The sequence below is a fragment of the Leuciscus leuciscus genome (assembly GCF_965113295.1).
Source record: "Leuciscus leuciscus genome assembly, chromosome: 4".
Taxonomy (NCBI): domain Eukaryota; kingdom Metazoa; phylum Chordata; class Actinopteri; order Cypriniformes; family Leuciscidae; genus Leuciscus; species Leuciscus leuciscus.
The window spans coordinates 48,775,143-48,841,525 of NC_138728.1; the positions used below are offsets into that span (position 1 = coordinate 48,775,143).

At 40.6% G+C, this 66,383-nt stretch overlaps 4 protein-coding genes across 15 annotated transcripts in view; 2 read left to right on the top strand and 2 right to left on the bottom strand.

Annotated features, from left to right (window-relative positions):
* Positions 1-22,677: 22,677 nt before the first annotated feature.
* Positions 22,678-30,660, top strand: LOC309497041 (ras-related protein Rab-19). Its single transcript, XM_082167302.1, has 3 exons — positions 22,678-22,997; positions 27,218-27,401; positions 30,063-30,660. Exons 1-3 carry the CDS (start codon positions 22,815-22,817, stop codon positions 30,338-30,340), a joined length of 645 nt encoding a protein of 214 aa, XP_082023428.1. The 5' UTR covers positions 22,678-22,814; the 3' UTR covers positions 30,341-30,660.
* A 157-nt stretch (positions 30,661-30,817) lies between these two features.
* Positions 30,818-54,279, bottom strand: terfa (telomeric repeat binding factor a). Of its 12 annotated transcripts, none has more exons than XM_082167213.1 (21): positions 54,074-54,278; positions 53,303-53,398; positions 53,107-53,231; positions 50,896-50,988; positions 50,127-50,267; positions 49,172-49,302; positions 47,423-47,773; positions 47,221-47,304; positions 46,664-46,750; positions 46,299-46,385; positions 45,558-45,644; positions 43,382-43,468; positions 40,735-40,821; positions 40,553-40,624; positions 39,993-40,079; positions 39,729-39,809; positions 34,202-34,294; positions 33,421-33,510; positions 33,276-33,349; positions 31,767-31,798; positions 30,818-31,110 (listed from the first exon to the last, which is right to left on the bottom strand). In XM_082167213.1, the coding sequence occupies exons 1-21, from the start codon at positions 54,192-54,194 to the stop codon at positions 30,952-30,954; spliced, it is 2,265 nt and encodes a 754-aa protein (XP_082023339.1). In that variant the 5' UTR covers positions 54,195-54,278; the 3' UTR covers positions 30,818-30,951. The 12 variants fall into 12 exon arrangements, with proteins under 12 accessions (XP_082023339.1, XP_082023335.1, XP_082023344.1 ...); XM_082167209.1 differs by having other exon boundaries at positions 39,993-40,082; XM_082167218.1 differs by lacking the exon at positions 34,202-34,294 and having other exon boundaries at positions 39,993-40,082; positions 54,074-54,279.
* Positions 54,280-55,288: 1,009 nt separating this feature from the next.
* Positions 55,289-60,451, top strand: ckap4 (cytoskeleton associated protein 4). Its single transcript, XM_082167242.1, has 2 exons — positions 55,289-55,904; positions 59,085-60,451. The coding sequence occupies exons 1-2, from the start codon at positions 55,560-55,562 to the stop codon at positions 60,201-60,203; spliced, it is 1,464 nt and encodes a 487-aa protein (XP_082023368.1). The 5' UTR covers positions 55,289-55,559; the 3' UTR covers positions 60,204-60,451.
* A 3,793-nt stretch (positions 60,452-64,244) lies between these two features.
* The window catches only part of ikbip (IKBKB interacting protein), a 9,398-nt gene continuing 7,259 nt past the window's right edge, over positions 64,245-66,383 (bottom strand). Inside the window, exon 4 of the mRNA XM_082167286.1 lies at positions 64,245-65,860. Coding sequence (XP_082023412.1) covers positions 65,201-65,860 — 660 coding nt within the window. The 3' untranslated portion in view covers positions 64,245-65,200. The remainder of the gene's footprint in view (positions 65,861-66,383) is intronic.

Consider the following 66,383-nt stretch of genomic DNA (forward strand, 5'->3'; position numbering starts at 1 on the left):
TTCAAATAACCTCTTTATCATTATTTATTGTCTCATGCATCTTGAGTATTTGTATGTATTGGATTTTTAGTCAGAGAGAGAGATTGAGACATGAAATGTTTGTTTTAGTGTACCCCCCTCTCCCTTCCCTGTCAGCTCAGTTCAAGAGTGGAGTGAAATTGGTTTCAATAAACTGACTTACCATCTCACCCTTCACTGTAAGCTCAGGTCAAGAGAAGTGAAATGTGTTTTTAGTGTACAGTGGAGTTTCATAGGGTTACATGAGTTTATAGTGGAGTTTAAATTTTTTCTACATTGAATTTTGACACAAAAAGAAGCTTCCAGTTTCATTGTGTAATTGCTCTCTCCTTTTACATTTATTTCAGTAATGATAATGACCCAAGCACGTCATCTACACCGGCACCAGCACCTCAGCTTCCACCGAGGAGGAGATTGAGCCAGCCAAGCACATCAGCAACACCAGCACCAGCACCTCAGCTTCCACCGAGGAGGAGATTGAGCCAGCCAAGCACGTCATCTACACCGGCACCAGCACCTCAGCTTCCACCGAGGAGGAGATTGAGCCAGCCAAGCACATCAGCAACACCGGCACCAGCACCTCAGCTTTCACCGAGGAGGAGACGCAGACAATCTACACAGAGTGTTCAGAGGCCCACACTGAGCCGTGATCGCTCCCCACACCGTACAACACCTGAACAACACTGGAAAACCGAAAGCGATCTAGATGTGGCACCCATTCTTCCCAGGTTTGCCCCTGCCAGGCCCCCAGGAGTGCAACTGGATAAATCCAAAGTGTACAGTCCACTTGATTTGTTCCAGCATTTTTTCAGTAATAATGTCATCAGAAAATTGTGCAGTAACACAAATAAGCAAGCTACAAAGAGGATAGCAGAAGGACTGCAATTCAAATGGACTGATGTCACCCCCACAGACTTTCTAAAATATCTTGCACTTGTCATTTTCATGGGACTGCTAAAACTTGGATCAGTGAAAGCTTACTGGAGGCAAAAAAACATTTTCAGTGCCATTTCCAAAGAAAGTGATGCCAAGGGACAGGTGGCTCTGCATTTCCTCGAATGTGCACATGAGCGATCCGGCTGAGGACGTTGTGAATGACAGCAAAAAGGGCACATCAGACCATGACCCACTGTTTCGCCTCAAGCCTCTGATGACAGAAATCAAGGCAGCATGCAAGTCCTTTTACCAGCCAAACAAAAATCTGGCAATAGATGAGAGGATGGTGGCAACAAAAGCCAAAACACGGATGACACAGTACATAAAGGACAAACCAACTAAGTGGGGATTCAAACTGTTCATCTTGGCCGACTCTTCAAATGGATACACTTCTAGCTTTACCGTGCACACGGGGAAGGCAAAGTTCCCCACTGGCTTTGGACTTTCCTATGACGCAGTTGTGGGCGTCCTGGACAAACCGTATTTGGGAAGTGGTTATCACATTTATTGTAATACAAGCCCTCAGCTATTCAGACACCTGTCATCTCTGCACTTTAGAGCCTGTGGTACATATAGAGAGGGGAGGAAGGAAACCCCTAAATCCACCGTGAATGCCCTCTCCAAAAAATCCCAAAGAGGCACAATCAGATGGATCCGAGATGGTGACTTGCTCTTTGTCAAGTGGATGGACACAAGAGAGGTGTCCATCTGCTCGACCATCCATCAAGCCTACACATCTGAGAAGGTCGCGAGAAGGCAAAAAAAGAGAGATGGAACCTGGGAGAAAGTGAGCATTCCAGTTCCCACTCCAGTTGTGGAATACAACAAATACATGGGGGGTGTGGACTTGTCTGATCAGCTCATCTAGTACACTTCTGCTCACCACAAAGCGCATAGATGGTATAAGACTATGTTCTTACACTTTGTGGACATTGCCACATGCAACAGCTACATCATCCACAAAGAACTGTGTGAAGAGCAAAAGAGTACACCGCTGACACACAGAGCCTTTACGGAGGAGCTCTGTGCTCAACTTGCTGGGGTGACAACTAAGGTTCAGACAACAGTGGCTGCAGACAGGACAACCCATCACACACCCCTGCCCATTGCCCCCTTGGACCCAGCAAACCCTGCACACAAGCCTGAAGATACCAGAAAGTACTGTGAGCACTGCAAGGCAAGCAGAGTGTACAACAAGACCCCCTGGCAGTGTGGGGCATGCCAGGTGGCCATCTGCAACTTCCTGGAGAGGCCTTGCTTTGCTCACTGGCATGCCTGAGAAAAAACGCCTGGGACTGTTTGTATATAGTTAATTATTTCATTGTTCTTTACATTTTTTATTGAACAATTACAAATGTCTGTCAAGCAAAGGGTTTGAAAAATATATTTTGTGTTCAAAAACTCTTCACTATTGTTGTGTGAGGTGTGATTTTCAGTAATAAATGACTAAAATAAAATTTTCGTTTTTGAAATTCTCTAGTTTATTGTAAATTTTTTACTCATACTTCCTTTATAAACACATTACATGCATTCTTATGTTAGCTTAGGGTCTTTTGAATCCATAGATACCAAACACATGGTGTTCCATCTCCATTACATATGGTTTATAAGCCCAAATGTAAAAATAGAGAAAACGGACCAAAAAGGGCTTAGTCCCCAGAGGGTTAACATTAAAACAATTGCTGCCTTCACGACGAGAAATGATATTGCCCTCATGTCTGTACTTCATGTACTGCATGCGGACAGGAACATCAGGGAGAGTCGGACCTGAGAAATGTGGTTGTAGAGGCTTATTTGCCCTCTCCTTTCCACTTTTAAGGGAGAGTGAACGCTGCTTTTCACTGAGACGTCTTACGAGTTGTTGAACTGCGCCTTGGGGCCGTCTCACTAGCCGCTTCATAGTCCCCAGATGGTTTTCGAAAGGGAAACATGACACGTTGTCTAGGGCACCAAAGTTTCTGGCATCATCAGCAAGATGGATGAGTGAGTGAGTGTTATAGACTAGCTGCTCTGATCCATATATCTGTCCAAAATTTGTCACATAACATTTCAGTAGCTTGTCTGCATATTCACAGTGCTCAGAGCACAAGGCTGGACTGAGAAGTATCCTCATTGCAACTGAGAGTAGCATAAAGTTTTTGTACAGCCTTGTTGGTAGGCGTCCTTTCAGTACCACAGGACCTGTGTACAACAGAAACTGCCGATATTCAGTGGCCTTCCAATTTCTGTATTCTCGAAGTGACCTTGGCTTACGTGAAAAATTCTGTGGGAGATTTGCTCTGATTGATTCCAAGTGATCAGAAATCATGTTGATTGTGGAAGCAGAAAGATGACTACTTAAAGGTCCCTTGGTCCAAAGATGTACAATTCTTCTAACATGTCCTAATCATACCAAATGCATATAGTCAAGGACAAAGCTTGAGACCATTGTAATGCCAAGCTCTTGTAGCGGTGAGACTATATCATTATGGTGATGTTCACTATCAAGCTGCTGATCAAAGGTCAAGTCTGTCCGAAGCGGTGCAGTCAATTCTGGAAACACAACTGTACCTAAATGAACCCCATACTCAGTACATCGTTCACGGGAGCTGTAGCCAGTGTGACCTTTGGTGCATTTCAAGTAGGCACGAGCAGGTGCATCACAAATAAATGCATCTGGAAGAGCAACATTGTAATGTCTTTCATTGTATTCTAGACCATCACGCATTAATAGCTTCAACTCCTCAATGAAATCCTTCAGGTATTCATGAACCGATTGAGGCTTTGTTGGGCCTGCAAACAGACCAATGACACCAACATTAGCTCTGGGAAGTTCCTTGATCTTAGCCAGAATAGGCCATAACTCCTGTTTAGAGCTGCCTGAGAGGGGTATACCATCAATGTTAATGCGCAGTGTTATAGTGTCTACTGAGGAATGTGCTTCCTTTGACAGCGCTGAAATTATTAAGTTAGACACTCCAATATGGCAGTAGCATCCAGTTCTGATGTCTTTGATTTCGTAGGTTGTTGAGGTTGACAAAAGAGTTCTTGGATCTTTTGGTAACTCTAAGCCACACTGCACTAATAAGTGCAACAACTCTGACAGGGCACTATGTGAAATATTGTGATTTACTGCCCAGTCTCCCAATTTCCTACAAGGGTCTGATTTGTCACCTGTGCTTTCCGAATCAGTCTGATCATTTGTGGCTTCAAAACTGTGTTTGGAAACAACTTCAGAATGTGATTCATCACTTTGAGACCCCAACTCTTCACTATGATGTCCACAGATCTGTCTGTCATTTGAATTGTTACTTCCATGAGACTCCAACTCTTCCTCTGATGCAATGAAATCCATATTTGTTGGCACAATGTCCTCGTCATTATGGCAGTCTTCCAAAAACTTCAAGTGCTCCTGTACTTTCATTTTAACACGCCTTTGTTTAGTCCAACGACTGTCATCATAATCCATTTTTCTTTTTGATCTGTAACAGACAAAGCTTTTGTACTATATAAAACTGACAGACATATTGAGGTGTTTAAGTTAAAGACCTGCTGACTGTCAAGTCAAGTCAAGTTTATTTGTATAGCGCTTTTCACAATACAGATTGTATCAAAGCAGCTTCACAGTATTAAATTAAAATAATACAACAAAGTTTGTTTCAAGAGGAATATATTGATTGATTGGACTGTCACACATGTGTGTGTGAAATTAATTGTGGCTCAGAGATAATATATTCCAATATCCAAAGATCGTGACACATCCCTAATCTGTGATGGTCTGTTTAGAGGAGTCATATGTAAGATTGTGGCCAGAACTGATACTACAATCATGTTTAATTGAGCAATATCAGGGTTTTTCCTTGGCCAAAAAAGGAGAGTGGCGGTAACCCCTCGCGGAGCACGCGGCATGGTGCGATCATAGCTACTACGGTGGGGGGGTGCTAGCGTAACTGTAAGATCCAGAAATAGCATGGGTCGCGCAGAATAAGAAAAACCAGCGCACCTGACAGACAGCGCTTGAAGTATTTATTTTTGGATTTTCTAATCGTGAGGCGGTGGCGGCAAGAAATAACGTGGTGGCGGCCGCCACCGAAATCTCTATGGAGGAAAAACGTAATGGAAAAAAATGTAAGAAATTGATAAAAATGGGCAAAATGGGTTAAATAAAATATCCACCCAAATTCTGAATACTTTAGAGCCCTCCTCTCCCTAATTGGGAACTTTCATCAAATATCAAATGTAAACAATATCAGTTGTGGGCTGCACCTCTGCTTTTGAAATGAGAATATCCTGGTTAAACTACTGTGATATAAGCATTTGAAATTAACATAATTTGTCAACGTCTTGTAACATATCAGGAGCATTTAAAGGAAACTTTAAGGTCGATGTATGGAAACTTACGCCATATTTATGAACAACAGGGTACACCTCCTCCTGTCTGGCTGGCTCCTGTCTGGTTGGCTCCTGTCTCCTGGCTGGCAAGACCTTAATGAAATTAGACAAAAATTTAGCAAATCAGTGTTCAACAGGAGCTTTCAATAAAAAGATAAGTAACCATTTAACATCAAATAACCAGCTTACATGACACTAAGTGTGTGTGTGTGTGTGTGTGTGCGTGTGTCTGTGTGCATGTGTATGCGTGCAGAGTATACAGGGACATTAGTGTGTGCAAGCGTCCACAATAAGCAAGGCTCACGTGTCACTCAGCAATATGCGTAGTTTAGGGCTGCAACGAATCGTCAATGTTTTCGACAAAAATCGATAATAGAAATAGTCGACAATGAATTCCATTGTGGACAAGGCATCTCACTACAATCTCTGCCGTGAGTTGCACATGCACAATAGCATCTCTGCCGAGCGGTAGCGTACAGTAATGGTGGTGTCCTATACAGCAGCTAAAGTTTGGGAGCTTTTTAGCCTGGATACAGCGAATAATTTCAGACTGGTGAGAATTGTAAAGTTCTTTTGCAACAGACTGTGCAGTTGTCCACTGAATGAACTTCACAAAATTCACTTAATATTTGTTGTGTTCACTGTTTAACTGCTGCTATGTGCCTGCCCTTGGTTTACAGGAAAACATGTTCACTTGATTTACATTTTTTTTTTTTTTTTTTTTTATAAAACACATTAGCCTGTCCTTAAAAAATGGATATGTTTATTTGTTTATGGATTTATGTCTATACTGACCGAACACTGTGCCTAATTGGTTTTAGATTTACATTTTTATTTACTTTTTGTATGAATCGGCCTATCTCTCCCTCCTCTCCCCTCTCGGCCATGTTTTACCTACATAAAAAGGTCTCCCTGTGCATCTTGCTGGCTTCTATCGTTAGTTGTAGTGTTGCAGTTACAACTGCACTAATACAAAATGAAGGATAAAAATTGACTAAGGTTGAATTTTGTTTGCTTGCATAACCCAAAGAGCAAATAGAGCTGCAGATATCTTATTATAAAAATATAAGAATTATTAAAACTCGTAAAATATTCTGACAAAGGAGCTAAATAAATGATAATTGTATAATAATAATATAATTACCTACATTTTAAGTATATGAAAGTAAAACAAGCACAGCCAATTTGATGGAGCTGAATTAATATCAGCCTTATGACTCCCAGGAACATCTGAGTGGTTTGGCATCATGAGCATCAACCGTGATGTTGGGAAGCAAATATCATGACGACATTATTGATGATTTTGCCTCCAGAAAATGCAGAAAGGGACACTGTTAATGAGGAGTTACTGTATAACAAACATTATGATGTTTACAAGCCCAAAACATTTGAGACTGTCTGCTTACACATTTAGTTTGATTTGATTTGTTCCAATTTATTCTTAGAGCAAAAGGTGGGGACAGTGCAATATGTTGAAGTATGTGTTATGCAATATGTGCAATATGTTTTTATGTTTAAAGCATGAGGAAGGGTTCGGGAGGGAACCAAACTCTGAATCTGATATTGACTCAGATGAATTTGAAGTGAAATAATGATGAATATATTTTATATCATATCACCGTTATTGAATAAAAGTATATTGTGATATATTGATACTGAATTATTGTCCAGCCCTATAGCTAAACCAAACCCGCTGTTTTTCCATTTGGTTAGATTCTACATCAGATTAAACAGCACAAACCAAAAATACAGACTACTGTACAATCTGCAGTGTTATTTTTATGGCAACATAATATTTCAACTTACCTTAATTTTATGGAAATTCGGCGTTGGTCGGAAGAAATATGCACTTCACCTCCAAGTCACAGCCAGCTTGCTTTCCGAATGGACTGTTAACGTTTTGAGCGCGAAACAAACGGCCTTTGCATACAGGCCCCAGAGATGTCCGAACTGCCTGACCAAATAACAATTTAATACAGTAAAATTAGTAAATTAAAGGATATGTAAGAGAATTAACAAACGACTTAACTGCTTCGCTGGCTTCATTATGAATGAGCCTAATTAGGTGTTGTTGTGCATAACAGGCAGTGGTGGAGAGTACTGAAAATCTGTAGTCAAGTACAATTAAGTGCATTGCTAAAATATTACTCAATTACGAGTAAAAGCACCGGTGTTAGAGAAATACTCAAGTAAAAGTACAGTTTGTAAAAAAAAAAAAAATTTAAAGAAAATATTCAGAGTATTAGTTACTTTTAACCACTGATGTCACCGTCACTTCTCCAGACTAGGGCTGGAAATTGTGTGTTTTCCTTTACCAGAAGTTAACATGCCAACAATCTATTAATCATTAATAATTGATAAGATGCAAAACAAGTGTTTTTCCCTAATTTTTTTCTCATTTAAGTTTTTATTTCCTTATTAAGCAAATGTCTCCGGCAGACAAAAAACTAAATTACATGAGAAGCCACGACTATTGATTAAATATCCATGAATACATTTTTAACTGGTTAAATTCTTCATTCAGAATCAATGAAAGATCAATCATTAACGTCCTTTTTTTGTTTTGTTTTGTTTTCCGTCCTCATGACCCGGTTTTCATCGGCTTGTTTGCTATCAAATCACCTTACTGGCTACAAAAATGCAGATAAAAGGTTTGGATATGAATTAAAATTGTACTCAGTACTCAACTATGATTTTAAAAGTAACTTAGTAGATTACATGGATTAATGAATACTTAATTACAAGTAAAAGTACAGGCTTGAAAATCTACTCATAAAAGTACAAGTACCCCAAAAAACTACTTAATTACAGTAATCTGAGTATTTGTAATTAATGACTTCCACCTCTGATACCAGAAACCACTCCCCAAGCGGGTCTTGAATCTGGGTATCCGGCGTGGTAGATGGATGTGCAAACTGACCAAAAGCCAATCGGGTAGCAAAATGGGTCCTATGAGGCATCGGGGAGGGATTTACCCAACATTCTACAGGCAACTTATGTTAAGTTAGCAAAATATTCATACAATATAAATATTGTAAATATTCAAATGCCAGCAGTAGCAATGCTGTCTCCTTTACACTTATCCCCATAAATCTGTCCCAATCTGGGTCACTGCACCAATGAAAGTGTTTATGTGAATGCTCCATGCACTGTCGGAAGGCTTTCTGCAGCTTTATTCTTTTACTTAAATTGAAAGGGCCTCTGTCCTTACAGGCCTACTTCTTTAACTACTTCAGCCCTTCCCTTTACCGTCTTAAACCATAAACCATGTATATGTCAATGCATCCTGAAGATCTTCAGATAGCCTAACCAAACAGATCTACTGTACCTTTTACAGCCAACACATCAGTCATTGTTGGTGTATGAGCTAAACCTTGATAGAAACACATGCTACTCCTTGGTCCAAGGACATCTAACAACACAGAAGTGGCAGACAGATTGAAGATGACGCCTCCTGCAAGTCCTTTTTTTTCTTTTTTTCTTTTTTCCTCTTGTCCTGTCCAGCATCGAAGCAAGCAGAATGATGCTCTGTCTGCCATGTTGTGACGAGCAGATTTTGCTTTGCCAAGAGGAGCTTGAATGATAAGGCTCCCCTTGATATCCTAAGTTAAGCTTATTTTATTTTATTTTATTTTTTATGCTTGTTTGTAGATGAGCTTTACATAATATTGCTGGACCTGAACCAATCACCCAAACCCATGGCCACTTGGCCAATAAATATGCCATGCAGGACCCATATATGTGTTCCCAGATCAAAGCCATGCCCATTCGGCCCATAAATATGCCATGCAGGACCGGTTTATATGTACACAGTTCAAACCCATGGCCACTTGGCCCATAAATATGCCATTCAAGACCCATATATGTGTTCCCAGATCAAACCCATGCCCACTTGGCCCATAAATATGTCATGCAAGACCCATATATGTGTTCCCAGTTCAAACCCATGCCCACTTGGCCCATAAATATGTCATGCAAGACCCATATATGTGTTCCCAGTTCAAACCCATGCCCACTTGGCCCATAAATATGTCATGCAAGACCCATATATGTGTTCCCAGTTCAAACCCATGCCCACTTGGCCCATAAATAAATCATGCAAGACCCATATATGTTTTCCCAGTTCAAACCCATGCCCACTTGGCCCATAAAAATTCTATGCAGGACCCATATGTGCATTCCCAGTTCAAACCCATGCCCACTTGACCCATAAATATGCCATTCAAGACCCATATATGTGTTCCCAGTTCAAACCCATGCCCACTTGGCCCATAAAAATTCTATGCAGGACCCATATGTGCATTCCCAGTTCAAACCCATGCCCACTTGACCCATAAATATGCCATTCAAGACCCATATATGTGTTCCCAGTTCAAACCCATGCCCACTTGGCCCATAAAAATTCTATGCAGGACCCATATGTGCATTCCCAGTTCAAACCCATGTCCACTTGGCCCATAAATATGCCATTCAAGACCCATATATGTGTTCCCAGATCAAACCCATGCACACTTGGCCCATAAATATGTCATGCAAGACCCATATATGTGTTCCCAGTTCAAACCCATGCCCACTTGGCCCATAAAAATTCTATGCAGGACCCATTTGTGCATTCCCAGTTCAAACCCATGTCCACTTGGCCCATAAATATGCCATTCAAGACCCATATATGTGTTCCCAGATCAAACCCATGCCCACTTGGCCCATAAATATGTCATGCAAGACCCATATATGTGTTCCCAGTTCAAACCCATGCCCACTTGGCCCATAAATATTCTATGCAGGACCCATATGTGCATTCCCAGTTCAAACTCATGCCCACTTGGCCCATAAATATGCCATTCAAGACCCATATGTGTTCCCAGTTCAAACCCATGCCCACTTGGCCCATAAAAATTCTATGCAGGACCCATATGTGCATTCCCAGTTCAAACCCATGCCCACTCGGCCCATAAATATGCCATTCAAGACCCATATATGTGTTCCCAGATCAAACCCATGCCCACTTGGCCCATAAAAATTCTATGCAGGACCCATATGTGCATTCCCAGTTCAAACCCATGCCCACTCGGCCCATAAATATGCCATTCAAGACCCATATGTGTTCCCAGTTCAAACCCATGCCCACTTGGCCCATAAAAATTCTATGCAGGACCCATATGTGCATTCCCAGTTCAAACCCATGCCCACTTGGCCCATAAATATGCCATTCAAGACCCATATATGTGTTCCCAGATCAAACCCATGCCCACTTGGCCCATAAATATGTCATGCAAGACCCATATATGTGTTCCCAGTTCAAACCCATGCCCACTTGGCCCATAAAAATTCTATGCAGGACCCATATGTGCATTCCCAGTTCAAACCCATGTCCACTTGGCCCATAAATATGCCATTCAAGACCCATATATGTGTTCCCAGATCAAACCCATGCCCACTTGGCCCATAAATATGTCATGCAAGACCCATATATGTGTTCCCAGTTCAAACCCATGCCCACTTGGCCCATAAAAATTCTATGCAGGACCCATATGTGCATTCCCAGTTCAAACCCATGCCCACTTGGCCCATAAATATGCCATTCAAGACCCATATATGTGTTCCCAGATCAAACCCATGCCCACTTGGCCCATAAATATGTCATGCAAGACCCATATATGTGTTCCCAGTTCAAACCCATGCCCACTTGGCCCATAAAAATTCTATGCAGGACCCATATGTGCATTCCCAGTTCAAACCCATGCCCACTTGGCCCATAAATATGCCATGCAAGACCCATATATGTGTTCCCAGTTCAAACCCATGCCCACTTGGCCCATAAAAATTCTATGCAGGACCCATATGTGCATTCCCAGTTCAAACCCATGTCCACTTGGCCCATAAATATGCCATTCAAGACCCATATATGTGTTCCCAGATCAAACCCATGCCCACTTGGCCCATAAATATGTCATGCAAGACCCATATATGTGTTCCCAGTTCAAACCCATGCCCACTTGGCCCATAAAAATTCTATGCAGGACCCATATGTGCATTCCCAGTTCAAACCCATGCCCACTTGGCCCATAAATATGCCATTCAAGACCCATATATGTGTTCCCAGATCAAACCCATGCCCACTTGGCCCATAAATATGTCATGCAAGACCCATATATGTGTTCCCAGTTCAAACCCATGCCCACTTGGCCCATAAAAATTCTATGCAGGACCCATATGTGCATTCCCAGTTCAAACCCATGCCCACTTGGCCCATAAATATGTCATGCAAGACCCATATATGTGTTCCCAGATCAAACCCATGTACAATCTCTGTTACTGTAATCTCCTATTATCACTGCAAAGCTGCTTTGAAACAGTCTACATTGTTAAAAGCGCTATAAATGAAGTGACTTGACTTCGGTTATGAAGCTTGTTTCCACCACAGAATAAAAAACATTTTAAAAGATAATTGTGACTTTTTTAACCTCACAATTGTGAGTTTATATCTCGCAATTCTGACTTTATTTCCTGTGTTATAAAGTCGAAAACTTTCAAATTAATAAACTCGAAATTGACCTTTTTTCCCTCAGAATTGCATGTTTATATCTCGCAATTTTGAGTTTCTCTCTCACAATTCTGACTTTATAAAACGCAATTGCGAATTTATATCACGCGATTCTTGAGATATAGCCTAAAGTCAGATTTGAGTGTAAACTCGATGTAAACTCGCAATTATGAGAAAAAAAAGTCTGAATTGTGAGATAAAAAGTCCCAATTAACTTCTTAATAAGGGTTTATATAGCCCATGTATTTTTGTAAGGTATGTCATATTTCTACCAGACCTCAAAAGTAACACAGACGATTAACGATTTCCACCGTTTCTCTCTACTGTAAATCAAGCAGCCTTTCACAAATACTGAGACTTATATTACTATTTGAGTGACAGAGACTTTAAAAGGAACTGATTTTAATTATAATCACTTTAGCCTGATAACAATGTTAAAATAATTAAAATCAAGACTTCCAGTGATAAAAATTAAAGCTTATAATTTCCCCGTTTTCTTTTACTGTTCTGCACCCTATTTTATTCAGACTTTATGTAGAAGGGCGAGTGGTTGATATTTATATAATAGGCCTATATTACGATATATATATATACAAATAATAGTTGTATCAAATTGTTGCAAAATAATTTACACAAACATCTTCAATGTTTTATAACCCAATCCATACTTATTTTTTTTACATTAAGAATGTAAATGGGTCATTGACGAATAAAAGTGTAAAAAAAAATAGAATGAAGATATAACTATATTTGAAACCATTTTTTAGTTTACCTAGGTGTTAACAATAAGATTTTGTGGTTTGTACAATCAATTAACACTGTTTTTTGTCATTTTTTACAAGATGGACAAAATTTGTCACCAAAAAAGTCATTCGGTTTAACCATGAATTTATCTAAAATTATTAATTTGCAGATAATTATTCATGAAAAAAACTGATTTGACATTGATGTTGAGATAGTATATAGTGTGTACCACAGAAGAAATATTAAATAAAATGATCACTGATCTCATAAATGTAATCATTTATTGGACTACTCTAAACACTCCAACATATTCAAGCAAAACATTGCACAGGGAAAGGAGAAAAGGGGAAATGTAAAAAAAAAAAAAGAGCCTTATCTGCTTTATATTTGTATTATTGTAGTTCCTTTAGTTATTAAAAACAATATTATTCCATTTAAATATTTACTATATCGGTTTTACCGAATGACCAAGGCCGGTTATACCGAATGACCATGTCTGCTGCCCTTGACATATGAATATTTAAGACAATAAACAGACACAAATAGCTTCAAAAGCACATTTTATTGTTAATATATATTAACAATATTGTTAATATAATAGGCTATTAATGTAAAAAGTACTTCAAACATTAAAACATTTTGATATCCAACATTTTGATATTGGAATGAACATATAACTCGTATCGCAAATTATATTAATTAAAACATTAGGGGCCCTATTTTAACGATCTGAAACGCAAGTATCAAGCGCGAAACGCAAGTAACTTTGTGGGCGGGTCTTGGGCGCTGTTTCTATTATACCGGCGGGATAAATGACTCTTGCGCCCGACACAAATCTAAAATGTGTTGGTCTGAAGTAGCTTCATTATTCATAGGTGTGGTTTGGGCGTAACGTGAAATAAACCAATCAGAGCGACATCTCACATTCCCTTTAAGAGCAGGCGCGCTTGTTCCATAGCGGATTGATATTATAACGGCGGATTTGCCAGACTCACGCCAGGAGCGGTTCACAGCCGAGGAGACCGACGTTCTCGTCAGGGCCGTAAAACACAGAGAAGTGATGTTGGGGATGGAGAAACACACCCAGATTAGCTTCGGTTAAACAGGCGTATAATAATTTGGGTAAATGTGTAAGCTAGATTTATGCCTGTTTTTTCACATCTTCATGGACACAACAATGATTTCCCTCGTGTGTTAATATTTTTCCTTGTAATAATGTATGATTTGCAAAAATGAAAACTGCTGCGTCTGTGTGTAGATGAGAGAAGCAAAGTGGATGTGCGTTGTGCACACGCTACATTGATTATGGCCAAGCATGCGCCCTTAAAATAGCATATGAATAACATGCGCCACGCGCCACTGACTTTAGACTAGGTTTTTCCTGGTCAGTGGCGGAATTGTTTTCTAAACCTGCAAAATAGCACCAGGGAACGTTGTCCACTTGGCCCATAAATATGCCATTCAAGACCCATATATGTGTTCCCAGATCAAACCCATGCCCACTTGGCCCATAAATATGTCATGCAAGACCCATATATGTGTTCCCAGTTCAAACCCATGCCCACTTGGCCCATAAATATTCTATGCAGGACCCATATGTGCATTCCCAGTTCAAACTCATGCCCACTTGGCCCATAAATATGCCATTCAAGACCCATATGTGTTCCCAGTTCAAACCCATGCCCACTTGGCCCATAAAAATTCTATGCAGGACCCATATGTGCATTCCCAGTTCAAACCCATGCCCACTCGGCCCATAAATATGCCATTCAAGACCCATATATGTGTTCCCAGATCAAACCCATGCCCACTTGGCCCATAAAAATTCTATGCAGGACCCATATGTGCATTCCCAGTTCAAACCCATGCCCACTCGGCCCATAAATATGCCATTCAAGACCCATATGTGTTCCCAGTTCAAACCCATGCCCACTTGGCCCATAAAAATTCTATGCAGGACCCATATGTGCATTCCCAGTTCAAACCCATGCCCACTTGGCCCATAAATATGCCATTCAAGACCCATATATGTGTTCCCAGATCAAACCCATGCCCACTTGGCCCATAAATATGTCATGCAAGACCCATATATGTGTTCCCAGTTCAAACCCATGCCCACTTGGCCCATAAAAATTCTATGCAGGACCCATATGTGCATTCCCAGTTCAAACCCATGTCCACTTGGCCCATAAATATGCCATTCAAGACCCATATATGTGTTCCCAGATCAAACCCATGCCCACTTGGCCCATAAATATGTCATGCAAGACCCATATATGTGTTCCCAGTTCAAACCCATGCCCACTTGGCCCATAAAAATTCTATGCAGGACCCATATGTGCATTCCCAGTTCAAACCCATGCCCACTTGGCCCATAAATATGCCATTCAAGACCCATATATGTGTTCCCAGATCAAACCCATGCCCACTTGGCCCATAAATATGTCATGCAAGACCCATATATGTGTTCCCAGTTCAAACCCATGCCCACTTGGCCCATAAAAATTCTATGCAGGACCCATATGTGCATTCCCAGTTCAAACCCATGCCCACTTGGCCCATAAATATGCCATGCAAGACCCATATATGTGTTCCCAGTTCAAACCCATGCCCACTTGGCCCATAAAAATTCTATGCAGGACCCATATGTGCATTCCCAGTTCAAACCCATGTCCACTTGGCCCATAAATATGCCATTCAAGACCCATATATGTGTTCCCAGATCAAACCCATGCCCACTTGGCCCATAAATATGTCATGCAAGACCCATATATGTGTTCCCAGTTCAAACCCATGCCCACTTGGCCCATAAAAATTCTATGCAGGACCCATATGTGCATTCCCAGTTCAAACCCATGCCCACTTGGCCCATAAATATGCCATTCAAGACCCATATATGTGTTCCCAGATCAAACCCATGCCCACTTGGCCCATAAATATGTCATGCAAGACCCATATATGTGTTCCCAGTTCAAACCCATGCCCACTTGGCCCATAAAAATTCTATGCAGGACCCATATGTGCATTCCCAGTTCAAACCCATGCCCACTTGGCCCATAAATATGTCATGCAAGACCCATATATGTGTTCCCAGATCAAACCCATGCCCACTTGGCCCATAAAAATTCTATGCAGGACCCATATGTGCATTCCCAGTTCAAACCCATGCCCACTTGGCCCATAAATATGTCATGCAAGACCCATATATGTGTTCCCAGATCAAACCCATGCCCACTTGGCCCATGCCTGTCCCTTATGGGGCCCATGTAATCAGCTCATATGGGCTTCCTATGTGGGACTCGTACTACAAAACCTACATGGGACCCGCTGATTTCACCCAGCCAAAGCCCATGCCCACACAGTACCCATGGAACCCGTAGTTAACCCATCTGGGCCCCACGTGTCATTGCTGGCTGGGATGGTTTCTATTGTTTTTTTCAGCAGGGTCCTCTGATATCAGATCACTGTAAACTGTAATATGGACTCATGTATTTTCTGTAAAGCTGCTTTGAAATGATGTGTATTGTGAAAAACGCTGTACAAATAAATGTGAATTGAATTAAACGAGTTGTATCTTCTAAATCTGTTACTTCTTCCTCACACAGTTTCACACTGTCACACTCTCACACCACATGGACTCTTGGGCTGCGTCCCAAACCACATACTCAATGAGGAGGGACTTCATTTCAATAAGTACTTACTGAACGAGCGCTAAAAGAGTCGGTACTATATAGCCAGATCTCGTTAAGTATGAATGCGATCCGGACATCATCCGCCATGTTGATGTTATCATGTGACCTATGACGATATCTTGTTCTTCTTCTTCTTCTTCTTCTTCTTGTTATGGAGGCAGAATTGTCTCAAAAACAATTCACACAAAAACATGATTCACACATGCGTAGACAATTTCACATGCATGAAACCTAATTCACATACACACACACACACACAAAAAACAAAAAGCAATTCACATGCGCAAAATAAAATTATATATTCATAAAATACACTTCACAAATGCAAAACATAGTACATATACGAACTATGAAGGTATTTTTGGTGCAAATCCACTGAACGCCTGTGACAGTGAAATCTGTAGTTGTAGAGAATAGCCACACATGTGTATCAGTGAATGTGAAGTCACAGAGAGAAATGTGAGCGCACGAGTTTCTTAATTAGTGATTTGTAGAATAGGATTTGTCCGCCGGCAATGAGGAACTTGAGAAGGTGTAACTGTTGTGTTGAGTTTGTGGAAGAGAAGAAAAAGTCTACAAGTTTGCAACTCTTAAAACATTTCTCTCTGTGACTTCACATTCACTGATACACATGTGTGGCTATTCTCTACAACTACAGATTTCACTGTCACAGGCGTTCAGTTGATTTGCACCAAAAATACCTTCATATTGTTCCTCGTTCCTGCGATGTGAACACGCCGACATCCGGGAACTTCCACCAGTAGTTCTGTAGGAGCGATGAAGAGGTTCCTCCGATAGTGTGGGCCGGGGCTGAAGCCTGAGAGCAGGTTATTCCTGCAATCCTGCAGACTGTAGACACTGCTGTCCTGCACATCAACGCCAAAACACATTAAAGGTTTTCTGTCTTGAGTTGAAGCGGTGTCGTGTTAAGTTGATCCCCTAAGTTAATAACTAATGATCGCTGTGACGGAAGTGAATCAATCAAACTAACTTTATCTGGACAATAACTTTATTCTAGAGCTGCTGTAAAGCGGAAACAATCTCTGTTACTGTAATCTCCTATTATCACTGCAAAGCTGCTTTGAAACAGTCTATATTGTTAAAAGCGCTATAAATGAAGTGACTTGACTTCGGTTATGAAGCTTGTTTCCACCACAGAATAAAAAACATTTTAAAAGATAATTGTGACTTTTTTAACCTCACAATTGTGAGTTTATATCTCGCAATTCTGACTTTATTTCCTGTGTTATAAAGTCGAAAACTTTCAAATTAATAAACTCGAAATTGACCTTTTTTCCCTCAGAATTGCATGTTTATATCTCGCAATTTTGAGTTTCTCTCTCACAATTCTGACTTTATAAAACGCAATTGCGAATTTATATCACGCGATTCTTGAGATATAGCCTAAAGTCAGATTTGAGTGTAAACTCGATGTAAACTCGCAATTATGAGAAAAAAAAGTCTGAATTGTGAGATAAAAAGTCCCAATTAACTTCTTAATAAGGGTTTATATAGCCCATGTATTTTTGTAAGGTATGTCATATTTCTACCAGACCTCAAAAGTAACACAGACGATTAACGATTTCCACCGTTTCTCTCTACTGTAAATCAAGCAGCCTTTCACAAATACTGAGACTTATATTACTATTTGAGTGACAGAGACTTTAAAAGGAACTGATTTTAATTATAATCACTTTAGCCTGATAACAATGTTAAAATAATTAAAATCAAGACTTCCAGTGATAAAAATTAAAGCTTATAATTTCCCCGTTTTCTTTTACTGTTCTGCACCCTATTTTATTCAGACTTTATGTAGAAGGGCGAGTGGTTGATATTTATATAATAGGCCTATATTACGATATATATATATACAAATAATAGTTGTATCAAATTGTTGCAAAATAATTTACACAAACATCTTCAATGTTTTATAACCCAATCCATACTTATTTTTTTTACATTAAGAATGTAAATGGGTCATTGACGAATAAAAGTGTAAAAAAAAATAGAATGAAGATATAACTATATTTGAAACCATTTTTTAGTTTACCTAGGTGTTAACAATAAGATTTTGTGGTTTGTACAATCAATTAACACTGTTTTTTGTCATTTTTTACAAGATGGACAAAATTTGTCACCAAAAAAGTCATTCGGTTTAACCATGAATTTATCTAAAATTATTAATTTGCAGATAATTATTCATGAAAAAAACTGATTTGACATTGATGTTGAGATAGTATATAGTGTGTACCACAGAAGAAATATTAAATAAAATGATCACTGATCTCATAAATGTAATCATTTATTGGACTACTCTAAACACTCCAACATATTCAAGCAAAACATTGCACAGGGAAAGGAGAAAAGGGGAAATGTAAAAAAAAAAAAAGAGCCTTATCTGCTTTATATTTGTATTATTGTAGTTCCTTTAGTTATTAAAAACAATATTATTCCATTTAAATATTTACTATATCGGTTTTACCGAATGACCAAGGCCGGTTATACCGAATGACCATGTCTGCTGCCCTTGACATATGAATATTTAAGACAATAAACAGACACAAATAGCTTCAAAAGCACATTTTATTGTTAATATATATTAACAATATTGTTAATATAATAGGCTATTAATGTAAAAAGTACTTCAAACATTAAAACATTTTGATATCCAACATTTTGATATTGGAATGAACATATAACTCGTATCGCAAATTATATTAATTAAAACATTAGGGGCCCTATTTTAACGATCTGAAACGCAAGTATCAAGCGCGAAACGCAAGTAACTTTGTGGGCGGGTCTTGGGCGCTGTTTCTATTATACCGGCGGGATAAATGACTCTTGCGCCCGACACAAATCTAAAATGTGTTGGTCTGAAGTAGCTTCATTATTCATAGGTGTGGTTTGGGCGTAACGTGAAATAAACCAATCAGAGCGACATCTCACATTCCCTTTAAGAGCAGGCGCGCTTGTTCCATAGCGGATTGATATTATAACGGCGGATTTGCCAGACTCACGCCAGGAGCGGTTCACAGCCGAGGAGACCGACGTTCTCGTCAGGGCCGTAAAACACAGAGAAGTGATGTTGGGGATGGAGAAACACACCCAGATTAGCTTCGGTTAAACAGGCGTATAATAATTTGGGTAAATGTGTAAGCTAGATTTATGCCTGTTTTTTCACATCTTCATGGACACAACAATGATTTCCCTCGTGTGTTAATATTTTTCCTTGTAATAATGTATGATTTGCAAAAATGAAAACTGCTGCGTCTGTGTGTAGATGAGAGAAGCAAAGTGGATGTGCGTTGTGCACACGCTACATTGATTATGGCCAAGCATGCGCCCTTAAAATAGCATATGAATAACATGCGCAACGCGCCACTGACTTTAGACTAGGTTTTTCCTGGTCAGTGGCGGAATTGTTTTCTAAACCTGCAAAATAGCACCAGGGAACGTTTGCGCCGGAACACGCCTCCTCTTTTTCGCTGAACCGCCCCCGGGAGCGCAAGTTCATTTCCAAATTTATCGACGTGCGTCTGTGGAGGGAAAAGTCCGCTGTGCGCAGGAGCAAAATAGGAATGATACATACGTCGGTGTACAAAGTCAATTGCAGGGCCGGCCCGAGGCATAAGCGAACTAAGCGGCTGCTTGGGGCCCCCTCGCCACCAGGGGGCCCCCAATCGAGTTTTTTTTTTATTTTATTTTTTTTATAAATATTAATTAACTTAAACAAGTGACATAAATGAATGAAAGGATTAATAATTCAAGACAAGAAAATTCTGATTTCATGCTCAATATACCTGCCTACAACTGCTGCTGTGTCTGCCAGTGTTTGAGTCATGCGCATAACCTCGCGTGCATAGACAATTTGTGCGCAAAGTCACGGTAATGTAATGTTAAGCCATGTCACAAAAATTTTATTTGATCAATGATTTATCCTTTAAATGTAATGATATTCAGAACAGAACAAGAATAAAAAAATTACTATAAACAAGCCAAAACGAAATAGTTTAAAGTGAAAGTGAAAGTAAGCGGCGTTGGGCTCACGTATCTCTCTCATTAGAATCAAAATGTTTCAACATTCGCGATGGATTTGGATGGTAAACTATTCTTTATCATAGGCTTTGTACTTCACTCACGTTCCAAATTTCAAAATCGACGGAAAAAATCATCCTCTTCACACGCGCAAAAATGTGCTTGGAAACATCACAGTGGAAGATTACAAAGCTGTAATATGTTGTTTGTATGTGTGTGTATGTGTGTGTGTGTGTGTGTGTGAGTCGCGGGCGCGATCGAACAGTGGAAACATAAAAACATACTCCGTCATGTTCATACAAGACATCATTCAAACTGCAAAGTGTTGCAAAACGTTGGAGGAAATTTTGCAAATAATTTTTTTAATATGTTTTGTGACAGTTTGTTTTTAGAAGTTTTCAAGAGTTAGTAAAAGAGTAAAGAAAAAGTAAAAACTTTTTTAAGTATCTATTTTTTATTAAGTATTTATTTTTTATTGATACATAACCTCATTGTATTAATTTATTATGTAACATTATAGCGTGACATTGTGTCAATAATCGTCAAGCACAGGTGACTCTGCGTGGTGGGAGGGGGCCCCCAAATCAAATTCTGCTTAGGGCCCCCAAAAGACTCGGGCCGGCACTGGTCAATTGCATTTAATTGTTCTTGGAACAAGTATTTAAATTGTTAAACAATGAGCTGCTAGGCTATAAATTCATGAAAAATGTTCGGATTTGAAGATATCCCTCTCTGTTTGGGTTGCTAGGGTGCTCTTAATGGTCGCTAGGGTGTGGCTTAATGGCTTCATGATGATCTTGAAAGACTGATTGATTTCCTGAGTAAAATGAGCCCACCCCCTTGTCTCTATGACACTGTGCTGCAAAATTATGTTCAATACAAAATCCCTATGCAATTTACCATAGTAGGATAAACATGCACAATCCAGGTTTTTGGGAATTCCCTTCACCATAGTATGTCTATGGGGTACTTTCAGGCACCTATATTATTGAATATAATAATATAAATAATAAAAACAAATGATACCTTTCCCTTCTTTTGGCGAGCATCTGTTCTTTTTTAACAGGATCAGCATTGATCCTTGCCCAGAAGTGATATAATTATAAATCTATAAAAAGGTCAAAATTCAGTCAAAATTATATTTAAATGTTATAATAATATACTCTGCACATTTTTTATTAATAAAATGTTGTATTTATATATTCCAGATATGTACAAATATGACCAACATACATTGCTGTCATTCGATACAACCAGTAAGTCATTCGTTATAACCAAAATTTCGGTTTAACCGAATGACTCTTTTGGTTATAACGAATGACAAAATCTTCATTCAGTGCTAACAGGCTGATATAGTTGCCTAGCTTGTTAGCTAGCTAGCTACCAAAAGGACAATCAAACATTTTATATTTAGTAAAAGTTTTTAAAATATTACAACATTATCCATGTTTTATAGCGGTTGTACCGAATGACCTGATATTTGGGGACATGTGTATGAGCAAGTGAAAACATTAATTTTTCTAATAGTTAAGAGAGAGTTAATTACTTTGCTTCACAACCATGTGGTCCTTTGCAGGTGTCTGAATGATGTCACATCCTGTCACATAATATTGACCACATGACTTGATCCAAAATGGAGCCCTTTATATTGGTTACTCTGAATGACATCAATGAAAATCATTTTTCCGGACATTCTTTCTCATAACAAAGCAACGACTTCTACACATAATTTTAATACCATCTTGTACTATGTTGAAATATAGTGTTATAAAATCATGCCAGAATAAAAAATATATAAATTTATACAATTTTAAGATATTTTAATCACAAATGAAATCGCTGTATTGGCCTTCGGACGGTTAAACCGAATGACCTTTTGACACTTCAAAATCTTTAAAATACCTTTATATGTAGTAAAATATAATTAAAACCTTTTGGATTCAGTAAAAGAGATCAAGTTGTACTACCTTACATACTTTGGATGTTATATATTTGTTTTTTTATTATCATTAAGGCCTTTGGAAAAAAAAATGACCCGTCACGTCATTGACCCAAGACAGTGTTTTAAATGGCCACTATATTTTTTAACTCAGTTAAAATGCAAAAAAAAAAAAAAAAAGTTTCCTTTCATCATTTATAACATGATGCATAAATCTTATAATGTTTAGTTTGAGGTTAATGATGAACGTTTTCTGAACTATTTGTTGAAAACAAAACATTTGTTGCCAAGACTGTGCAGGATATTCATGTGAAAATAGTAAAACATGCGTAGTGGCTGTTCAGTTCAGGCACTACATTACCCAGTCCGCTGCACTACATTACCCAGAATGCACCTGAGCAGGTGGCGGTCACACCTGTTGAACCGGGTTGAGGAGGAAGGTGAGAGCTGGAGCGCAGTGAGACTGACGGCAGACCTCTCTCTCTCTCTCTCTGTGTGTGTGTGTATATGTGTGTGAGGTATGGGATCCTGACCCATGGATCCTCAGGACGACTCCTTTGACTTCCTCTTCAAGATCATCCTCATCGGGGACTCAAACGTGGGCAAGACCTGCCTGGTGCAGAGCTTCAAGACGAGCCAGTTCTGCGAGCGCCAGCAGAACACCATCGGCGTGGACTTCACCGTGCGCACGCTCAGCATCGAGGGCCGCAGAGTGAAGGTCAGGGGTCACACCACAGCTCCATGTTCGTGATGTTAGTCAGACTGAGTGTGTGTATACGCAGGTCAGTGTGATTCTCCTGCTGCACGTGTGGCTCTTACACTGAACCGGTTCAGCCAGCAGAACCAGTTTATCCTCTCAGTGTGTTAGTGTCGCACTACAGGAAGAAACACACACGGCTGCTTCCTGCAGCATACGCAAACATGCTAGGCTTTGTGTTAGTCTCTTATATTGATGTGTGAATCTTGAAGTATAAAGGGTAACACTTTATTTTGATGGTGCCTTTTGAACATTCTGTTGACCATAAGTAACTCTGCAACTACATGACAACTAACTCTCACTAGAGTATTAGTGGACTGCTAACTAATATCTGCTAACTCTTCATTGTGATGCTCCTCCGACAGACATTCTACTGACTATAAGTATCTTTGAAACTACTGTTCAGTAAGCAACATGCTGTGTACACGGAGCATAAGTATGTAGTGTACACTGCAGTATGTATACTGTTCAGTAAGCAACATGTAGTGTACACTGCAGTATGTATACTGTTCAGTAAGCAAACATGCTGTGTACAAGAGCATAAGTATGTAGTGTACACTACAGTATGTACACTGTTCAGTAAGCAACATGCTGTGTACAAGAGCATAAGTATGTAGTGTACACTGCAGTATGTACACTGTTCAGTAAGCAAACATGCTGTGTACAAGAGCATAAGTATGTAGTGTACACTACAGTATGTACACTGTTCAGTAAGCAACATGCTGTGTACAAGAGCATAAGTATGTAGTGTACACTGCAGTATGTACACTGTTCAGTAAGCAAACATGCTGTGTACAAGAGCATAAGTATGTAGTGTACACTGCAGTATGTACACTGTTCAGTAAGCAACATACTGTGTACTCGGAGCATAAGTATGTAGTGTACACTGCAGTATGTTGTATACACTGTACAGTATGGAATGTACACTGTTCAGTTGGCAGCCTGTATTGTACAGAGTTTTGCAGACACTATGAAATGTACAGTAGGAAGTGAAGTGTTCTGTAATGCAGTTTATAGTGTACACTGAGCACCAGGCAGTATGTGTAGAAGATATGTAATATATTGTAGTGTACACTGTAGTATGTAGACAGTATTTCCCAATATTTCACTGCAATTTCCCCTTGGGGATTAATTAAGTTTTTATATTCTATTCTATATGTATAGTAGACAGTACTGTATGTAGTGTACACTGTGTAGAGGTAATACAGGGTTCATTAGGCAGTATTGAGTATTCAGAAGGTAGTGTACAGTGTTCAGTAAGTAGTGCAGTAGTGTAGTGTCCAGTAGGCAGTGTTTTGTAATGTAATTCTGAACACTGTATACTGCTTATTGCTGTAATGAACTAAATTACAAAACACTGTGTACTGCCTACTGAACACTACACTTAATACTGCACAGTGTACACTGCATACTGCCTGCTGAACACTATATACTGCTTATTGCTGTAATGGAGGCTGAATGTAGTGTACAGTGCTGAAATGTATTTGATAGTATAAACTGAGCACAAGGCAGAATGTGTATAAGATATATAATGCAATTTGTAGTAGTGTACACTCTAGTATGTAGGCAGTATGTAGTGTACACTGTGCAGATGTCATGTTCACTGTTCAATGGTGTACCGTATTCATTTACATTAAAAGAAGGCAGAATATAATGTAGTGTTCAGTAGGTAGTATACATAGTATACAGTGTTCAGTAAGCAGTGTTCTGCAATTTAGTTCAGCATTAGGCCATATACAATGTTCAGGAGGCAGAATGTAGTGTTCAGTGTTCTGTAACAGTATATAGTGTATGTGTAGTAAGCAGTATGTAGTGTTCAGTAGGCAGTATGTAGAGTTACGTATGTCATGTACATTGTTCAGTATGCAGTGTTCAGTATATAATGAGTAGTGCTCAGTATGCAGTATGCAGTGTTCAGTATATGAGTAGTGTTCAGTATGTAGTGTTTAGTGTTCAGTATATAATGAGTAGTGTTCAGTATGCAGTGTTCAGTATATAATGAGTTATGTTCAGTATGCAGTGTTCAGTATATAATGAGTAGTGTTCAGTATGTAGTGTTTAGTGTTCAGTATGCAGTGTTCAGTATATAATGAGTAGTGTTCAGTATGTAGTGTTTAGTGCTCAGTATGCAGTGTTCAGTATATAATGAGTAGTGTTCAGTATGCAGTGTTCAGTATGCAGTGTTCAATATATAATGAGTAGTGTTCAGTATGTAGTGTTTAGTGCTCAGTATGCAGTGTTCAGTATATCATGAGTAGTGTTCAGTATGCAGTGTTCAATATATAATGAGTAGTGTTCAGTATGTAGTGTTTAGTGTTCAGTATGCAGTGTTCAGTATATCATGTTTAGTGTTCAGTATATCATGTTTAGTGTTCAGTATGCAGTGTTCAGTATGTCATGTGTAGTGTTCAGTATGCAGTGTTCAGTATATCATGTTTAGTGTTCAGTATATCATGTTTAGTGTTCAGTATGCAGTGTTCAGTATGTCATGTGTAGTGTTCAGTATGCAGTGTTCAGTATATCATGTTTAGTGTTCAGTATGCAGTGTTCAGTATGTCATGTGTAGTGTTCAGTATGCAGTGTTCAGTATATCATGTTTAGTGTTCAGTATGCAGTGTTCAGTATATCATGTTTAGTGTTCAGTATATCATGTCTAGTGTTCAGTATGCAGTGTTCAGTATATGAGTAGTGTTCAGTATGTAGTGTTTAGTGTTCAGTATGCAGTGTTCAGTATGTCATGTGTAGTGTTCAGTATGCAGTGTTCAGTATATCATGTTTAGTGTTCAGTATGCAGTGTTCAGTATATCATGTTTAGTGTTCAGTATATCATGTCTAGTGTTCAGTATGCAGTGTTCAGTATATAATGAGTTATGTTCAGTATGCAGTGTTCAGTATATGAGTAGTGTTCAGTATGTAGTGTTTAGTGTTCAGTATGCAGTGTTCAGTATATAATGAGTAGTGTTCAGTATGCAGTGTTCAATATATAATGAGTAGTGTTCAGTATGTAGTGTTTAGTGCTCAGTATGCAGTGTTCAGTATATCATGTTTAGTGTTCAGTATATAATGTGTAGTGTTCAGTATGTAGTGTTTAGTGCTCAGTATACAGTGTTCAGTATATCATGTTTAGTGTTCAGTATGTAATGAGTAGTGTTCAGTATGTAGTGTTTAGTGTTCAGTATGCAGTGTTCAATATATAATGAGTAGTGTTCAGTATGTAGTGTTTAGTGTTCAGTATGCAGTGTTCAATATATAATGAGTAGTGTTCAGTATGTAGTGTTTAGTGCTCAGTATGCAGTGTTCAGTATATCATGTTTAGTGTTCAGTATATGTGTAGTGTTCAGTATGCAGTGTTCAGTATATAATGAGTAGTGTTCAGTATGTAGTGTTTAGTGCTCAGTATACAGTGTTCAGTATATGTGTAGTGTTCAGTATGTAATGTACAGTGTTCAGTATGCAGTGTTCAGTATATCATGTTTAGTGTTCAGTATGCAGTGTTCAGTATATCATGTTTAGTGTTCAGTATGTAATGAGTAGTGTTCAGTATGTAGTGTTTAGTGTTCAGTATGCAGTGTTCAATATATAATGAGTAGTGTTCAGTATGTAGTGTTTAGTGTTCAGTATGCAGTGTTCAATATATAATGAGTAGTGTTCAGTATGCAGTGTTCAGTAGCCTATATCATGTTTAGTGTTCAGTATGCAGTGTTCAGTATATGATGTGTAGTGTTCAGTATGCAGTGTTCAGTAGCATATATGTTTAGTGTTCAGTATGCAGTGTTCAGTATATCATGTTTAGTGTTCAGTATGCAGTGTTCAGTATGATGTGTAGTGTTCAGTATGCAGTGTTCAGTATATCATGTGTAGTGTTCAGTATGCAGTGTTCAGTATATCATGTGTAGTGTTCAGTATGCAGTGTTCAGTATATCATGTGTAGTGTTCAGTATGCAGTGTTCAGTATATCATGTTTAGTGTTCAGTATATCAAGTTTAGTGTTCAGTATATCATGTTTAGTGTTCAGTGTGCAGTCAGCCAGTGTTGTTCTCTCACGTGAGTGAGGCCACAGAGACAGTGGTGAGCAGGTGTGTTTGGTTTCTATGACTCTCTGTCAGAGGAGCAGCAGTGATCAGTGAACGTCCCTCGTGTACTGACTCTCTCTCTCTCTCTCTCTCTGTGTGTGTTTGCAGATGCAGGTGTGGGACACGGCAGGGCAGGAGCGCTTCCGCACCATCACGCAGAGCTACTACCGCAGTGCACACGGGGCCATGATCGCCTACGACATCAGCCGCCGGGCCACCTTCGACTCGCTGCCGCGCTGGATCCACGAGCTAAAGCAGTTCGGAGCAGCTAACGTGCTCACCGCGCTCATCGGTACGACACGCTAGTCCTCCACGTGCTGAACACTGAGTTATTGAACGGGGCCGCTAACGTGCTCACCGCGCTCATCGGTACGACTGAATGCTAGTCCTCCACATGCTGAACGCTGAGTCACTGAACGGAGTGGCTAACGTGCTCACCACACTCAACGGTACAACTGAACGCTAGTCCTCCACACGCTGAACGCTGAGTCACTGAACGGGGCCACTAACGTACTCACCGCACTCATCGATACAACACGCTAGTCCTCCACATGCTGAACGCCGAGTCGCTGAACGGGGCCGCTAACGTACTCACCGCACTCATCGATACGACTGAACGCTAGTCCTCCACGCGCTGAACGCTGAGTCACTGAACGGGGCCACTAACGTACTCACCGCACTCATCGATACAACACGCTAGTCCTCCACATGCTGAACGCCAGGTCGCTGAACGGGGCCGCTAACATACTCACCGCACTCATCGATACGACTGAACGCTAGTCCTCCACGCGCTGAACGCTGAGTCACTGAACAGCTCATGTTTAAACCATAAGCTGTGTCCGAAACCACTCTCTATCCACTATATAGTGCACTATATCAGGTCGACCATTTTGTATTGGTGTCTGAATTCTGAGTGTACGACATCATTCCCTACATTCGTTCACTACTTTATACCCACAATCCTCTCTGAATTGGAGTGTACATTCGATGTACTCTTGCTGAAGCATTATTTCCCAAAATCCAATCCGGAGAAGACTGGAATGTACATTTCCTGAAGAAAATGTGAGAGGTGTTTGCCTGTGCAACAACACCCCCCCCCCCCCTACATTGCTAGCATGTTTTTAGCTAGTCTCAGCCTCAGACGTCACGCCCACGGAACGTTGGCTAAACGTCTGATGCATATGGTACACTTAACTGGAAACACTTCAGGAATGTCGAAGTCGTCATCTGATTGGTTGAATTTTATCGGATTTCCGGGGGGCGCGAGTGTCGCGTTTATTTTCGGTCCGCCGGGAAACAAATGTCATGACGCCAAAACCCCTCGTGGAAGAAGAAAGCCGTTGTTTTTACAACTGAGACAATGAGCGCTTACCACGATCAACTAAACGCTGTATTTTCAAAAGTATGTGAAGTTCGCGGCTCCATTGATGCAGTAAACTTGCACAAGGTTCTTGAATGAATAATTTATTAGATGCACGCCGGTCTGTTATTGTAGGGACATCAACATTATATTGTCACGCCCCTAAATATGACGCGGTACAAAACAAACTGTGATTGGTTGTGTTACATGTCAGTCAAACGTCCTCTTGGGCGGTCCTTGGCCAAGAAATGCTGCGATAGAGTCCAGACCTTCTGCCGTCAGTCTGAAGGTCTGGCTATGCGAGACTAGTTTTTAGCTAAATTCTAACACGATAAGCATGTTGCTAGCATGTTCGTAACAAGTTACCATAGTTTACCGTGATTTACCATGTCCTAGCATGGTTTACCACTATTTATGTTAAGCATGATAAACCTACAAAGCTGGCACGGAGGCATGTATAATTACATAATAAAGTCATTATGATTGTTATTAATTATTTTATAAAGTTAGTAATATGTAAGATAAAGTAGTTTTATAAGTACTTGTGACTAAGCAGTTTCTGCTCCAGCTCCAGCTCTCCGACGCACAGTGTAAACGTCAGCGTCTGAATTCACTCGCTTTTTTGAATTTTTGAAGCCCTAAGTGGGCGGAGCCGGCCGTCGCCATCTTGGCAGCGCGTCACTCCCGGATAAACGAAAATGGGCAGCGAGGCGGATTGGCTGAGGTGACGTAACGCTAACAGACAGCAGACAAACGGCTAGTAGTGACATCAGCAGCAATCCACCTGTCACTCAAGTGGCCACGCCCTTAATTATGCAGAACGTTAAGGCTTAAAGGTGCAGTGTGTACATTTTAGCGGCATCTAGTGGTGATGTTGGGAACTGCAACCAACAGAAGTTACGGTGGCCGACAGGAAGTGATGTCGTCGTCTGAGACAGCAGAGAGTAGCCAGTTAAGCAATGAGGTTTCTTTACAAAGATAAAGAAATGATGTTTAATTAATTATAAAGTAAAACGATATGTTATTGTGAATATTATTGTTACCTGTTCATCATTGTTCAGTGTTTTATTCGCTGACTTTAGCTATAGCTTCTCTGCACTAAGAACAACATAGTGACGAAACACGTTTGTCCGTTCAGGGCCACCGTAGAAACATGTCGATGTAAGCGGACCCGCGGTGTGTGTAGATAGAAATGCCTCATTCTAAGCTAATAAACACATAACGGTTCATTATGTAAGCTCTTTATACACCACTGAAAACATGGTTATGTTTATGATATTGCATTTCTGTCAACAAATCATCATAAATATTAAACAATGCACCTTTAATATAATTTAAACGGATGAGTTATAAAAAAAAACACCCTCACAGTTGTCATAAAGGGCAAAATCAGCTTATAGACCAAACACACTTCTTGCACCAGGCTGTACACGTTTCTTCCTGCTGTAAAGTTGGCCATTTTAACATGGGGGATTATGGGATTGACTCTCTTCTGCAGCCGGTCTCTAGTGGCCAGTGGATGAACTGCAGTTTAAGTCACTTCAGTGTTGCATTCAAAAGAGAGCCGCTTGGTCTAAACGTGTGTTTCCTCAGGTAACAAGCGAGACCTGGAGGCGGAGCGCGAGGTGCAGTTCGAGGAGGCATGTAAGCTAGCGGAGGCGAAGGGCTTGCTAGCGGCGGTGGAGACGTCGGCTAGAGACGCCTGGAGCGTGGAGGAGGCCTTCGTCATGATGGCTCGCCGGCTGCTGATGCAGAACGACACCAGCGTCGCAGACGACCACACACACGCCGTAATGCTGCGGAGCAACTCACACACCGTCAGCCTGACCTCAGCATCATCAGCCGACGAGAAGAAGCCCTGCGCGTGCTGATACACACACGCACACACACACACACAGCCTGTCCTCATCATCAGCCGCAGAGCAGAAGCCCTGCGAGTGCTGATACACACACGACCGCTTCACTGCCGCTCTGAACACGAGGCTAGGAGATCACGTGACCTCTGAACTGCTCATCTGTGTGTTCTGTTACAGTGATTTCACCACACACACATTATAAAAGCACATTGAGCCAAATCTAACACCTGTGAGCATGTTACGCATCATCAGCTGTGGTGGATATACTGTTACTGTGTTTTCTGATGTTGAATTATGCATTGTTCTTGTGAATGAAGATTTTCTGACCCCACTGACAGACGTCTGCTCTTGTTTTAAGCGCACACTCTCAGAAAACGAGACCCAATATCTTGATTTGATAAAGTTGAGGTATCTGTGGTGTTTATGAAGGTGTTCATCGAGATGCTTCAGTTTCAGCAGATGATGGTGTGGAATGACGACAGCAACACTTGCTCCAACACAACGAACATTTAATAGGGAACGAAAACCTCTCTCTCTCTCACACACACACACACTCGTGCACACACACGGTGTTATAAAACAGTTTGTGAACATGGGTATAAAACGGGGATGATCACGTGTGTGTGTCACACCATCTTGAGCTTGACCATGGTCCTCCAGCGGTCCTTCAGGTTGCAGGCGGTGCGCCCCGTGAAGGGGAAGGCAGAGCGGATCGGCTCCCAGCGTCCCACGCCGAAGCGCCGCACGCCCTCTTTCAGCCAGTCCGACTCCTGCACTGTCCACAGCTGACACACATACACACACACACACACACACACACACACACACACACACACACGGATGCTCGAATTGGTTGAAATTTTTACTTGCCCCGCCAAAATTTTCATTGGCCCCAACACAAAAAAGTAATAAATACATAAAATAAATACATCTAGTTATTGTTTTAGTTGTTTTTGATCCATGTAACCTTAATATATAAGGTTACGACACCAAATACTACTAGCCTAACTCGTACACTTGAAATATTGCTAAAGATAGTCAGTAATAAAATAAGAACAAACTTAAATTACGAGGAATAGCACAAATAAATACAACCATACAAATGAAATAAACAGTTCTTTTCAGGGTTTCCATGAAGTTCTGAACTATATTTTCAGGTTCAGAAATATTAATTACTCTTCACTGTGTAAATATAGATGAACCCTTATTACAGTAATTCAGTCTGTCTTTCTATTATCTGTCACAACCGACTGTGTTTACGCTGATACTCCACAAGGCGGGCATTTTCACATCATTATGTTTCTGAATTAGAGCTGGGCGATATGGCCAAAAAATCATATATCTGTATTGTTTGGTGAATGGCGATATACAGTATATCACAGCGCAAGTATCTGTCAACACATGCATCTGATGGGACACACACACACACGCACACACGCACCTTCTTTGTGTACTTCTTCTTGCGGGATGGACCTGCAGATGACACAAACGTGAAGCAGAAACGTGAGTGTGTGTGACGACAGACACAGGATGTGTCATATCAATCATAACTTCCTAATTTGTAATACACAGAATATGTCACTCGCTTTTGCACAAAACACACTGAACCAGGCCTTGCGAATGCATGCTTTCATTGATTCACTTTGATCATGAAGCAGTTATTGCAGTGTTCATAAATACTTTCTCCGGCGATGTTTACATGGACCAAATAATCCGCTAGTAATGAGGTTGACGGCTCAATCGGACCGAAAAGCCTCCATGTAAACACCTTAATCGATCCGACTGAGCTCGATCCCAATGAGACTTCGATCGGATTGAAAGGGGAGTTTATTCCTTTATGATTCAATGACTCAAATTAAGTTTCAAATTAAAAAAATATCATAAAAAAAAAATCATTTAAATATCTTTGCAATTACAACTGCATAAATCATGCTTTGAGATTGTTTCCGTGTAAATGCAGAGCAAGATCAGATTTTCATACTGACTGGAGACATCCCTGTGGTGTCCTATTATTGCAACTGATTACATGCAAAGGGTTTTACACAAAGATGAGGCATACATACAATAAGGTCATAAAAATGTGCCTATAAAGGCAAAACATCCCTGGAAATCAACACAGCGCACGCTACGATCTGCAATCTGAGCAGCTTCAGGAGTCAGCTGACCATGACAGGCCGAATCAGCACAGCATATTGTCTAATTATCGTCACTAGGCACTTTTCCATTACAGATTTGTGCGAAATTTTTGCGATTTTTTTCTAAATGTTGACAAAAAACTATTTCCGTTTCCATTAACCGATGTTATGTGACTAAAACTTCTTTCATCTCGCGATCAAGTAAAATCATTCCAAAAACCATGGAAACGGACGTTGGTAGGATTATATACTATATCCCAGCAGCCACTGCACTGGCCATAATTATTAATGGAAGGAGATGTATGTGTGTTTTCCCAGCATTAACGGCACAGAAAGACCCTTATTATACTTGTGAGCGACACAAATGAGGTGTTTCTGGGTGTTTCTCCCTCATATCTGCTTCCAGGTCTTGATTGTGGCATTTATTTGAGGTTTAGAATCCATTATTCCTGTAATTATTTTGTCTTTTATGAATTTAATAAAGAACTCTGTCTCGTCTTCTGTCCAAACACACCGCGTCATCTACGTCAGGTGACTGTAAATGCGCAAAAACTGTTTCCATTGCAGTTTTGCTAAATATTTCTTTTTCGAGTTGCCTGAAAAACCTCCTCATGCGAGCGGGAAAACTTTTTTGCGATAAATGGGAGTTTTGGCGAAATTGACGCGTTTCCATTGGGCGTATTTTCAATTCGCAATTTCAATTTGCACAATTTGAAGGGTAATGGAAATGCGGCTACTGACAGAATCCCAGCCGATACCGAGAGATCATGCCTGGCCCTACAGCTGTGTGTGTGTGTGTGTGTGTGTGTGTGTACCTGAAGCGGCGCTGAACAGAGACTCCTCGTCACTCCAGTCCTCCTGAATCCCTGATGCGTCCTGCCATCGGGCCCTGAGAGAGACACGTCAGTCAGTGCATGTTCACAGTCTCTCACACACACACACACACTCACACACACTCACCTCTTGGCCCTGCGCTTCCCTGAGGACGACGAGTGGCTGTCGGCTGGAGAGCTGCGCACCTGTGGGCGAGTGCTGTGAACCTCAGACTCACTGCACACAGGAGGAAGACAGTGGTCACACACACACACACACACACACACACACACACACACACACTCTCCTCGTGTCTGTGATGATGATGCGAACTAGAGCTAGTTTCTCTCGTTGCTTCGCTGGCCGTAAGCGCAGTGACCGCCTGATAAATGCCAGCACTAACTCAGTTATGACTGAATGCACCGGGTGGCGCTGTGGAGCGTACTGTATCTAATCTCATGATGTCGCCCTCTGCCTCGCCAAGTGTGGAAATACTGAGAGGAAAAAGATCTTACTCAATGATATTGCTAAAGGGAATTACTTTTAATCAAATGAATGAAGAAAACTGAGTTATACTAGTATCACCACCATGAAACCCTAACCTTATCAGCCTTATGATGATACTTCTCAGATCGCAGAGTGATTTCGACCCGTTCGCGCTGCTTGAGCTTAAATGCTTTTGTTCTTTATATGTTTTGTTTACACACATTGTTTAATGTTTTCCACTAAAAGAAAACCGTAAGATATAACAGAAGTTTGTTGTGGACATTGCCTAATCGTAAGCTTGTTCAGAAATGGTGACAAAAACGTTCTCGTCAAACGTCATTTAAATAAATGTATATTTGTATCTATGCAGTATTTGTGAGAAATGTCCACCCTAATGCGCACACACACAAACATACACACACACACACACACGTACACACACCTGTGATTGCTCCGAGTGGCTCTGCTGTGGCGCGCAGGAGTCGAGCTCTGGGGCGCCGCACGCTCCTCCAACACACACTCTGGGTCATTGACACTGAGAGAAACACACACACACACACACTTAGTTACAGGGTTCTCAAGCACTGTCTAGGGGGCTAGCGGAAAGAACATCCTCAATACACATCTGTATTGACTCTGCATCTGTAGAGCTCAACCCAGCTCTGTGAAGGCGGCGCGTCGAGTGCGGTCAGAAACCTTCAGCTGGAGAACGAGAGGCATCCCCCTCATGTACGGTGTGTGTATGCTGCTTTTATAGAGGTAAAGTACAAAGATTTGTTAAAAACCCTTGTTTGGTCCTTCTCTAGAGGAATGCAGTGTGTCCCGTTAAGTGCTTAGCATTTGGTGTGCCACAGAGTTTTACAATGAGCACAAAATATTTGTGTACCTCATAATAATAATAATAATAATGTAGAAGTTCTGTCGAAGCATCACACAAACTCAACTCAAAGCACAATATAGCTTTAGTGCCCGAGAGTGTGTGTGAGTGACTGAGTGTGAGAGAGTGTGTTTAGGCTGATGATGCGCTGTGTGTTTCACAGTGTGAGATCATCAGCTGGAGATCCTGTGTTTTCAGCTTCACAGTTATCAGTGAAGCATGCCTTAGAGAGCATTCAATGAGTAAAGTGTGTGTGTGTGTGTGTGAGAGTGTGTGTGATAGTGTATGTGAGTGTGTGTGATAGTGTATGTGAGTGTGTGTGCGCGTGTCTGAGTGTGTATGTGTGAGAGTGAGAGTGTGTATGTGTGCGATAGTGTGTGTGAGTGTGTGTGTGTGAGTGTGCGCGTGTCTGAGTGTGTATGTGTGAGAGTGAGAGTGTGTATGTGTGCGATAGTGTGTGTGAGTGTGTGTGTGAGTGTGCGCGTGTCTGAGTGTGTATGTGTGAGAGTGAGCGCATGTATGTGTGCGATAGTGTGTGTGAGTGTGTGTGTGTGAGTGTGCGCGTGTCTGAGTGTGTATGTGTGAGAGTGAGTGTGTATGTGTGCGATAGTCTGTGTGAGTGTGTGTGTGTGTGTGTGCGCGTGTCTGAGTGTGTATGTGTGAGAGTGAGTGTGTATGTGTGCGATAGTCTGTGTGAGTGTCTGAGTGTGTATGTGTGAGTGAGCGCGTGTATGTGTGCGATAGTGTGTGTGTGTATGTGTGAGAGTGAGCATGTGTATGTGTGTGTGATAGTGTGTGTGAGTGTGTGTGTGTGTGAGTGTGCGCATGTCTGAGTGTGTATGTGTGAGAGTGAGTGTGTATGTGTGCGATAGTCTGTGAGTGTGTGTGTGCGCGTGTCTGAGTGTGTATGTGTGAGAGTGAGCGCATGTATGTGTGCGATAGTGTGTGTGAGTGTGTGTGTGTGTGTGTGTGAGTGTGCGCGTGTCTGAGTGTGTATGTGTGAGAGTGAGCGTGTGTATGTGTGCGATAGTCTGTGTGAGTGTGTGTGTGTGTGTGCGCGTGTCTGAGTGTGTATGTGTGAGAGTGAGCGCGTGTATGTGTGCGATAGTGTGTGTGAGTGTGTATGTGTGAGAGTGAGCGTGTGTATGTGTGTGTGATAGTGTATGTGTGTGCGCGTGTCTGAGTGTGTATGTGTGAGTGAGAGTGTGTGTGTGTGTGTGTGTGTGAGTGTGTGTGAGTGTGTATGTGTGAGAGTGAGCGTGTGTATGTGTGTGTGATAGTGTATGTGTGTGCGCGTGTCTGAGTGTGTATGTGTGAGTGAGAGTGTGTGTGTGTGTGTGTGTGTGTGTGTGTGTGAGTGTGTGTGAGTGTGTATGTGTGAGAGTGAGCGTGTGTATGTGTGTGTGATAGTGTATGTGTGTGCGCGTGTCTGAGTGTGTATGTGTGAGTGAGAGTGTGTGTGTGTGTGTGCGCGTGTCTGAGTGTGTATGTGTGAGAGTGAGCGCATGTATGTGTGCGATAGTGTGTGTGAGTGTGTGTGTGAGTGTGCGCGTGTCTGAGTGTGTATGTGTGAGAGTGAGCGTGTGTATGTGTGCGATAGTCTGTGTGAGTGTGTGTGTGTGTGTGTGTGCGCGTGTCTGAGTGTGTATGTGTGAGAGTGAGCGCGTGTATGTGTGCGATAGTGTGTGTGAGTGTGTATGTGTGAGAGTGAGCGTGTGTATGTGTGTGTGAGTGTCTGAGTGTGTATGTGTGAGTGAGAGTGTGTGTGTGTGTGTGTGTGTGTGTGTGCGTGTCTGAGTGTGTATGTGTGAGTGAGAATGCCATACACGACCCATGACTAACCATGGATATATATATATTAGTGCTGTCAATCGATTAAAAAAAATTAACTCGATTAATCATACATTTTTTCCAATTAAAAACACCTACATTTGTATAGATTTATATTAGTTAATATATGTTATAATGTAGTAATTTCACAGTTAATCTACAAATGCATGTAGAGACTAGATAAAGGCCAGTCTCACTGATACTAATACAGCCACTGATGTCTGGATAAATGATTTCTCCCCCCTAATTTTAAACATTATAGCCATCCAACATTAGTGTAACTGAAAGCTATCAATTTGTAACATTAGGCTTCAAAAAAAATATGACAACTTTTAATGTAAGTGAACTTAAACAATCCTCACATAAACCCATAATAAATGTCATATTTACCCTTGCCCTTCCTGTCTAACAGGACATATACAGAAATTGAATAAAGTTATCCAACAGTCTGCATAAATCATAGATTAAATATAGACTAATGCTTATTAAAGCTATAAGAGCTCTTTAGTCAATAGCAGTGAGTCATTTCCTCTGTTACATGAATAAGAGCGGGATCATGTAACGCTACCCAAAGGATGACAAAAATTTACGAATGCTGCGTTTTGCGTTAAATATTTTAAAATAAAATAAAAATAAATCGCATGCGTTAACGCGTTAATGTTGACAGCCCTAATATATACACATATAAAAGTTTTTTTAAGCCCCACTACACAGACAGTAATCAACATTTATACCACTCAAGTCAGTCAGAAGAGACAGTGCTGTGACAAAACATTGCATGACAACAAATCATCTGCACAAAAAGCACAAAGTGAGCTTCAACAGCGGATGTCGAGCTGATGAGGGAAAGTTACTACACAGAGTTAATTACTGTCTGCCCTTTTCCTTTTTAAAGGGATAGTTCACTTTGAAATTCATTTTTGGTATGTTTTAGCTTACCTCAAGGGCATCCAAGATGTAGGTGTCTTTTTTTCTGCAGTAGTTTCAATTTTGATATTTTTAGGTCAAACCGTTCTTGTCTGTCAGTCATATAATGCAGGTCTATGGTCATTATCTCAAAACACAAGCACAGAGTCCAAATTAAAACAATTCCCCATCGTAAGTACACATTGATGGCCTAAGACACGAAACGAGCGGTTTGTGTGAGAAAACGAACAGTATTTATATCGTTTTTACCTCTTATACGCAGACATGTCCAAGTGATCTGATCTGACGTGTGCGCAGACTGGTGCATAGATATATACACACTAGATGTCGCCTTGTCTACGGCAGTTCATTGGAACGAATGTCTTTAAGGCGATATCTAGTGTATATATCTATGCACCAGTCTGCGTACACGTCAGATCAGATCACTTGGACATGTCTGCGTATAAGAGGTAAAAACGATATAAATACTGTTCGTTTTCTCACACAAACCGCTCGTTTCGTGTCTTAGGCCATCAATGTGTACTTACGATGGGGAATTGTTTTAATTTGGACTCTGTGCTTGTGTTTTGAGATAATGACCATAGACCTGCATTATATGACTGACAGACAAGAACGGTTTGACCTAAAAATATCAAAATTGAAACTACTGCGGAAAAAAAGACACCTACATCTTGGATGCCCTTGAGGTAAGCTAAAACATACCAAAAATGAATTTCAAAGTGAACTATCCCTTTAACACAAGAGATTTTACTAGGGGTGCACGATTCAGAAAATTTCACGATTCGATACCGATTTTTAGTCTCAAGATTCGATTCAAAATCGATTTGATTCAAAAACGATTCTCGATTCAAAAACCGATTCACAGTATGTAAATGTAGTTGACTTTTTCCTGTGTGATTGCAGTAGACATACAATTTAAAAGAAAATAAATAACAAATTAAATGAAGTTTGATATTACTTTGTCTTCATAAAAACTTTTGCAACTAAACAGTGCAAAGTGCCAAGCTTTGGCCAGCTTTCAAATAAATTTAATTCAAGTTTAAATTAAAACTTAAATACTTTTTTTTTTTTTTTTTACATTTAGCTTTAAAGTGCTGTAGTCAGATTAAACAAACAATACTGCTAAATGTAGTTTAAGGAGTAGGCTATTGACGCCAAAATAGGCTACAGAATATTTCGTTCTGTATTGACGGGTGCAATTTTTGAAAATCGATAAAAAAAAAATACAATAAACCTACATTATATCTGCATTTATGTCAAAACCTAGACTTTCAAACATCAAAATGTCATTTATTAATATGAATATTCGTGTCAAAATGACATATAAACATTCTATTTTGCCTGGAAACGCTTCCAACACGCTTGCGTGTCGCGAGAAAAATAGGCGTCGGTTCTATTTCTAGCATGCACACGTTTTCCGCACGACTCGGGCCACACCTGAGACGCGCGTGTCACGCAGGCTGTGTGCAAGCTCTAACCTGTTAACATGGGAGCCGAAATAAAAACAGACACGCCACAAAGCCAGCCAGCCAGCCTTCCTTCTGCTCCGCTTCGCTTCTGCTGCACTTCTTCTTTTGGCTATGACAAGAGTGTGCAGGCGTAAGTGTGAATTCGATGCAGCGCCATCTATGGGAATGGCAAGCTAAACTCATTTCAGGACAATACCAAAAAATGTATATTTAAAAAAAAAAAAAAAAAAAAAAAAAGAATCGATTTTTGGAATTCTATGAATCGATTTTGAATCGGTAACGTTTGAATCGCGATTCATATGTGAATCGATTTTTTTGCCCACCCCTAGATTTTACGGCGTTGATTCCCATTATAGCTGCCCAACTTAAATACCTTTCTACAAACGCTGCAGAATCCTTCTTTATTTTGACCCCCAGCGGCTGCAACCATGTCCTAAACTGATTGTCTTCCCTGCACTGTCCCATTTTTCTGGTCTAGTTTTATTCCTGTTGTTCCTGCTGTTCAAAATGCCCGCGTCATCTCCGCATCACGGCAACTTTGCTCCGACCGGAGGCGATCACCAAACTGGTTCCGCGTGTTTTTATCACACTAACGTACATATTTTGCGACAACAAATAAAAATGATTAATTATGAAGGCTATATTCAAATAAACTGATAATATAACATTTTCTTCAAAACGATTTTAATGCCTGTAGGATTTAATGCTTTTTAATGCCATTTAAGGCCTTAATTATCACAAAATACATTTAATGACTTTTAATGCCCCGCGGAAACCCTGGTGTACCGCGTGATAGTGTGTGTGAGTGTGAGTGCGTGTCTGAGTGTGTGTGTGTGTGTGAGTGTGAGTGTGTGTACTGAAGGCACCTGCTGTGATGCGGCTCCTGTCCGGCTGTCTGTCTGTCAGACGGAGGATCCTCACACTCCTCATCACTGGACACAACCACCCTAAGGAGAACACACACACACACACACACACACACACACACACACACACACACACACACACACACCGCATCACATCAGCTGTTCACATGCACATTATGGGATATCACAGGAAAACTGTCCAGTGGGATCATGTTTATCCGATAGCAGTATATCAGTGAGTGTGATGATGAAACATGTTCACACCTGCGGTTGTTGTGTGTTTTCTTGCCCGAGCTCCTGACAGACGGAGGAACACTGTGACGCGCAGGAGTCGAGCGTGATTCACCACTGCTACTACACACACACACACACTACAGTCAGCTACCAGAACATAATACATAAACAAGAACACTTTTGTGCTGAATAATCAATGTCATGCACATTCATCATCTTAGACAATGTGAATGATAATATGTGTTACAACACTGGCAGAATGTAAGCATATATAAACCAGGGTTCATATTCATATATATATATATATATATATATATATATATATATATATATATATATATATATATATATATATAAAAAACATGTATTCTATTATAAAGACATTTGTGTAACAAATTTCCTAAGTTTATTTTCCCCCCCAAAACTTCTCCAGGGGTTTCATGACTGTTCGACCCCTGCCAAACGTAACATTTTCCAGTATACTCCTGTCAATTAAAACCTCTTCTTTTAACTTTTATTATAATGTATAATATTTTCTTAAGTGATTGATTACACTGACTGCTGTGTGACAGGAGAGAACAGACACACACCTGTGAGCGTCTCTGACGGATGGAGTCGAGCGCTGAGCTGCTGAGCACACCTTCGACACACTCGCGGACTCACTGACACACACACACACACACACACACTACAGTCAGCTAATATTGCAGGACAACATGATTTTAATCATGCAGCGATCTGAAGGACTGTTAATTAAAAGTCTTTATTTAACCTGTTATCACACTGGTTGCCTGTGGATGATCGTCTGACAGTCTGAACCTCAAGATCATCCGACTCTGGATCACTGCGAATGACGAGCCTGGAAAACACAGTTTGCCTTTAGAGAAGCGTTCAAAAATGATAAATGTAATACTATGATGCTAACTATAGCGAAAACTATAATGATGGCTATTAGTGTTGTCACGGTACCAACATTTCAGTAGTCGCTACCAATACCAGTGAAAACCCACGGTTCTCTGTACCAATTTCGGTACCAAAGCTTAATTTAGATTAAATTTACATATATTAAAGTGCATATCACGGTTACAAAGATGGAAACTGTAGTATTAAAAACACTTTACAATAAGATTCCAATAAACAATAGTTATATACTGTCGCAATTAATCTCCTTTGGGTTAATTTAAAAATACATTTTTAAAATCAAAAGTTAACATTATTTAATGCACAATGAATGAAGTGAACAAACATGACCAATCAAGTGTTTGTATCAAATAACATTCACTAACATTAATTAATGTTGTAAAAATATTTTGTTCACTGAATGTGTTGATGTTAGATAACGCATTAAGTACCGTATATACCCGAATATAAGACGACCCCCCCCATTTTCCAGACTTATTTTGGGGAAAAAATAGATTTTTGTGGAAATCTTTATTTGAAAATTCTAGTGATAATTCATTGGAAAAAAACATTTTAACACCATTCATTAAATATTTGGATTAATTTGTCACAAAATAAAGTGCACTCTGTCAATGAGTTCAGAAATGAATGAATGAGTGACAAAAATGAATAACCTTTTCACAAAAATGCAATAATTATGTAGGCCTATGTATGCATGTTAGCCTGGTCATACCAAACTCTGCTACTTCACTTTGCTGCGTAGACAGAGTCTGGAAGGGCATAATTGAAAAGTGTTTTCTTTCTCGCCGCATCATTCGTGTACACCACCCAGTGCTAGCTTTGAATTCATTTGTGGGCATGTTCAGCTCCTTGGCTATCTCCAGAGCCCTCAGCCGAATGCTTTCTCTTGTGATTGGCATCGCATCCCGACGTTTACTATCACATATTCATATATTCTATCATCAAGTTCTGCAAACTTGCCACTTTGAGGTCCATGGAAAGCTTTCCTTTGGCTGTTGGTATTTTTTAGTCGTTCTTTTTGTGCTCGCCACCTCCGAACGTTGCATTCTGTGACTCCAAGTTTTTTGCCAGCTTTGCAATTATTAGATGATTCCGCCTCATTCACGACCATAAGTTTAAAGTTGGTGTCATAACTGTTTCGAACGTGTTGGTTTATTTGACCAACTTTTGAAGCTCTTTTCTCAAGATGATCTCTTGACTTCTCCATGGCAACACTTTACTGTTTATTTAATTCATAACACTGTCACTAATTACGTAGCCTATGGTGTTGGCGCCCTCTACTGTTTCCCCCTGCTTTCTCCCTTTCCCCCCGGGATTTTGTCTATATCGCGAATATAAGACGACCCCCCATTTTTCAGCCTATTTTTAGGACAAAAACCTCGTCTTATATTCGGGTATATACGGTAATGTTAATGAATGGTGTCTTATTGTAGTGTTATCAAACTATACAGGAGATAAAACGTGTTTCATTTGACTTGACTGTACTTTTATTTAATCCAAAACTGCATTCATATTTAATTTTAAAAGGGCTTTTTAAACCTGCTAAGAGTTATCCAGCCAAGAATAAGCATAGAACTGCTTTTCTGACAGACTGATATTAATGACATAATGACGTTTTTTTTTATTTCTCTTCTCCATAAATATATCTAGTAGTAAAGCTAATGCAAGGGCTAGAAATCAATTAATTATTTGCTGATACTTCGTCGTCATGATGGAGAGCGCAGTTCGCGCCGCTTTCTCCTTTCCACAAGCGCTTGCTCTACAGTGGCGTCTGTCGTTGCTATGCAACCATGAACATAGGCACGCCTGGAAAAACGAGCCCGCCGCGTCGCTTCTATTATGAGCTAATATCCAAAATATTTCCATATGTGTCTCTTTCCTCCTTTCTTATCAACAAGTGGATTTACAGCCACCACATCAGCAGCACCGCCGGTCGCCATGTCTCAGCGCTTATGAAGAGGACGTAACTGCACACGCTTCGGACATGCACGCGCATCAAGTACCGGGTTTGAGAAAACCTGGTACCGTGATGTTTTAAAAAAAAATTGTACCGACTTGGTACCGAAGTACCGGGTCTTTGACAACACTAATAGCTATAACAACAACTATAACACTATGAAGATGATTATAACGATTACTTTAGCGATAAATATAATGAAAGCTATAACGACAACTATAACGATAATGATAGCTATAGCAATTACTAAAACACTGACTATAAAAATAACTTACATTTACATTTATGCATTTGGCAGACGCTTTTATCCAAAGCGACTTACATTGCATTTCAAGGTATACATTTTACATTCTTATCAGTTCTTGCTTTCCCTGGGAATCGAACCCATGACCTTGGCGTTGCAAGCACCAACGCTCTACTGTTTGAGCTACAGGAAAGATTTATATAACTTTAATATAACACTTGACGATGACTATAACAATAACTTTAGCGATAACTATAATTATAGCTATAACGACTATAGTAAAAGTCTTTATTTAACCTGTTATCACACTGCTTGTCTGTAGATTTTCGTCTGACAGTCTGAACCTCAAGATCATCCGACTCTGGATCACTGGGAATGACGAGCCTGGAAAACACAGTTTGCCTTTAGAGAAGGATAACTCCAACACTATAACGATGACTATAGTAATAACTATATTAATAGCTGAAACAACAACTCTGACACTATGACAATGACTATAACGATAACTATAATTATAGCTATAATTAGTGGTGCAACGGATCATCATTGATCCGTGATCCGTTCGGATCAATATCTTCGGTTCGGCACACACGTGATCCGCGGATTGATTTATGAAAAAAAAGAAAGTTGTGCGCATGTTCAGTCCACACACAGCGTGGTCATGAGCGGAGGAACGGAGGAGCTTGAACACCCCGCGTCATTTAAATCCCCTGTATGGGAGCATGTTGGCTTCCCTGTCAAATATAATGATGAAGGAAAGAGGTTAGTGGATAAAACCGTGACGGTGTGTATAGGCACTGTGGCACAAGAAAGCCATATGACAGTAGGGCTGTCAACGAATATTCTAAATTAGAATATATATTCGAATAGTTTTAAAAAACAGATTATCTAAGGTGAAAATTAATATTTGAATGTGGAAAAACACGCCCGCGGTAGCAGAGGCCCGGCTGTCTGCGAGTGGGCGCGCTGCCTGAGGGGTCAGGGACAGGTCATTTTATTTAACGTTAAACAGAAACATTACTAAAGTGTAGGCTACTGTACTGACTGAATAGATATTGCATGAATAAGGTGGGTTAGATACAGTATTGTTATGCACTGTCTGCAGGCTTCCACTGGTTTGATTACCGTTTCATGTCAAGGAAAAGTTCCATGTTTACCACAGCACAGCTCGCTCAGAGCGTTCAATGTCGGTTCTATATACTGTAAAACTTCAATTACTGTTAATAATATTTGTTTCAATCACTGAATGAAGCCTGCTATATTTGGGACAAGAGTCGCGACCTTAAATTGCTTGCACAAAACTCTTGATCAGCACTCAACATTTGCTTATATTTGTTGTTCATTTAAACCGTTATGAACCGCAGAGAGCGTGACGCCTCATTCGCGCCGCAAGACCTCCAGACGCGTCTTTATATTGACTTAACATTGAAATCACTCGCGCCAGACGCTCTATTCGCGTTTGGTGTGAACGCAGCATGAGGGTGAGCGAGCGAGAATTGAGGTCTGCGGTCTTGGCCATTAGTTGATTTACTTGTTTTTGTGTAGGTAATACGTTGTCAAATATGTTTAAACTTATATAAACTACCTATACAAGTAATTATGTCTCTTTGTATTAATTTGTCCTGTTATTGACGTAATGCGCGTCATTTACAAAATGCGCAACCAGATGTTCGAATAGTTCGAATACATGTTGTTTTTAGAGGGAATATTCGAACGTCATTTTTGAGCAATTTTGACAGCCCTATATGACAGTGGAAACACATCAAGCATTGGTCCATGTTTAAAGGAAGGAGATCTTTTTATGTTGCACTTTAAGTTGTTTTTCATTAATTATGTTAAAAAGAAGATATTATGCCTTGTGCACTTTAAGTTGATTTTATATATTTTAATTTAATAATTTAAAAGTGTTAATAAACAAAACAAATTCTTTTTTTTTGCTGATCCGAAAAATGATCCGATCCGTGAGTTTTTTGATCCGTTGCACCCCTAGCTATAATGACAACTACAACACTATGACGATGACTATAGCGATAACTTTAGCGATAACTATAATGATAGCTATAGCAAATAACTACAACACTATGATGATGACTATAGCGATAACTTTAGCGATAACTATAATGATAGCTATAGCAAATAACTATAACACTATGACGATGACTATAACGATAACTATAATGATAGCTATAATGACAACTACAACACTATAGCGATAACTATAACACTATGACGATGACTATAACGATGACTATAGCGATAACTATAATTATAGCTATAGCAATAACTACAACACTATGACGATGACTATAGCGATAACTATAATGATAGCTATAGCAATAACTATAACACTATGACGATGACTATAACGATGACTATAGCGATAACTATAATGATAGCTATAATGACAACTACAACACTATGACGATAACTATAATTATAGCTAAAACTACTATAGTAAAAGTCTTTATTTAACCTGTTATCACACTGCTTGTCTGTAGATTTTCGTCTTACAGTCTGAACCTCAAGATCATCCGACTCTGGATCACTGCGAATGACGAGCCTGGAAAACACAGTTTTTGCCTTTAGAGAAGGATAACTCCAACACTATAACGATGACTATATTAACAGCTGAAACAACAACTCTGACACTATGACAATGACTATAACGATAACTATAGCTATAATGACAACTATAACAATATGATGATTATAACGATAACTTTAGCGATAACTATAATGACAACTACAACACTATGACGATGACTATAACGATAACTTTAGCGATAACTATAATTATAGCTATAGCAAATAACTACAACACTATGATGATGACTATAGCGATAACTTTAGCGATAACTATAATGATAGCTATAGCAAATAACTATAACACTATGACGATGACTATAACGATAACTATAATGATAGCTATAATGACAACTACAACACTATAGCGATAACTATAACACTATGACGATGACTATAACGATGACTATAGCGATAACTATAATTATAGCTATAGCAATAACTACAACACTATGACGATGACTATAGCGATAACTATAATGATAGCTATAGCAATAACTATAACACTATGACGATGACTATAACGATGACTATAGCGATAACTATAATGATAGCTATAATGACAACTACAACACTATGACGATAACTATAATTATAGCTAAAACTACTATAGTAAAAGTCTTTATTTAACCTGTTATCACACTGCTTGTCTGTAGATTTTCGTCTTACAGTCTGAACCTCAAGATCATCCGACTCTGGATCACTGCGAATGACGAGCCTGGAAAACACAGTTTTTGCCTTTAGAGAAGGATAACTCCAACACTATAACGATGACTATATTAACAGCTGAAACAACAACTCTGACACTATGACAATGACTATAACGATAACTATAACTATAGCTATAATGACAACTATAACAATATGATGATTATAACGATAACTTTAGCGATAACTATAATGACAACTACAACACTATGACGATGACTATAACGATAACTTTAGCGATAACTATAATTATAGCTATAACGACTATAGTAAAAGTCTTTATTTAACCTGTTATCACACTGCTTGTCTGTAGATTTTCGTCTTACAGGCTGAACCTCAAGATCATCCGACTCTGGATCACTGCGAATGATGAGCCTGGAAAACACAGTTTGCCTTTAGAGAAGCGTTCAAAAATGATAAATATAATACTATGATGCTAACTATAGCGAAAACTATAATGATAGCTATAGCAATAACTAAAACACTGGGACTATGGCAATAACTATAATGATAGCTAAAACAACTACAACACTATGACGATGACTATAACGATAACTTTAGCGATAACTATAATGATAGCTATAATGACTACAACACTATGACGATGACAATAACATTAGCGATAACTATAATGATAGCTAAAACAACTACAACACTATGACGATGACTATAACGATAACTTTAGCGATAACTATAATGATAGCTATAGCAATAACTATAACACTACGACGATGACTATAACGATAACCATGACGATGACTATAGCGATAACTTTAGCGATAATAACTATAACTATATAACTATAATGATAGCTAAAACGACTATAGTAAAAGTCTTTATTTAACCTGTTATCACACTGCTTGTCTGTAGATTTATAGACAGGCTGAACCTCAAGATCATCCGACTCTGGATCACTGCGAATGACGAGCCTGGAAAACACAGTTTGCCTTTAGAGAAGGATAACTCCAACACTATAACGATGACTACAGCGATAACTAGCACACTAGTGCGACTGCTATCGCTGGTGTGAGCACTCGTGTCAGTGACCTCTGAGGGGACTTCTGCAGGGGTGAGCAGCCGCTGATCTGCGTGATGTTGTCCTGAGAGTCGTCTTCGCTGGGCTGGCTGTCGTCCTCCGTGACCAGGCGTGATATGGTCATGCCAGTGTAACGGCGTAACGTAACACGCGGCTCGCGGCCGCTCACGCTCTCCACCGGCTCCATGGGCGTCTCGGACAGAGCCAGGTTGAGCTCGGCACCGGGCGGCTCTCGGCTCTGCTGCTGCGCCTCCAGCTCCACCTCCTCCAGCAGCCGAGAGAACGGCACGCTCACGCCACACTCCTCGCTCAGCTCGCCGTACACCTGACGCACACTCTGCAGACTCACACACCACACGCCGCTGACACACACACACGGCTCTCGTCAGACAGGTGTACGTGCCACTTCACTGTATTACAGGAGTACTTCACTTCAGAAGTGTCCTGATCATTTACTCTCCTCCACGTCATCCAAGATGTTCATGTCTGTCTTTCTTCAGTCGAAAAGAAATGATTTTTTTTTTTAGGAAAACATGGCAGGATTTTTCTCCATATAGTGTCTTCAATGGGGTCCAACGGGTCGAAGGTCCAGATGTGAGTTTCAGTGCAGCTTCAAAGTTTCGACACGATCCCAGACGAGGAATAAGAGTCTTATCTAGACAAACCAGCGGACATTTATAACAAAAATCAACATTTATACAATTTTTAACCACAAATGCTTGTATTGCACATCGGTACGCCACACAATACGTAATCAGGTTGAAAGGTCAAGCGTGACGTAGGTGTAAGAACCGACCTAGGGTTTACAAAGCCAACATTAGATAAGACTCTTATTCCTCGGCTGGATCGTGTCGAGACGTTGAAGCTGCACTGAAACTCACATTTGGACCTTTAAACTGTTGGACCCCATTGAAGACACTATATGGAGAAGAATGTTTTCCTTAAAGTCTGCGTGAACCGGAAGTTGCAAGTGAAAGGGAATATTGAACAGAGGGCAGGGTTTGACTTTAGCGCTCCTCCTCTCCATCTCTGCTCATAGCAGACTAACGGTTTGAGGGGAGTGGTAAAGCGTTTTCAACCCAAGCCGTCAAACTGACGTCATCAGAGAAGGAACGCCATTCCAGACCGGAAGTAGCTTTTCAGACTTTGATTAAAGATTACCACAACACACAGTTTTTTTCTGTGTATTAACTTGCACGGAACAAGACTAGTAATATGCGCTAACAAAGTAAATAGGGTCAATTTTGATTTCAGGTCAACTTTAAATAAACCTTTATTTCTTTTCTACTGAAGAAAGACAGACATGGGCTGAGTCAATTCTGAAGTGAACTAATACTTTATTTGTGTTATATGTTCTTTTTAAATATTTCTACTAAGATTTTATTTATTTTTATTCCAGTTTTAGTAACTTTAGAACTTATTTGATTTAAGTTAATTGCCAAGGCAACGTTTTTCTAGTTTTTAAGTAGTAATTGAGACGGGGATGCACCGATACCACTTTTTCCAGATGAATATGAATCATATTAGTTGGCTTAATTTGTTCAGCAAATAGATGTTTCCTTACCCCATTAAAAAGCTGTGCAATACATTTTAATAAACGTCTTTTAATTTTAGTGTATTTTTTTCATAAATTGTTTTTCATGGTTTCAACGGAAACTTTTCAGTAATTCAAACTAAAAAAAATTTTTTTAGTAATTCAGCTTGAACTCATTTCATTTCAGTTAACAGTCCTAATGTTGAGGTGCAGCGTGTGTTAGTACCCATGATCCTCTGCTGCTGCTGCTGCTGCGCTGGGCTTCTGCGTGGAGCTCCGCCCCTTCCGTGATGATGACGACGATGATGATGTCGTCGGCTCAGCGCTCGGGCGGAGATGTCCGGAGCGCTTCAGCATCTGCAGAACAAACACACACAACGTCTAGAGGTCCGGTACACTTCAAGCCTGGGTGTGTGATATTGACCAAAAATGATATCTCGATATTTTCGATAAGGCAACGATATTTCGTGCTTTTATTGTGTTGGGAGCTTTGCAGGATTAGGTCTGCCGTGGACAGCCGACTCCTCACGTGTTTGATATTCTTCATATTCTATAGGGTGGTCAGTTTGCAGAAGTGACAGAAATCATCTTTTCCAATAAGATAAATTTTTTTGGAGCTTTTTTTCCTTAATAAAGCCATTTTTTAACCTAATTAAATGCATGCATCCTTTTTTTTTGGTCAAATTCTTACATGAAATCAAATTCTATTAGAATAATAAGACACAAAGGGCCTGTTAACAATCAAATGAAATCAGTCTGAACTATTTTCGTTGGTGAAAACGAGCAAGAACAGGCAATACTGTGTCTAAAATATAAGTTCTTGTTTATTGAACTGTGGTATAAAATCAATATCACATTTGTAATCGTGCTGATATTTGGAGAACAAAAACGGTTATCTTCGTGTGATATTGCTTAACTATGTTAAATTATATAAATATAAAAGACATACAGAGGTATTTTTCCCATTATCTTAAATATTGAGGGCATTATAAACGCCTTTTAATAGGGACATACTTGATAATGTCAAAATCGCACATCGCAAAACAACAGTCAGGATATTATCTCAGAGATATATGTATATATCGCACACTGTGTGAGTGTGGTGCCGTGGTTTCCAGCTGAATGAGCTTGTGCAGTTTGAGAAGGTGAAGGTGTGCTGGTGTGAGGATGAGGAGGCAGACCTGCGTGAGGAAGGGCTCTGGGACGCGGTACAGCCGCTCGATGAACTCCAGCATGTCCTGCTTGAAGTCACTGTACGAGATCAGCTGCAGAACTGAGTGAGACGAGCGCCTCCGCTGGATCAGACTCGCCAGCAGCTTCTTCTGCGCACACACACACACACACACACAACAATATTCGATGATCACTGGGAATTACCCGATTATCATTCGAAAATCGCAGCTCTCCCCCACATGCTCATCCTATAAACGGCGTTCGCTCAAATCCCGCACCGGCGGCACATTTCTCTGTGCTGTACGCCACTAGACGTGTGCTGAGACATTCAAGAAAACACATCTAGTTTCATATTTATGTTTTATAGTGTTATTTTTTTATTTGACCTATGTTGATTATATGAAAAGTGAACAGCATGAGTCAGACAGGATCACAATTTTGCTACAGTTTTTGCTTGAACATGTTCAACATATCTAATTATTCACATTTTAATTTTGCAACTTATAAAACGTTAAAATATGGATTCAATTCACATATTAAAACTAGTGCATGAAATGGCAAATGTAAATTATATAATTGAATTACTTTCATGTTGCACGAATGTAAATGGAAAATGTTAATTTAAATACAGAAATACATTGCAATTTTACATATTGCATTTCAAATTGAATATTGCAACCAAAACGCTTCCTTTTATTTTATTTTGACAGTAATTGCACAGCCTATTGGATATTGTGTGATTAACTGAACTACTGTAGTATCCGGAGCATCCCTCACCTTCCCTGCTGTATCTGCGGCTGCGCTGAAGTGCCTGTGCAGGATCTCCTCGGCCTTCTCGAACTCTCCACTCCTGATGCACACCACTATGAGCTGCACACACACACACACACACACACACACGCACACGCACACGCACACGCGTCACTGATCGCTGCAGAGAAACAGACGGCTGAGGCTTGCTGTAATCATGCATGATCCCCCATCTAAGAGCTCAAATAACCAAAATAATGTTATTTCAAGACATGATGTTATTTTTGCTGGCAATGAGGCCGTTACAAAACACTTGCCTAAATAATGTACAGTAAAACATTCTCAAACGGTAATAAAATAAGAACAAAAAATCTAAATCACAAGCTATAGGGCAAATAAACACAACAGAAAAAAGACAGAAATGAGATGCACTGCTTTAAAGGGATAGTTCATCCCAAAATGATCATTCTGTCAGTAATTACTCGCCCTCATGATGTTTCAAACCATAAGACCTTCGCTCATATTCTGAACACAAATGAAGATATTTTTGACGAAATCTGAGATACATCTGTCCCTCCATTGACAGGCTACGCAACTACCACTTTGCGCTAAAAACATCAACATAATTTACCGCTTTATTTACAGAATATTAATCTCATTAATTTCTAGCGGTACATCGGCCGCCCCTGTTGTCCCGCGCAGTAGTGTAGTCTAGGACAGTGGTTCCCAATCCTGGTCCTGGGGACCCACAGCTCTGCACATTTTATATGTCTCCTTTATCTGACACACCCAGTTCAGTTCAGAGTAGGGATGGGCATGATTAATCGACGATCGATAATTGATCGTTAAGAATTTCGTCGATCACGTTTATTTGTTATTGATTAAACTAATGCAGGTTGCGTTGCGTGTGAGTCTTGAAGCAATGGAATTAATTCTAGCGCGGAGGTACCTGTGCATCCCGGCAACGTCAGTCCCCTCAGAGCGGGTGTTTTCGGCGGCTGGACTGGCTGTCACCAGGTTGCGGTCGCGTCTGATCCCAGATCATGTCAACATGCTTATCTTTCTCAACAGAAATCAGTAGACTGGTGCAGAAGTTCTATGGGAACTTCATGCGTTTTCTCAGATCGGATAGCTATCTGATTTATCAAAACGATTCCATTTACACCTGGTCACATAAATGTGTTTTTGCAAAACGGATATAAATCCGATCTTGAATTCCCGCGCTATATGCATATTTAAATTGTTGCACGTCATCGAAAGCAACTGATATGAGCTGCATTTTATTGATCATCAGCGAACATTTCTAAATCAAAGACCGCAACAAGATATTGCGGCAACAGCCCTGGTAAGATCATTTCGGTTCTTTACTTTTAATGAAGATGATTGTGTGTTGATGAATGACTTTCACTTTGATTTGCGATAGTTTGCACGTTGGCTTGATGAATAGATGCTCATCTGTGGTGATGCGTGTTGAAGTAGCGTCGTCATATCTGGATATAACATGACATATAGGCTATAACACGCTCTCACACGTTTATTTCTTATCATTTTTGGGATAAGTCAAATTTACATATGTGGTTTCAACAACCAGATGCATTTACTCTTGTCCAGTTTCGTCTGGAATGCGTCTCAGATCTCCTCCTGAAGTGGTTTGAGCGATCGGATTTAAATCCGTCTCGAATGCGTTTCGGAGGGCATTTAGATTTGGTCTTTTCACGAGCGGATAGCTATCCGATCACAGAACACGGATGAAGTGGCCATGGGTCTCTGTTTAAGAACGCCGGCTCGCAGCTGCAGGTTCCGCTGGTTTAGAGCACCGCAGGAATCTTCAAGTCTACCGAACGTCCAGTTTCACTGCCACAAGTTGATCTTCTTGTAATAAAGATCTCATCGAGGACAAACAAACTGTATTTTTGTATTTTCATTGCATTTTTAATTTATAAAAAGTTAAAGAAATAATGAATTTCAATATAAAAATATTAATGATTAATCGATAGTCGATCGTTAATTCTCCTGACGATCGACTAAGAAAATTTAATCGAATGCCCATCCCTAGTTCAGAGCTCTTTCCTAACGAGCTGATGATCTGAATCAGGTGTGTTAAATGAGGGAGACACAAAATGTGCAGAGCTGTGGGTCCCCAGGACCAGGATTGGGAACCACTGGTCAAGGATATCTGAGATTGGTGTATTGCACTAGAGGTGTGTGTGTGTGTGTGTGTGTGTGTGTCGGTCTCACCATCTCGGCGATGGCGTTGTGCACGCACTGCTGCTCTCGCTGCGGGACGTCCAGCTCTCGGCACAGCGACTCCAGGACGGCCAGAGCCGACTCCAGCGGCGTCTTCGGCTCCTCGAATGTCAGATCTGTGGCACACACACACATGTCAGCGCCAGAAACACACATCAGAGAGACACACACACACACGCTCGCTCACCCAGCTTGTCCCCGTTGTTGACCCTGGACAGGAACTGCATGCAGCGCAGCTTGAGGACCGTGTCTCCGCGCCCGTCCATGGGCAGCGCCACCATACCTGACAACACCACGTGACACGTGTATATTAATGACCAGCATCACACACATCAGGTCTACACACACACAACATTCATCCTGTGCAAATACTGATTTATCATGAAAACATGTTATCTAATCTCGACACAACACACAGTGTTGGAAAGACTAAGTTAGAGGACCCACATCTGTGATAGTAATATATGATCCGAATAATTTAATTCTTGTACACAATAAAAATGAGCAGCATCACACATATCAGCATTGGTCTACACACACTTACTATTCATCCTGAGGAAACATACAGTTTCATATTACAACATTCACTGCACTATATACACTCTTTTCTAATCTAGACACAGCACATAGTTTGGGAAAGACTCGATGATCCATATTTGTGGTATTGTACTAATATTGTCCAAATTATTTTGTTTTTGTACATTATAAACTTTATTACAGCACATTTACTTTTACAGTAAACTCAAACTTATATAACTCTTTTAAACATTCATGGGTGCCTTTTTTAACCAACGTTAAGTCTATATTCCAAAGCACTACATTTATTTCACTGAATAATTTGTCATTGTAAAAAAAAAAGCACTTTCTCAGACTTCGGACGTAGTTTGTGTTTTTAGCTCCGCGCTAAAGCTAACATGCGCGCGCCGATGTAAACAAACTCGGCGCTCGCGCCACTTACTCTCAACGACGTTGGTGATTTTGGCGAAAAACGTGTAGTCTCCATTTCTGAAACTCTCGAGCGCCTTGAACACGCAGACGTCGAAAAACCACCTGTTGATAATGCGCTCGTCTTCACTCATCCTGGCCGATTGTGCTTGATATTAGCAGTAGCACGCGCATCACTCACTCACTGACTGACTCCCGCGAGCGCGTGCAGGAAGGGGGCGTGGCACAGCGTCACGGCGGAGCCTCTGATTGGACAGGAGCGACGGTGACGCCATAAACGTCACTAGAAAGTAATATTTAAATAATAAATAATACAACGCTCTTACATATTTGATTATGCAAGTTTGACACATTCTTTCAGTTTAAAAGACATTATTTTTTATTAGAATGACGATAGAAATAAACCCCTAGAGTACATTGTTAAATTCTTGAAATTTTATATGGCAAATTCTTCATTCATAAACAGAAGTTTGCCAATGGTATTCTGTCATATCCTGATTTTGACTTTGAATCTTCGTTATATAAATAATAAAAAAAATCCCTAAGATTTATTAAATATTATGAAGACACCACAACATCACTAGAACGTAATATTTAAATAATAAATGACATAATGCAGGACGTTAGTTGTAAGAATGATACAAATTGATAAATTAGAGAATCATTTTTCCCCCAGTGGTTAGTTGATCCAGTTACTTACTTTAGCTGAAGATTGAATTTTATTTTGAACACGAATTTGAGAAATGAATTCATGTTTCAGTGTTTGTATTATGTTTTGTTTACTGATCCTGAATGTGTAATAAGAAATAATACAATTTTATATGTAGTGAAAAAGCCCAACTATTTCAACTATAACTTAAATTTGTATTAAAACTGTCTGTACAAGTCATTTAAACTTAAATTATTAAACCGGCTTAAGTCGAATTAAGTTGAATCTCGTATGACTTAAAAACATTAAGTTGAAATTGCTTAAATAATGTTGATGTTAAAAACACAAGTAGTTACTGACTCGTCCTTATATTTTTTTTTTGTTTTCTAACCCTAATTCTGTATGGGAGTAATGTTAGCTACAATATGATTATTATCAAAAATGACCAAAGATCAACGTTTTTTCATTATAAAAGTTTTTATGAAAACTGATGTTCTTGTGAAGTTTCTATAGAGTCCTGAAACATAAGTTGCATGGCCTGTAAAGTCAAACACGTAATGGACATGATGGGAGGATGCAGATGTTGAGGAAAATCAGTGCCACGTCTGAAGAAGGGTGGAGCAAACGACGACACGACACGACAGCCTTCATCATCTTCTTCATCATCATCATCATCTACAGCACTGGGGTTAACCGTGAAGCGCTCGCGTCCTTCAAACGAGCGTGAACGCATCGGCTGGGAGAGTTGAGCAAACTAATCCAGTGAGTGAAGGAATGAGAGCAGATCCCGCGCGGACGCAACGCGACGCTCGGTGACGTCACAGAACGCTGGTGGAACGCACACGGAACGATGACCGCGAGGAACAGAAGCAAGAACAACTCAAACTCGACCTCCAGCAGCGACAGAGGCGTCGCGAGCCAGCAGCCCGATGACGCGCCGAGGAAAAGCGCGAGCAAAGTCGCGGTGAAGGCGGAGAACGCGCCGCTCGCGAGCCGCGGCTCCGGGTCCGACGCATCGATGCTGATGAAGTGCGTGTGCGCGCTGTTTTACCTGGCGCTCGCGGCCGGAGTCGTGTTCGCGTCCGTGCACTTCCAGCGCGAGCTGTCGGAGATCAGACACGCGAGCGTCAGGAACGAGGAGTCCGCGATGAAGTGCGCCGCGGCGGCGCGCGAGGTGGAGAACGCGTTCACACAGGTTAGTGGACTTCATCATCCAGTCGCGTTCCCGTTGGAGAAACAACACACACACACTCAGCCAACAAATTATGCTCTAAGAGCGATTGGATCGCTACCTAACTTGTAAACGTTATTTTTGAAATGATCTATCTTGGATACGCGAACGTTAAAGGAACATTCCATTGTATCATTCTGTAAAAAAGTTTTGGAATGTTACTTTTGAATGTTCTCTGAACGTTCTAAAACAAGTAAGTTAGTAGCTCCAATGTATGGTGACTACATTTGAACATTATTAAGGAACAGGTCATTTTGAACAAACGTTCTATAAGCGTTACTGGATTAAAAAAACTAAACTTTAATGGGAACATTCCATTGTATCATTCTGCAAACGTTATGGAATGTTACTTTTTGAATGTTCTTAGAACGTTCTGAAACAAGTAGTAACATTTAAAACACGTCAAATGAACGTCCAACTAAACGTTTCAGACAAAAGCTCCATGAATAGTAATGTTTTCATTATTAACTTTGAACAAACGTTCTATTAGCCTTACTGGAAGAGCGTTTTTTCGTAACGTTGAGAGAACGTTCCCTGTTAGCTAGACTAAACTGAACTGAACTGACTGAACTGAATAAACTTGATCAGTCAGATTCAGATGTGGTCTAGTAGAAGAGCTTGAGCTCATCTCTCACGTAACTTCCTGTGTGCATTTCATGAAATCAATCAATCACACACACACACACAAGCAGCTTAGTGTGAACTGGGGTTTATACACACACACACGGAACTGTGTCTTCTGATTGATCACACTAGAGAAAGGCCCGGGTATATGAGGATGATGTGGTCAACTGTGATTGGCTGACAGTGCAGCTTAAATGACTTTTAGTGTCCAACACAACAGGAAGTGGATCAGTGTTTAGAGAGTGTTTGATTTAAAGAAGACGAGGCATTTGTCTCCTCATCCTCACCTGTAATAATAGATCTGTTCTGGAGTGTGTGTGTGTGTGAGGCGCTCGATCAGGTTCGTCAGGTTCCTCTGGCCCGGGGGGAGAGTGCTCTAGAGACTGAAGTCAGATCAGCCTGAAGAGTGTGGAAAACTCACGCTCCAATCATGCAGCAGTAAAGCACCAGCGGACGACTGCCGTTCTCTATATCCCGAGTCGTAAAGGTTTGGAACGACATGACTGAGGACGAGTTCATTGTTTTTATTTACTTATTGGTTTATTTGAATAGGTACAGTCCAAAAAAACAAAACAAATCAGCCAAAACATGGATGCTGCATAGAGAATATAGCATATGAGATGCAAATTATCATTATCATTTGCATCTCAGGTCTCTAGAGAGGCTTTTCTCTAAATCTAGCAACCCAACCTACCTTTGGTTAACACTTTTAACCAATATAATATATATACCTATACATATGCACACCTAAACCACAAAATACCTCTTTGTAAAGATACTCCATGGGAAACAAACAGATACAAATGATTAAAACAATAATGTATTGTATTTAAATATACGTACAGCTCTGGTAAACTAAAGCTTAAGCATCATTATAAAAGGCTTTATGTCATTGACAGCTTTTATTATAGATTAACTATTAAGTTCTCAAACAATGGCACTTTTAGGTGTTGTTACTGTCGTCAAATCAATAATAATAAATAAATAAAAAGTGGTGTTGAATTCGAGTTAAACCAGAAATTTAGGAGTTACACTCTTAGAAGAGAAGGTTCTATATGGAATCTTGAAAGGTTCCGTCAGGCACATCATATATAGAACCTTTGAGGGGTTCCATCATGACATCATGTTAAGGGTTTAGTTTTTTAGTTAATCAATTTTGTTTTAATTAAAAACGGCGCTGGCAAAACCAGCAATGCAGCAAATCTCGCGAGAATCACGACTTGCTTTACGTCACGACGTCACGCACGTTTACACCTGGCCACTTCATGTGTTTACTCAGATCGGATGCAGCGATGCGTGTTGCAGTAGCGTTGTCATATCTGGCTATAACATTACATATAACCTATAACACGCTCTCACACGTAAATTTTTTTTTTTTAGCATTTTTGGGAGGAGTAAAATTTACATATGTGGTTTCAACAACCAGATGTATTTACACTTGTCCAGTTTCGTCTGGAATGCGGCCCAGAACTCCTGAAGTGGTTTGAGCGATCGGATTCAAATGGGCATTTAGAATCGAATAGAATCGGCATTTATATAGCGCTTTAATATGTACTACTGTACACCCAAAGCGCTTTACAGTCATATCAGGGGGTCTCTCTTCAACCACCACCAGTGTGCAGCATCCACTTGGATGATGCGACTGCAGCCACAGTACAACGGCTCCAGTGCGCTCACCACACACCAGCTATAGGTGAAGAGAGGAGAGAGAGTGATAGAGCCAATTCAATGTAAGGGGATTATTAGGAGGCCATGATTGGTAAGGGCCAATATTTTAAATATGTAATTTTGGTGATAAAAGGTGAGTTTTAACCATAGACCGTAAAAACACTGGGCGTAGTGTGCGTGACGTCACCCGTATGTTTCCGAAGATCGATTTTGAAGCCCAAAGTGGGCGGAGCCGGGCGTCGCCATCTTGGCCGCGCTTGGAAAAACTCCCGGATAAATGAAAATGTGCATCGAGGTGAATTAGCTGAGGTGACGTGACGCTAACAGACAGCAGACAAACGGCTAGTAGTGATATCAGCAGCAATCCACCTGTCACTCAAGTGGCCACGCCCTTAATTATGCAGAATTTTAGGCTTAATATAATTTAAACGGATGAGTTATAGAAAAAAATCACCCCATCACAGTCGTCATGAAGGGCAAAATTAGCTTTATAGACCAAAACCACTTCTTGCACCAGGCTGTAAACAGGTTTCTTCCTGCTGTAAAGTTGGGCATTTTAACATGGGGGTTTATGGGATTGACTCTCTTCTGCAGCCGGTCTCTAGTGGCCAGTGGATGAACTGCAGTTCAAGTCACTTCAGTGTTGGTTTCAAGTCAAGTGAAGTCACAATCCTGCGGGATATAGCGCTTTTAACAATATAGATTGTTTCAAAGCAGCTTTACAGTGAAAATAAAGTTGAGGTTTCGAGAGAGACCGTAAGGTTTCCACTTGGTTTTAAGGGATAAAATGAGTGACTACACTGGGACTTTAAGAAGTCTGAGCTTAAGCGTGTGTTATTCTTCTGTCTCCAGATCAGGACCATGCAGGCGTCTCTGGAGGGTGTGGAGAGCGCGGTGGCCAGTGCCAGGACTCAGCAGGAGAGCACCAGCCGCGCGCTGCAGAAGAGTGAGGCCGACGCCCGGCGCGTGGAGGAGGCGCTCCCGAAGCTCCAGAAGCAGCTCCTGCGGGACCTAGCGGAGAGCATCCGCGAGCTGAAGGAGGAGCGGGAGCGGGACGTGTCCTCGCTGGAGCAACGCATGAGCCAGAGCGCTGAGGAGCACGCAGCCCAGTTTAACCGCGAGATCCTGGAGCTCAGAGCCCGTCTGGAGGAGGCAGAGGCGCCGGCGCTCCTCGCGCAGGAGCTAGCATCCGTCAGCAGCGCCGTGGCTAACCTCAACACTGCTAGCGAGGTGTGCGCGGGGAACGTGGCGGTGCTGCTCGAGCAGATCGCGTCGGTCAGCTCCGAGCTGCAGACGAGGAACGGGGAGGTGGCGTCGGTGTCGGAGGAGCTGGGCGCCGTGAGGACGCTAGTGCAGAGCGCCGTGGGGAGCCTGCGCGAGGAGGTTAGCGCAGTGAGAGCCGGCGTCCAGGCCACGTCAGACCAGCTGCAGAGCCTGAGTGAGCGGCAGAGCCAGGCCAGCTCCGAGACCCAGAGTCTGAGGGACGAGCTGAAGGAGGAGCTTGAGGAGCGGGGACACGAGCTGGAGGAGCAGCTGAAGGCTGCGGAGGAGAGCCGGGACGCTGAGCTCAACGCCCTCGAGACCAGGCAGAAAACACACGAGGACTCGCTAGCTGGCTGCAGGACCACGGAGGAGGCGCTCACAGCCAAGATGGAGGAGATGAGGAGCCGGCTGGGGGAGATCAAGACCAGAGTAGCTGATCTGGGAGAGCTCAAGATCAGAGTAGATGATCTGGAGGAGCTCAAGACTAGTGTAGCCGATCTGGAGGAGCTCAAGACTAGTGTAGTCGATCTGGAGGAGCTCAAGACTAGTGTAGCCGATCTGGTGGAGCTCAAGACCAGAGTAGCCGATCTGGCAGAGCTCAAGACCAGAGTAGCCGATCTGGCAGAGCTCAAGACCAGAGTAGCTGATGTAGAGGAGCAGAACCAGGAGCAGGAGACCGTTCGAGATGAAGAGCCGCTGAAGGAGTGAGCCTGAGATCAGATACTGAGAGCTAAGGGATGATCGGGTGGTAGAAATGTGAAAAACAAGCTTTTTTTTAGGAATGATGAAGGGGTGAACTGCTGTTTCTTCTATCTATAAATACCTGCACTGTTTTTTTATTTTTTATTCCACCAGCTCAGCTGTTTTTCACAGGGTTACTGTACGTCTCAGTGACAGTTCAGTCTCTGAATGTATCAGGATGATAGTTGTTTTCCAATAAAATGTTTATAATCCTACTATGAACTATGTTCATATCTTTTACCTGATCAAATGATCTATGAAACACCTAAAAATACATCAAATGGCAATATTAATATGAGAACATTTCACACATTTCAGTCACTTCCATATAATTGTTTTATTTGTTTAATCACCACTAGGTGGCCTCAAGATTTTAATTTAAGACAAAATGAGCATTAACATCAGCTAAACTATTAAAATCAAGACAAATATAAAATAATTAAATGCCCTGTTTTTGGTCTTTAAAATACCTAAAAAATTCATTAAATGGATATATTAATATGAGTACATTTCAGGCAATGAGATTTATAGAACGGTTTGCAGGTCAGTCCTATATACGTAACAGAATATCAGTTTGAATGTCCCGATATCTTGTCCTTTTAACAATTAAGGGGTTTTCCTGTGACATGCTAGTCATTTATCGGTCTTGCTTCTCAAAACAAATGTAGTTTTTTTCAATATAAAAGTCTTCTCTACTGACTGACTCACTCATAAAGACAGTCTTTGCTGCCATCTAATGGAGAAATAATGTAGCTTCTGTTGCTGTTCACGGTCAGGGACTATTTCTTCCAGCGGAATGAACCCTACAAAAGGGACGTCCGCACCTTGTCCGCTTTGTGACGTTCGCTGACGGACCGTCACGGACGTTCTGAGGACATTTGTCCAGGCCAGTTTGCGAACGCCCCGATTTCGTCCGCATTTGGTCCACTTTGTAACGTTCGCTATTTCGTCCCTCACCTGCCATTTCCATGACAACACTTGCAAAATCCAGTCGCCCATGCGTTGCTTTTATCATCAGACCTGACACCACACAACTCAGACTAAACGAATAATTAAACATTAAAGGGTTAGTTCACCCAAAAATGAAAATGATGTCATTAATGACTCACCCTCATGTCGTTCCAAGCCCGTAAGACCTCCGTTCATCTTCGGAACACAGTTATTTTAGATTTAGTCCGAGAGCTTTCTGTCCCTCCATTGAAAATGTATGTACCGTATACTGTCCATGTCCAGAAAGGTAATACAGACATCATCAAAGTAGTCCATGTGACATCAGTGGCTCAATCTTAAGTTTATAAAGCGACGAGAATACTTTTTGTGCGCAAAAAACAACAAAAATAACGACTTTATTCCACTATTCATTTCCTTCTCTCTGGGCCTTGAATGAGTTCACGTAGTAAAACTGCGTAGCGCTTCTGTGTTGTACGTCACACGCATCACACACATGACCAGCGTCGGCCAATAGTGAGCCTACGTGTGACGTATAACACAGAAGCGCTGCGCAGTTACACTACGTGAACTCACTCGAGGCCCAGAGAGAAGGAAATGAATAGTGGAATAAAGTCGTTATTTTTGTTGTTTTTTGCGCACAAAAAGTATTCTCGTCGCTTTATAAACTTAAGACTGAGCCACTGATGTCACATGGACTACTTTGATGATGTCTGTATTACCTTTTCTGGACATGGACAGTATACCGTACATACATTTTCAATGGAGGGACAGAAAGCTCTCGGACTAAATCTAAAATATCTTAAACTGTGTTGCGAAGATGAACGGAGGTCTTACGGGCTTGGAACGACATGAGGGTGAGTCATTAATTACATAATTAAAATTTTTGGGGGAACTAACCCTTTAACATTTAAATATTGGATTTAAAATCCATTAATTTAACTGTGATAATGGATTTTATCTAAAAAAAACATTTTTTGTTTTGCAGATTGACATTATAGTTTTAGTGCAAATAAACTATAGTAAAGATATTATGTAAATTAATTGTAAAATTAAGTTCATGTTAAGAATGTTAGTGTTTTAATGTTAATAACTTTCATGTTAGATGTAATCAAATCACGAGTCTGTTTCAGCCGTTATATAATTTAAACATCAAAAACATGATAATTGATTCAATTGAATATAGGCTACAATTTATTATGTAGGCTAGGCTATTCCACATGCATGAAGACAATACGGCTGAATCAAGAGTGGAAGAGTGGAAAAGCACATTGCTGGAAAGAAAGTGGAAAATAACACAGGTAAGACAAATAAAAGTATCCTAACCATTTACCTGTCAAACTGTTGGTCAGGCGAAGGTGACTGGTTTTATTCAAAAATAAGTTATTTTTCACAGATATGACGTTATATTTCACAGATATGGATATATTATATAGACATATAAAATCATAACACTACTGAATGTGTTCATTGTGTTGTTTTAGGAAGATGCCAAGGGGAAGAACTGCTGTATGGTAAATCAGGGCTGACTTCGAGTTGTGCCTAACAACCCCTTCAGTCGTTCAGTACATCTGTTTAATCACCACTAGGGGGCCTCAAAATTGCATTACGATTAATTAAAATCAGCTAGACTATTAAAATCAAGGCATGTAATATATTAATTCATCCCGTTTTTTGTTTTGTTTTTTGTGTCTTTGAAGAATCAGTGTTCTCGCGGTGTTGAAAAGCCGAAGCCTGATTAATCACAGCTAAAAGTGTGATCTCTAGACCTGCTAATTAGTCATCTTAAAACCATGGGCATTTATTTTTATGATGAATGTGCATTTGTGTAGTTAATCTGCGGTAAAGCTGTGATTGCACAGTTGATTGTCATTAATCCTAATCCAGTAAATCATGAGTCATGTAAATTCACTGGTGAAAAAGAGTGGAAGCCTGAAGGACGTTCACTTTGAATCCTGTTCATGTTTAGTGCACAGAAACTAGGAGTGTCCTGATACTGTTGTGGGAAACTGAGGCTGTAAACAGGAAACACTGACTTAATCCATTCAGTCATTAAAGACCAAAAAAATATTATATAGGTTTAGGTTTATGAAAATGATTTATGAACATTATTTTATCTAAAATATATATTTTATGAAACATGTTGAACTAAAGCTGATAGAAAATCAAAGCCATAAATCTAAAGAAGTTTTGTTCCAAATTTGAGGTTGATATCTCAGAAAATGAGCTTTCAGTGTGATTGTGTTTGGGCGCAGTAACAGGTTTCCCCATTAGAGGCAGGAAAACTCACTGGGACACACAGTGGTCAGTGACACACCAACACACACACATTTATTGCTGCATAATTCATCAGAAAACAGGAATAAAAAGAGTGTTTCCTTTATAGGCCAAACCGGAGGAAATGGCTCTATCTGGTAACAAAATAGAAAAACAAATTACATTTTGATTTTGAAGCCTTGCCAACAGAGTGAACGCCTCTTAACAAAGACTGCATTATTTTATAGTTAAAAGGCCCTGGGATTAAAAATTTCAGTTTTAATGGGTTTCAATGCGGACATTTTTGTCCAAAAGGTCCCGAGAGATTTTGTGTTACTAGTGCAAAATAGATTTATTAAAGGAAATGGGGGTGAAATAGTAAAATTCCAATAAAAATACACACCTGAGCCAAAATATGTGCAGTTGCCATTAACCAGCAAAGTTATCCACACACAAAACTAATGTCCATAAGGACACACAAGGGTTAAATCACTCTCTGGTGTTTCTGACTGTCAGTGACTGTTTACCATAGTAATTAATGCAGTAAAACACTTGTGCATATCAAGATATCAAATCAAGTGGCATTTAGTTTTTATAAATTCAGCCCAAGCTCACTTTTCAATCAAAGCATTTTGAATTGAGTGACTGAAGTGTGTTGGGTTGTAAAACATGAAGCATGCGATATATGATCAGATTAAAGATGAAAGTCTTGGACGGTTTCTGGTCGACAGACTTTGTGGAGCTGGCTGTGAATGTGAATGTGATGAATTGTGTGTAAAATGATTGAAAAACAGAGAAGAGAAGTCAGTCTCTTATGGCAATGCTCATCAAGTCTGCATTTATTTGATCAAAAATACAGAAATAAACAGTAACATTGTGAAATATTACCCAGACCTTTGACCGGTACTGTGTGTGCAACACTTGCTTCTCATTAGCCGTCGCGCTTGACATCTGGTGTGAACAACTTTCCAGTGCAAGTGCAGTAAATAGTGTTTATTAGTATGTTAATAAATTAAACAATATGAAAACAAAGTTTCCAACATCAAGCAACACAATGAAATGTTTTCACCAGTGGCTGCAGGACACTATAGTTCATTTATGTAAGTGAGGAGGGCACAATAAAGTAAACTGTGACATATTATACCCACAAATTATTCATACCAGTAAAATGTATAAAAATTGGGGACCAAACATTATTCCAACACTTTGAGCTGATCATGTTTTCCTGAAGTGTGTTTTCTTTAATTACTAATGCTCTTTTTACACACAGACTGAACAAAATGAAGCATTGCTTGGTGATTGGTTGAGCTAAACTGGTATTATCTAATTGTGTAGTTAAATTTAACAGCTGACAGATATTGAACATAACTCATGTGTGAGACAGTCTAACAGAAGGACGGACAAAACCAGTCAAATATCAACTGAGTTCTGCTCACATTTATTACCATTTCTTAAACTACAACCAATAAACTGTGCTAATGTGAGAGAGGTGTCTGAATAAGTGTTGGTTTGACTGTAGGTGGCGCTGTCACACACAACATGTGTCTGCCGGTATAGCGCAGGAATACAGTGTTGTGAATGTGAGAGTCGCCGCGCTGTGATTGGCTGCTCACTCCATAAGTCCCGCCTCTCACTTTTGCTGTGCGCACTCGCAAAATCGTCCTGAATGGCCTGACTCAGTGCCCGTAAACTCACTTTATCTCGTCATGTTCCGCCTTGAAATGACTCGTGTATCTGGTGTCAGTGATGTCTCTCGTGGCTCAGGGCGTCGGCTGCTCCGTCGGGTCCAGCGTGTCTCTCCTGGTCTCGTCCTCCAGCTCTCGCTCTCGGCCCGTCAGGTCCTCCGCCAGCAGGCCGATCCTCAGCGTCAGGTCGTCTAGCTTGGGCTGGAGGAGGGCGAGGTCCTGCCTGACGGTGAAGACTGTGGGCTTCAGGTCGTGTGTGAAGCTCAGGGTGCGGCGCAGCTTGGCCCGCCCGCTCTCCAGCGCCAGGAGCCGCTCCGCCAGCTGCCGGTTGTCCTCGGAGAGCTGGTGCAGGAGTGTGTGTGTGCGCTCCAGCCTCTGACCGTTGCTCTCGGCGCTGCTCTTCAGCTCGGACACGCGGTCGATGCTGCCGGCCAGCAGGTCCCCGATGCGCTTCACCATCAGCCTCTCGGTGCGGGACAGCTCCTCCTCCAGGCCGTGTGTGTGTGTGAGCAGCTCCTCCAGCTCCGTCTGCAGGCCCGCCACGCGCCGCAGGTCCGTGCGGATGGAGGCCACGGCGCGGGTCCGGCTGAGCTCGTCCTCCACGGCCCGGGCCAGGTCCTGCTGGAGCCGCTGCTGCTGAGCGCTGAGGCCCGACACACTCTCCTGCAGGCGAGACAGCTCCGCGGACAGAGCCGAGGTCTGGGCGGAGACCGGCGTCTGGGACAGCTGCGCACACTGCACACACACACACACACACACACACACAAGAGAGGGGACACAAGTATACTTCAGGAGAGGACACAAGTATACTTCTAAGACCAGAAATTAAGCTTTTGCTTATAACATAAAAACACACACACACTCACACACAGGATATTACTATGCTAATGCTAATCTCATGTTAACACCTATTGTTTATGTCATTTGGCAACACTAATGAAACAGATGAAGTTTAACTTTCACTGTAAGTGTCTCACTGTAACCCAGATTTGTGCTCATATTTATAAAAGAAATGATTTTTGTGTGTGTGTGTATGTGTGGTAATAATCATCATTATGGCTCAAATGCTGTGGATTAAGCTAATAACACTGAACACTCCTGTAACCCTCATGCACTGTTTGATGTCTGGCTACAGCCTGTATGGTACACACACACACACACACACACACACACACACACACACATGGTGCAGCTCAAATTCACCCTGATTAGATTCAATCAAATTTTCCAAAAACCACACTAAGAAAAACAGCAAAGC

Coding starts and splice junctions, on each gene's coding strand:
- LOC309497041 (XM_082167302.1), top strand. CDS start 22,815: ATGGATCCTCAGGACGACTCCTTTGACTTCCTCTTCAAGATCATCCTC. Junction 22,998..27,217: donor TCGAGGGCCGCAGAGTGAAG/GTCAGGGGTCAC, acceptor GTGTGTTTGCAG/ATGCAGGTGTGGGACACGGC. Junction 27,402..30,062: donor CGTGCTCACCGCGCTCATCG/GTACGACACGCT, acceptor GTGTTTCCTCAG/GTAACAAGCGAGACCTGGAG.
- terfa (XM_082167209.1), bottom strand. CDS start 54,194: ATGAGTGAAGACGAGCGCATTATCAACAGGTGGTTTTTCGACGTCTGC. Junction 49,303..50,126: donor CAGAGCCCTTCCTCACGCAG/GTCTGCCTCCTC, acceptor TTTGTTCTGCAG/ATGCTGAAGCGCTCCGGACA. Junction 43,469..45,557: donor GACAAGCAGTGTGATAACAG/GTTAAATAAAGA, acceptor TGTGTTTTCCAG/GCTCGTCATTCCCAGTGATC.
- ckap4 (XM_082167242.1), top strand. CDS start 55,560: ATGACCGCGAGGAACAGAAGCAAGAACAACTCAAACTCGACCTCCAGC. Junction 55,905..59,084: donor TGGAGAACGCGTTCACACAG/GTTAGTGGACTT, acceptor TTCTGTCTCCAG/ATCAGGACCATGCAGGCGTC.